General features: G+C 51.6%; 2 protein-coding genes across 2 annotated transcripts; one reads left to right on the top strand and one right to left on the bottom strand.

The window, feature by feature from the left end:
- The first annotated feature begins 34,501 nt into the window (after window positions 1-34,501).
- LOC111144679 (nodal growth differentiation factor) lies at window positions 34,502-41,232 on the top strand. Its single transcript, XM_022499083.1, has 3 exons — window positions 34,502-34,697; window positions 38,896-39,593; window positions 41,080-41,232. Exons 1-3 carry the CDS (start codon window positions 34,502-34,504, stop codon window positions 41,230-41,232), a joined length of 1,047 nt encoding a protein of 348 aa, XP_022354791.1.
- Window positions 41,233-44,773: 3,541 nt separating this feature from the next.
- Window positions 44,774-67,400, bottom strand: LOC111144960 (eukaryotic translation initiation factor 4E binding protein 2). Its single transcript, XM_022499593.1, has 3 exons — window positions 67,218-67,400; window positions 52,121-52,306; window positions 44,774-51,159 (listed from the first exon to the last, which is right to left on the bottom strand). Exons 1-3 carry the CDS (start codon window positions 67,360-67,362, stop codon window positions 51,128-51,130), a joined length of 363 nt encoding a protein of 120 aa, XP_022355301.1. The 5' UTR covers window positions 67,363-67,400; the 3' UTR covers window positions 44,774-51,127.
- Window positions 67,401-70,294: the final 2,894 nt, after the last annotated feature.

Raw genomic sequence — 70,294 nt, 5'->3', positions numbered from 1 at the left:
CAGTTGCCAGCACTCATGCGGCTGTGCACTTAGAATCCATGAACTTTGTGGAACATACATCTCCGTAAGGCTTTTTCGGGACGCCTGGGTGGCTCAGTCGTCTGAGCGTCAGACTTTGGCTCAGGTTATGATCTCAGGGTCCTGGGATCGAGCCCCACATTGGGCTCCTTGCTCTGTGGGGAGCCTGGTTCTTCCTCTCCCTCTGCCCTACCCGCCCCCCCCACACACACACTCTCTCTCTCTCTCTCTCAAATAAATAAAATCTTTTTTTTTTTTTTAATTTTTTAAAGTAAGGCAGAGGTGAGAATGCGAGAATGGGAATTAGCTGCTCCGTGGGGCCAGGATTTCCTTTGGGGTAAGGAATACATGTTGGAACTTGACAGAGCCGGTGATCAAACGACACTGTGAATGGACAGTTCACTGAAATGTACACTTGAAAATAATTAACTTTATGTCAAGTGAAGATCACCTCAATTAAAAAAAATTTTTTTTTTTTTTTAGGTAGGGAGGGAGGGAGGGAAAAAATTATTATGCCCATTTTGCAGATGGGAAATTGGGCTCCAAGGCAGCTGTGAAATCTAGTCCAGGGCTTATCCACCCCAGGCCCAGCTCAGGGCCCAGTAGAGAGTTGCACCGCAGTTCCCTCAAGGGCTCTGCACCTCGGGGGCCCAATCTCCAGGGAAGGCCCTTCTCTCTGAGGCATCTGGAAACCAGAGCTTCCCAGTAGGCCTTGGAGTGAGCCAGTGGCACAGCCCCTGCCAGAGACCTCTACAGCCCATGAGGCTCCATCCAAAGGCAAGGTAGCAGGCACACACCCACGGAGCAGGGGGTCAAACTGAGGCTGAAGAGCTGCTGGGCCAGGATATGGGCGGGGAGGGGCCGGCATCAGACCCAGCCTGGATGAGGTCTTGTAGGCCCTGCCAACCAGGGCCCTGGGGCTCTAATGGAGGGCTGCCCTGGAGACTTGAACAGGTCAGCACCCACTTCAGGGACCCCAGGAGGAAGCACTCGGTAACTACAGGGTAGCAGTTAAAGGGGACACATCCAGCCATCACTCTGTGACCAGCAGGAGAGAGTTAACGTTGCCATGGGGTCTACAGTTCCCGGAAAAGGAAAGGAAAAGAGGAGGGAAACTCCCTTCTGTGTTTTCTAAACATCAACAATCTTCAAAACATCCAAGCGTCCCTGTCCTCCACTCTGAGGAAGGACTGGACAGAGGCCACACAGCCTGCAGGCAGACAGGCCCTGAGGTTCAGCAGGGAGCCGAGGCTGGCAAGGCCAAGGTCACCCAAGGGCACCTACCTCTCTCCTCCTGCATGGGGCCAACCCAGACTCTTGGCAATGGGGCTGTTCCTCATGGGCGAGGGCGGGAGGCTGAACGGTGGACCCACAGTGCTCCCAGCACCACACCCTCCCTTCTGGAATTTCTAAAAGCCCTACCTCCCTGGGAGCCCACAGGGTCAGCATGACACACCCAGTTCCCAGATGCTCCCTGCTGCCTGCCTTGGGCATGTAGGTAACCCCAGATGCCCTGTGTCTCACTCGTCGGAGGACCCCAGCCAAGAAGGGGCACCCCTCGGAGATAAAGCCAGTCCATACGCCAGTTAGAGGAAACATACAGAACACGTTAACAAGGTCCCAGAATTCCACCATTAGACATTCAATCCTTAGGAAAAGCTAAGGAGTTTTCAACGGCTTCAGTTCATTCCCAAGTTGGGGGACCTATTAACCCCTGGGTATCTTAACTAAGAGCAAAAATAGGCATGTTCCTGGGGCAGGAGCAGTCTGGAGCCCCAGCTCAAAAACAAGGGCCCCCAGGGAGGGCTGGCAGGCATTTCTAAGTGGCAGGAGGGTCTCTGGAGAATGAGGGGACAGCAAATGTGACTCCTAAAAGGGAAGTGAGAGGCACAGAATTCTGGTGGGCCTCCAGCTTGTGTCCGAACAGGGAAACCAGGGCTGCCTCTGAGCCCAGAGTGGGAGGGACAGAAGGTCCCAGCATACAAGGGCTTTCATGACAGGGCGAGAGGCTAAGTGTGGGTCCCCTCCCCAGGCACATGGATCTGCTCACGTTCCTAAACACACCAAGCTGTCACCCCTCTGCACAGCTGCTTTTTCTGTTTGGGAAGCCTTCCCTCACCTTTGCAAACTCTTATCCATCCTTCGAAGCCCACCTAATGCAGCACCCCACCCCCAGGCAGGTCATTCCTTCCCTCCAGCTCCCATCACAGCTAGTACAGGCCCTGGGAAGGTGCCCGTCAGGTATGGTATAATGTATGCATGTGCCTCCATCACCCAGCAGGGACTCGGTCTCTCTCACCTGTGGTCCCCTGTACCCCATACTGAACCCAGGGCCAGGAACCCCCATCGAGAAGCTTGCATACTGGTGCCTTCTGACCAAGAGGCACCGTGCAAGCCAGCCTGGCCTCACCCATCTCCCCCTCTGCGGAGAAAGCAGTAATCACGGTAATCACAGTAGCCCCCCGATGTTCACGGAGCACTTATTAGGAGCTGCACGTGACCCCACAGACTCTCCAGGTACCACCTCCTTTCATCCTTGCGACATCCCTCTAAGCGAGTTGCTAGCATTAACCCTGCTACACAAGGAAATCAGGCACAGAGAAGGTAAGTGAGCTGCCAGGGGCACACAGCTAATGTGTGTGGGACCCGAAATTCACACCCTAGTGGTATGGTTCCAGAACCTGTGTTCTTAGCCACTGCAGATCCACTGGCAGGTAGGAAGACGATCAGGGAGCTGGTGACAATCTCTGAGTGGAAGAGGAACTTGGAGATTTGAATGGTCAGTGCTTCCCAGGCCTTCTCTTTCCCCATGTCCCAGCCAAAAACCCAAGAAGAGGCTGCTGCTGCTCCCAGGCCCGCTCCTGTGGGGAGAGCCAGCTGCAAGAAACAAAAAAGGGCCGGCAAGCACCTTGGCCCATACCGGGGAGGCACACGGCTCCCCACTGGGAGGCAGACCCATGATCTGGGCCTATTCTTAGCAAACCACTGGCTGCCCTCCCAGAGGCCTGGCAGGCAGCAGGCCCAAGCCTCCATATGCCCTGCCTGCCATTTCCTGACCCTGCGTGTGGACGGTCCATAGGACTGAGGAGTGGCTGGTGGGCAAGAGTTGAGGACAAAGCCCCCAGCTTTCCAGTGAAGGGTGCCTGCCTGCCCAGCTTCCCATGGCCCGCCACCTGGCTTCCAACGCAGCTCTGGGGGGTCCTGGCCATGGGGGAAGGCTCGTATCAAAGCTCCACTGACAGTATTCCCTCTGTGCCATATCCTGGGCCACAGGCCTTCTACTGATTTTCTCCCATTTAACCCTCAAAACACCCTCAAGGGCTAGGGGGTCACTGGCCCCATTTTAAAGATGAGGAGTTTGGGGCTAAAGGTAAATTAATTCAGACAAATTAAGTAACTTGCCCAGGGCTGTGCAGTGAGTTAGTTTCAAACTGGGTCTAGACGTCATGCTGGCTCCCAGTCTCCAGGTTGGGCAGAACAGAAGTGATGACGGCCAGAAAGTGGGGGCCCCCTTCCCTGGCCAAGCCCAGGGTTTAGGGGAGGGAACACCTGAGGGCAACAGTCTCATCTCAACTCCCCCACACTGTCTGCCTTTTCTTTTCCATAAGAATGGTCCCTTCCTGGGCACCTCGCTGGCTCAGTCAGTACAGCCCATGACTTTCAATCTGAGTGTCATTAGTTCGAGTCCCACTTTGGGTGTAGAGATTAGTTAAAAAAATAAAAAAAAAAAAAAAAGAATGGTCCCTTCCCTGCCAGAGACCCTCACTCGGGTACGGGCTCAAAAGAAGAGCCCCCAGCCAGGTTCCTTCCCTACACAAACCACACAGCCTCATTTCAGGAAACTTCTGGAAACCCAAGGAAGATGAGATTTAAAGGTTCAAGGAGCCCTTACTGGTGCTTACGGCATGCACCTAGCCCTGTAACCTAGGGAGTGGGGAGGTCAAATGACTCTCAGAGTACAAGAGAGAACACCAAGCCCTTTGAAGGCTTCAAACCCCAGTGGGGACCTAGAAACACAGCCACACCGCAGATCACCTACACCACCACCACCTGAAACGGGACAATTTCCTGCTGCCACACAGAATCAAAGGGATAACCAAGCAGTGCACTCCTCAGGCTACCTCTGTCATTTCCCGGGCCTTCTTGTCGGGTGACTCAACAGGTATATGTGTCCATTTCCCCAGGAGCCCTTAGCCAACTCCCAGTCTGCCAGGTACTCAAGCCACATCCTTGGGACTCCATGTCTAGTGTCTGAATGTCAGCTCACGTCCGTGCCCATCATCCATATGCCCACCCATCACACATCTCCCTCTCGTGTGGGAAGGTTCCAGGGCCCCCTGCCCCGGGAGACCTAATCTGCTTACACAGTGTCTGTGGCCCATGTGCAGTCCACGTTTATGTGTCCCCGGCCCACATCTGTATCCCTAGGTTGCTTGCCCACCTCTGTCACCTTCCTGTGTCCGTCTTCATTCACATCTGCATCCGCTTCCCCTCAGTCTCTGCCCACATCGCTGTAGACCCAAGCACACTCACATCTCTGGGCACACCAGTGTCCCCCACCCGGGCCTGGGTGACCCGTGTGTGCCAACGGCTTGGAGGTGGGTGGGTGTATTCACACAAGTGCTCACAATCCCAGCCACGGGCCGTGGGGTGAGCAACACCCTCTCCCGGAACAGTGCTCAAGGCCATGAGCACAATGCCACCTCCGCAAAGCGTTCCAGAAAAGCAGAAACCTGCCAGGGACGATGGGGGATGACCTCAGAGTGAGGTCAGAGCTGCCCTGGGACCACCCACATCAAGCCAGCCCTGTCCTACCCATCCCCCCACACCTCCATCACCCCAACTTCAATACCTGATGGCCAGTAAAGACAGACAGCCTGTCTGTGCTCACAGGAAACCCTGGCTCAGGGCCTCCAGCCTTCCAACCTCATCCGCAGCCCCCTGCAATAGAGGCTCTTCAGAAATGAAGTGCGGACTTCCTCCCTCCCGGCCTCTGAGGCTCCCTCCCATAAGGCTAGACCTAGACCTCAAACCTCAGAGGCCCCAGGGAAGCTGGGGGAGTCCCATGCTTGGCCTAACTCCAAAAACCAAAAGGGTTTCTTCAGAAATCTACCAGCGGGAAAAAACCTGAGAGTGGGGCTGGGGACACATACAGGCAAGGAAATCTCTGGAACCCCTTTCTGCTCCCTGTGCACAGGGGTGGAGACGTCCTCACGAGGAGCACGATAACAGGGAGGAGAGGGCTATGGTGCTAGAACATTTTAAACAGATCTAAACATATGCATATGATTGCCTGAGAATGGGATCCCAGCACCCACCCCATCCCCCGCCCCAGCAATGGCAGCCTACATCACTTATTTAGCAATTAATCATGCAGAGCCTCTTGGCATTTCCGCTATTATTAGTCCGGGACTGGTATGGAAAGCCTGTATCAGCAAACTTTGTTTGTCTTGCATTCCCCATAGGGCCTAGCCACCTGAGGACAGCACCCTGAGTCCTCCCACACTCCCATTCTCCCCAGCAGAGCCAGGGGCCTGGCATGTAAGAGGTGCTCAGTCACTGAGTCCAGCCGCTGGACACGGAAGCCAGGGACTTGGTGCCTAGACCTTTGGTTGGGAGAGTAAAGAGTGCCAGAAGCTTCCTGAGGCCAGGACACTTTCTTCCATCTCCGATTCCCCAAGAGGTAAGAACAGGTTCCAACCATCCTGGCCACTTTTGAGTCAGGTGCAACAGCTCTCCCACACTCCACTCTGCTTTCTGACAAGTCACTGACTCTTCAGGAAAAAACTCTGAAGATGAAAAGGGATTCTCCCGGGAGACCCAGGCCTGCAAAGGGACAGGGCGGGAGGGGCTCAGAATCAAAGCTTGAGCCCACTGGGACCTCATAATTTTAACCAGCTCCGTGGGCCTCAAGCCCCTTAAAGATGTGTCCAGGGACCCTATGCATGGATCGAGAGTCGGCTTCCCTGCTTCCCTCCTCCCAACTGCGCAGGGAGGCTGCTCAGGGACCGTGCCCCAGGCCTTGCCCCCAAGAGGGGCGGAAACCTTGGCGGAGGAGAGAGATAACCCAGCGCCCGGCAAACAACCTAATAACCGCCCACTCTTTATTGAGGTCCCCACTTCTCTCCCAGGCACCAATACCGTGCGGGTTTGGATGGGAGCCCAGAGCCTCTCCTCTCCGGGAGCCCAGGAGGCGTGCACAGCCAAGGGATGGCGAGTGGGTGGTCTGAGCCGCCCCAGGAAAGGGGGTGCCCGGGGGACTCCGGATCTGCCCTCCCATCGCCAGCCCCGGGTCCGGACGCGTGGATACCTGCCAGCCCGCGGCTCCGGGGAGCATCCGCGCTCCTGTGGCTGGTGCGCAGCGCCCAGACTGCGGGCGCCAAGACAGGCAGCGGCTGGGCGCGCCCCGCGCGGGCTCCGGCTCGCTCCTCCCAACTTCCCCAGCCCATCCGTGGGCAGAGGCGGCTCCGGAGGCGGGCAGGCCGGGCACAACGAGGAGAGGCCAGGAGAACCTCAGCCCGCGCTCGCTCGTGCTGGAAGATGCGCGTCCCAACCCCAGCGCGCAGCTCGGCGTCTCGCGCCCCGCGCCCCCTGGCCGAGAGGCGGACCCGGCCCGGCCGCCAATCACCGCTCCCGCCCCTGGCCAGCCCGAGCCCCCGCCCCAGCGGCCGCGGGGGCGGGGGGCTCGGATTTAAAGACACACTCACCCAAGCCGCGTCGGGATTGGCATCCCAGAGCCGCTGCTCGGGGGCGGAGAGGGAACGGCTGGCCCCACCTTCTCCGCCCCTCTTCCTCTCTCTGCCCGCCCACCCCGCGCTGGGAGGAAAAGTTTGGGGCGGGGGAGACTGCCTGAGAAGCCAGTTCCTCTTCCCTTGTCATTAGTTCGGCTCCTGCTGGAAGATGCCCAAACCCTCCATGCAGCCTCCCCGGCTGGAGAGAGAAACGAACGCTCTCGGCGCTACACCCCGTCCCAGGCTCCAGCTCTCCCCGGCGATTGGCGGGCCGGAGCTTCCCTCGCCCTTCTCTGCTGTTTAAAGCCCGGCCGGCCGTGCCTCCGCGGTACTCCGATGAGCATCCGGGAGCCTGAATAAATGCCTCACTGTGCTGAGAACCTGAGCGAGACGATCGCCGTGTCCGGGCCTCAGCCACTCCAGTGTCAGCGGCCGTAGAGCAGACTGTCCGCTCAGCCGTGGGCTTCTCCCAAGCCCTGGACGCCCCTCAGACGCGAGGCTTAAAGGGATGAGGGGGGCAGAAACTTCGGAAGGGGAGGGGACCCTCCGCCCCCATCCCCATGAGTGGGGGGCGGTGACTCCCACTATCCCCGCCCCTTAGGTGCCGGATTCTCACTCCCCCACCCCCCAGCCGCCCACGCAGGCCCGTGGATGGCACGCCTCCGCCGGCACCCACGTGCGTTCACTCTCTCCCCGCGGCTTCCCTCCCGGAGATCGGCTTTGTTGTGGTTAGTGAGTCACTTCCTCCCTCTCTCCACACTCGGGAAATCCTTCTTCCTCACCTGTCACTACCTGTCTGGCCCCCACTCAGGGCAGGAGCAGGAGGTGGGGGAGCCGGATCTACGCAGGACAAACGCAGCGCTGCCCTCACCTCTTTCCAGAGTCAGGCCAGAGGGCGCTGGGCTGGAAGAGAGGCACGCAGCCCCCCAGGTCAGCCCTGGGAATGAATGAGAACAAAAGGAATGGTTGTGGTTTGTGGTTCTCTTATCCGGCCTCCAGCACCCAGGTTTCAAATGCTACATTCACCTAGATGATTTTATGAAATAAGTACTGTGACTTAATATCACCCCTATTGTAGTGGGTGGGGAAACTGAGGCCCAGAGAAGACTTGCCTTCCACTGCAGGCCTGCCTCTGCTGCACCCAAGATATGCCAAAAGAAGGGAAGAGGAAGTCCAGGAGGGGCCAGAGAAGCCTCTTAACCACCTTGAGAGCCCAAGCTAGGCTCAGATGGGCTCACAGTCTACTGGCTATGTGGTGTAGGAAACGTGACATAAGCTCTTTTTCCCCACGTTCCTCCCCCCTAAGCAGGCCTGTCTGCCTTCAAGGAGGTGTCTAGGGCTAGCAAGTTGCACATGGTACGCTCCATTCTTGGGCACCATTCCTTTCCTTCCTCCTCTTGCCACAACCCCATAATACCCCACCCGCTGCCCGATCCCCCACTGATGCCTGATACCCCTGCCTGCCATCCCGAGGGTGCCGCGTTCCTGGATACTTGTCCCTGGAGGCTGGGGCTAAAGTAAGTGTGCTTACCCCCGCACTAGCATGAGCGCACACAGAAACACACACACGCATGCGCCTGCATGCACGTGCACATAAATACACAAGCGTGCATACATGCTGCTCGCCCTCCCTCACTGTCCAGCAGAGGCCGGGGGCTGTGTCTGTGTTTATTCCTCTAGACCGAGCTCCCAGAAGACAAAATTCTGACTGGTCCCCAGCGCAGTGCCGAACTCCTCCATTTGTATCCACCATGCACACAGTAGGTGTTCTTGTTGAATCAAGCAGAAAACCCCAGGGCAGAGGTGTCCCCAGGATAGCCAGCCATCGCAGCCCTTCTAGGTCCAACAGACAGCCCTGAGGCTCAGCTGGTAGATCCCAGAAGGAAAGGGCTGGAGGCCTGAAGGTGTTTCAGGGTCACACCAGGGAGTCCACCAGGCCACAGTGCCCAGTCTCACTAGCCCACCCCCAACCCCTGAAGTTCCGCCAAGTCCCTGCTGGTCATGAGGCTGGGGATCCCCCCAGCCACAAGAAAGGCTCAGGACCAGATAGGCCCCACCCTGGGCCTGGGAGGAAGAGAGGGCTGAATACTGAAGGAGAGAAGAAGGAAGGGACATAGAGCAGCCCTAAGTATGAACTAGAGAAGACACTCAGCCCAAAGCAGGAGGGGAGAATCCTCTGTGCAAACTCTTTCAGCCCAAAAGGCCCCAGAAGCTTCCTGAGAGATCCAGACGCTCAGAGCAGAAGCCCAAAAGTCCCTGGGAAAGGATCGATGGTCCTAGAAGAGGACCTCAAAAACTAAAGGGCTCAGGACCTACACCCACTCTGCTGGCACACCCCGCCCCCAGCGCTATGACTACCCCACATTCCCCACGCACCAGCACCTAAGACATCACCCCATGACTTAAAGAATGCCAGGGCCCCACCGACGGCCCTGTACAAGTGTGTGTACTTGTGTGTGCATATGTATGTGCTTGTGTTGTTCATGTGTAAGCTCACGTCTGCAGAGATGTGAATAAGGGTATATGTGTGCACAAGTGTCCAATGGGCATGAGTGTGGACATGCAAGTGAGCATGTCTGTGTAGGTAAGTATGTGTAGCACACACACAAACCAACCTACCGCAGCCCAAAGCTACAAAGAATAGCCAGGAACCCCACTACTCACACTTCCAAAACTGTCTGTAGTCTCCAAAGTCCCTCTGCCCAAGCCAGCCGGTGCTGGTGCTGTCGGAGGAGAGCTCCCACATCCAGTCCCTGCACAGAAACATAGGCTGTGGGAACCCCAGTTCCCTCATGGGAACTCTCAAGCCAAGAGTTATTCCCTGACAAGCTCAAATGACTTGCCGGGAGGCAGAGGAGCTGAGTTCAAACCAGCAAAGATGAGACTAGACGAAAGATGAGAAACAGGCCTCTCTCTGCTCTGCTCTTCGCTCCCTACCAAGCCCACCACAGGCCGCAGGAAGCTGGGGCCGAGGCAATGACAGAGTCAGGGCAGGGAGCGAACCTAACCTCGCTCCCCAGGGCACTGCTTTGGTCTCAACCTGGGACCTACATGGGCCCGCGAGGCTGGGGGTGTCATAGAGCCTGCAGTCTTCCCCCTGAGCCAGGAGGCCTCTGAGGCTCAGGTAATCAGACATCTACTGTCTGAGTCCCAGCATAGACCAGTTTCCACCTGCCCTGGCCTTCTAGGCCCACCGCCCCATCTCCAGGATGTGGCAGCCCTCTTCTGTTCAATCCTGTTCCATGTACGGCCCAGGCCTTACAGACCTGGTCTTCAAGCAGGGCAGACGTGCCCTGGATCCAGCCTCCGTAATGTTCTCTACCCTAAAAGTCCCCACATTTTTCAAGTCTCATTGTCTTCATTTGCAAAATGATGTGAGCGGTTCCTGCCTCCCAGGAGTGTCTGGAGGAATGAGGGGGTGCCTGGTACTCAGCCAGAGCTCACCGAAGGCACCTCTTGATAGCGTTATGATTAGTGCCACCTGAGGTTTGCGCTCTGACCCAGCCCTGAACCTGCCAGGGTAGAGGGGTTCTTCAAGGCTGGGTTCGCATTCTACCTCCTCCAGGCAGTCTTCCCTGCTGACAGGATCACTCTCTGCTCTGGACTCTTTGCCCCTCGCCTCTGTGCAGGGCCCTGGACCTAAGCACCCCCACCTGACACGGAACCCGTGTTCAGTAATTGGCATCATAGTTACCAGCGGGATCATTAATTTCGTTGCTTGTACTCTTTTAGGTTCAAGGATGACATCTCCCATGACTGAAATTCACACACTGGGCTCCAACTTTTGTGACCGACACTTGAAGTAAGAAATACATTTTACATATGTTAACTAACTTGAATTTAAATAAAATCTTGGAAGAAAAAAAAAAAGAAATGCATTTTACGTGGGAACCACCACCTACAAAAGAGCCATGAATACGTGTGTGGGTCACAACAAAATGCTTAACCTTCTGTGTGTGATGTCTAGTCTATCCTGTTTACTTGGTTTTTGGTATTTCCCACTGCAGTACACTGATTTCACCTGTGACCTATGTGTGAAAATGCTGTCCCCAAGGGCAGGGAGACCTCTCCTCCCTCCCTGACTTCAGTGCCTGACTGAAAACTGCCCAGGACATATGAGAGGAAGCTCATTCTGTCTCCAGAACATTCCTCAAGAATGACAGAAAGAGTGCTCCATCAGAAGAAGAAAGAAAAGGGAGAAGAAATCCTGGCTCGTTCATTCAACAAATATTTCATTCATTTATTCATTCAGTTGATTGGTCGGTCAGTCAGTCAACAAACATTTACTATAGACCTTCTCTGTGCCAACCCCTGTGGTCGGCCCTGAGCAGGGAAAGAGGCAGACAAGGTCCTGCCTTCATGGGGTTGACGTTTCTGTAAGATGAGGGTGAGGGATACAGTGAACAAGTAAACAAAAAAAGAAGAAATATCATTTTGGAGGGACTCACACTATGAAGAAAATAGCACAAGAGATCGGTCTAGAGGAGGGTACTGCAGGGCTGCCTTAGAAATGACAGAGGCCTCCGAGCCTCTGGTGGCCGTCTATAAAAGGACAACAGTGACAATTACCTGAGCCGGTGGCTGTGGGCCTCAGGTGGGGCGATGAATCCGCCGCCCTGCACAGAGTGGCCTGTGCAACCCCCATTATCAGAGGAAATAGCAAGGCCTGGTTTGAAGGCAGGTCGTGATCAGCTGCATGCAGCATTGCCGTGGGGTCCAGAGGAGGATGAGGGGACAATGACAACTACAGCACAAGCCAGGGACCCACACTCATATATGGACCTGCCTTTCCCCATTCTGCCCCCGCCTCCCCACTCCACCCTGCCTACCAGAACTCGGCCTGGCTCAGTCTGAGCTATCCTCTCTCTAAATGCTAAACACTGGAGAGCTAACTGTCTTCTGGTGGGGCGTCCCAGACCACCCAGGGCGTGGTACCCTGTGCCCCCACACCTAGCGGCTTTCACCACCAGACCCTGTCTCTGAAGTGCTCCCAGCTGATCAGACCTCGTCTGCCCACGAACCCGGGTGCTGGATCCCACAAGACAGCAAGAGGGTGCAGATGGGAAACCAGCCCCAGGGAATGCTGCAGGGCCCAGGTCTGTCCGGCTAGGGCAGAGACGGCTCTGGGGGAGGACACTGTCCTTCGGGATCTGCAGGTGACAGGGAGGACCCTGTCTCATGCATCCGAGCTCTGTGTGACAATGTTCTTTAAGTACCTACAAGACACCTGACCCTGGGCTCGGGGCACAGAGATAAGCAGGATCCCACCCACCCTAGGTGCTCACCAACCTGTGGCAGAGACAGACAAGGAAATTGATCATCAGTGCCGTATTTCCTGCGGGAGGCCGTGGGATCCGGGTGCTGGAGGAGCAGGGACGGGGGCACTCAGCATGACTTTCCAGGTCAGTTCGGGGTGCAATGAGTGCCCTGCCAGGGCCCTGCCAACTCCAGCCACATACAACAATTCGTTCCTGTGTGCAATTCGGCATCAGACAGACCTGACTTTTAATTCACTTTCTGCCCCTTGTTAGCTGTGTGACCTCAGGGAAGTCTCTAAACCCCTCTGAGCCTCTGTTTCCACATCTATAAAATGGGAATAGTCACATCTACCTTGACAGAGTTTTTAAAGCTCTTAAAAATGAGTAGTTGAAGAAGCTCAGTACCTACCAGCAGTTGTGGCTACTGTCACCATCAGAAGATTCCTCCGAGGCCTTGTTCCGAGGGCTTCCCTAGCCAACGCTTGCTTGGTGCCTCCCTAGAACATTCAGGGAAACCCCTGCCCCCACTGCTATCAGGAGGGAGCTCCCAGTGGCCTTGTGCTGGGTCTCGCAGCAGAATCCCAGGCCCTGGACACTGGGAATAATGAGGCAGGAGGTGGGGGGAGCGTGAGAGGGGGTCTGCCAAACCCTGCGGCAAGGAGATCATCTACTCCTGAATAAACAGGCTGTCACCCCTTCCCTCCCTCCCTCTCTTTCCTTTAAATAACCCAGATCTGTTGCCCAGTTGTCTCCAAGCAACGTCACTTGGGCTCCCAAGGATGCCTCTCTCTGACAGAGTCCTTTAAGAAGATGCGTAGGGGAGGTGGGGGGCAGGGCGGGGGTGAAGGGAGCTACAGAGGCCCGACACAGGACACAGCGTCTTCCCAGGACCTCCCAGCGGCAAGCTCCTGGGCTGCCCCTTCAGCACGCCAGTGGGCAAGGCTGGCTTACCAGAGCCTTTCCAGGAGAGACGGAGGCCCCCAGACTTACAGGGAAGGTCTCAGGCTCCGAGCAGCTCGGGACACACAGGAGCCAGCTGAATGCCTTGGCAAGTTCGCTAGCTCAGGTTCAGCCTCCTGGGCTCTAGTCTCAGCATCAGTACTCACTAGCTGTGTCGTCCCAGCCCAGTCACTTACCCTCTCAGAGCCTCAAAGAACCTAGATCTGCTGCTAGAAGACAGCTTCTGGCGGTGGGGGGTGGGGTAGGGAAGGGGCACCGTTCACACCTTCCAAAGACATCTATCCAAATGACAACCTTACAGACTGCTTTGGTGGCTGCACCTCCGGGAGTTCCACCTATACTTGCACACACGCACAAACGGACACATGGACAGGGGTGTGCATGCTTCGCCATGGTGAAAGAATGGGAACAAACAAAACATCCGTGGACAGAGAGCTGACGGCTAGCTAGACTGCAGCTTCCAGAAACAGGAACTACCATGCCGATGTCTTAAAATATGAGGTGGGTGTAGGTGGGCTGATGGGAAAGGATGCCTAGAGCCCGGAGTAAGGTCCACACGTGGACGTGGACACGACGGTCAAGGCAGGGCTGTCCGTGACAGTGCGGGGCTGGAGTCAGCCTCAGAGGAATGGGTAAGTCACATGGATTTCAACCACGGAATCCTGTGCAAGTTACACCCAACAATCCAGGGGTACACAAGGAAGTGCAGAGCGAGTGTGAAAATGCAATATTCTGGGATAAACTTAGAAACAGAGCTCAGGGGCACCTGGGTGGCTCAGTGGGTTAAAGCCTCTGCCTTTGGCTTAGCTCATGATCTCAGGGTCCTGGGATCGAGCCCTGCATCGGGCTCTCTGCTCAGGAGGGAGCCTGCTTCCTCCTCTCTCTCTCTGCCTGCCTCTCTGCCTATTTGTGATCTCTGTCAAATAAATAAATCATTTTTTAAAAAATCTTTAAAAAGAAAAAAGAAAGTAACAGAGCACAACGGGCCACATAATACCATGGATGGAAAGTAACAAGACTTATACCCAGAAAAACACAAGAGTGAGGATGTGTACATTATGTGAAAACATTTGTCAAACACACTACCCTGGGTGCTTATGAGAAAAAGGAATGAGATGAAGGGAAAAGAAACCAAAGAGAACAAAGAGAACAACACCAGAGAAAAGCTTCACGTGTCTCAATGATGAGAAGGTGCTGTGGGTTCAGGGAAATCATCCATTCAACTCTGCAGCTGAGTGAAGACAGGAGCGAGGGGAGGCAATGGGAGGGAACCAGGGGAAGAAAGTACAGGACAGACTCTCCAATGTTTAACGCTTGAGGGGCTGCAAAAAGGGTATGAACATACATAAATATAAATAAATATAAATAATATATAATAATACATATCTATTTTTTCTATATATAGATAAAAGATAACATATAACATATATCTATATATACCTATATATATCTATAGATATCAATATAGATATCAATATATACATAGATATTCTATATATGTTCTCTCTATATGTAGGATATATATGAACATACATATCTGAATATATATATCAATATATATAAATATATATATTTCTCTCTCTCTCACACACACACACACACACACACACACACATTGAATGTCTCTGAAGGACACCTGAGAAACCAGTAACTTTAGTTGCCTCCAGAAAATTGGGTGGCTAGAGCCTCCAACAGAAGGGAAGGTTTTGCTGCATACCTTCTCGTGCATTTGAATTTTGTTCCACATGGATATGCTATCTATTTTTAAACATTTTTTTTTAAAGTGAGCTCATAGAATTGTGTACCCGTGCACAGTGTCTGCTGGCTGCAGAAGATGCTGGAAAGGGGACTCAGCCCTCGCAGGGGAAATGGGACCCGAGGAAGGTCAACCGACGTGCCTTCTACTCACTGTCCTTTTTTACCCTGTGCATCTAGGACACATTCGGATAACTAAGTCATTTTTAGTTTTTATTTTGAACATTTTGTGTACGTACCAAAACAGACGAGTATGCTTGATTCTATGTCCCCATCATTTGATTAGAACAACCATCACAATTTGGCCGTCCCTGCTTCATCTCCTATTGTCTTTTTTTCTCTTTCGGTTTTCTTGCTGGAGGATTTTAAGGCCACCCCTCGACACCCCGCCTGCATCAGGATAGCAAGGACGTCATAAAAGCAGCTGAAAGGAACAAAGGCTGAGGAAGGAGTCAGTGCACCTTGCCAGACATGGAAGGATTCCCTGTATGAAATCCCCAAAGGTAGTGGTCCCTGCCTCCACTTGACTGTTCCCAGAGAACAGGAACTCACTGCCTGACCCAGTCTCCTTCTTTGTCCTTAATGGCCTAGAAGTAAGCTTCTCAGAAAGGACAGACACCACCCCACTCACTCTTTACTGTCTTGGAGGCGCCCAGCAGTCACCCGGTCAGCTCAAAGCCACAGCGAAACAGGCCCGCTCGTCAAGGGCTGTTCCTCTCCAAAGCAAACTTGGAAGCATAAAGGCACACCACGCATGTTCACAGAAACCAGAGGCCCCTGCATTGTGGCGAGATCTGAGACAGGCATTCACTGTCCTGGCAGTCAGGGGGAGACCTCGGGCCAAGACTGGATAGCTGTTCCCTGGCCTGCCTGTGTGCGCTTTTGAATCTCCAGCAAGAAAGTTCCAGCCTCAGACCCCTAGGCTCCACTCCAGGCCTCATAAGCTCAGATCTCCAGGGCGGGAGACTGGGAAAGACCCCTGGCTGGTTCAAAGGCTGTACTTGTGCTGGTATTTGGAGAACCACAGGGCCAATAACCCTGAGGCGCTCTTCCAGCTGCAATCAGCCATTCCAGCTCCTGGCCGCCTGCCCTTACGCTAAGACTCCAGCCTCCCCCACCCATCAGCATGGATGAAACACCCCCACCTGCAGCTTATAGGGTGCAGGGGGGAGGGGGCTGCCAACTCCTCTTAAGAGTGCGCTGGCCAGGGGCGCCTGGGGGGCTCAGTCTGCCTTCAGCTCAGGTCATGATCTCAGGGTTCTGGGATCGAGCCCCACATCGGGCTCCCTGCTCGGCTGGGAGTTTGCTTCTCCCTTTGCCTCTACTCATGTGCTCTCTCTCTCTCTCTCTCTCTTGCTCTCTCTCAAATAAATAAATAAAATCTTAAAAAAAAAAAAAAAGCATGCAGGCCAAGGCTCAGAGGGGCACCTGCCGCCCCCACCCCACACCAAATCCAGGGCGCTTCCTGGAGCCAGACACGGCAGATTCAGAGATGGCATCTTGCTCCCTCCTCTCATCATCTTCCCTCCTACGGGGAAGGACAGACTGAGCATTCCCTCTGTGTCACAGTTCATGTGCATTCACTCACTGAAGTCTTGCTTCTATCCCACAAGGCAGGAGTCATCTCCTTTAGCAAAAGATGAAACCGAGGCTCGGGGAGGTGAACTAACCTTCCCAGGGGACACAGCTGGTAAGAGGCAGAGCGGGGATCCTCACCAGGCAGGCTGATTTCAGAGCTCACCTTTCTCTACCCACAACACTTGGCAGCCCCCACGTTCCAGCAATCCGAGTAAGACATCTGAGGTCCCCTCTGGCCTGCCACCCAAAGTGAAGGTACCACATTTTACCGGATATTAGAAATGACACACTGGAAAGCAGACGGCGAGGCAAAGTTAGCCATGCCAGAGGCTTACTGGGGGAATGCATGTGAAAGATTGCATGGAGAGGCAGGAGTAGGAGGGAGAGCATTCAGAGCGCCCTCCAAGCCTGACACTGTGAAAGCGGTGGGGAAGGGGAGGTTGGGAGGAAGAGCCCAAGACCTGCCACAGGCCTGAATGCATCATGGCCAGGCCGAGGGGGCCACCAGAGCAAAGCCTGCCCAGTAAATCTGTCCTGCTTCTGGCAAGAGTGGCCCAGCCAGTGTCTCACCTGGGCTCAGCCACTGTCTGGGAGCAGCCCTTGCAGATGGTGGCCTGCATGTGAATGCAGCAGTGGACCCCGAAGGTGTGGCCACTGGGAGCAGCCAGTTCTCTGGAAGGGAGCTCAGAGCAGCAAGCTTGGGCCCAAGGTCTAGAAAATGCTTTTCGGGGGGCACCTGGGTGGCTCAGTGGGTTAAGCCTCTGCCTTCGGCTCAGGTCATGATCTCAGGGTCCTGGGATCGAGCCCCACATCGGGCTCTCTGCTCAGCAGGGAGCCTCCTTCCTCCTCTCTGTCTGCCTGCCTCTCTGCCTACTCTGTGTGTGTATGTCAAATAAATGAATAAAACCCTTTAAAAAATAGAAAGAAAGAAAGAAAGAAAGAAAAAGGAAGGAAGGAAGGAAGGAAGGAAGGAAGGAAGGAAGGAAGGAGGGAAGAAAGAAAATGCTTTTCGAGTCTCATACAAAGCGCTTTCTCAAATGTACCATGCTGGGACGTACCAAACTGGGTACATACCAAACTGGTACATACCAAACTGGGACGTAGCTGCCACTCCCACATCCCAAAGCAAGGAGGCTCAGATGGTGATGTCACTCATCTGAGGAGGGCTCTCCTGAGTCCAAATCCTGCCATGCTCTGTCCATGACGGCAGGTCTGCAAGAGGCCCTGGGCAGGGGCTCCTCCTGGGACAAAGACAAGAACTTCCTGAAAGAAGCTTCTTTCAAAACCTTGCCTGGTGCCCCTCACCCAGCCTTATTCCCAGCGAGACAGTCAGGCAACCCCTCTAGCTCAGCAGTAAATCAAGGGGCCCTGCCCAGACAGGTCGGGTGTTCAGGGCCCTGACCAGGCTTCTGGAGACCCAAGCCCCTAACCCAGCACCTGCCTCACCATGTCCACACTGGGCAACTCAAGGGACCTCTGTGGCCTCATCTGTCAAATGGACTCAACAATTCTTATCTTACACAGAAACACAAGGTACCCTCCTCACACCCCATCTGTGGCGGGTAGTAGACAGGCTGCCCATCTGGCAGTGGGCGACAAACTCAGACTTCTCTGAACTCTGTCAGAATGAGCCCCACGTTTTCCCTTCCATGAACATCAGAGTTGAAGGATCCTTGACGAGGACTTAATGGAACCCCACACCTCACCCAAGAACGCTCCCACAAGCGCCCTCTCCTTCGCGGGGTACTTAGATCCACACCGTGTTAGGCTTCACATCCACAACCTCATTCCTCACTTTAGAACGTCTATCCCATGATTATCCCTATTTTATGAAGAAACAGAGGCACAGAGAGTTTGAAGAACTCACCCAGTGGCCCCCAGCCCTCTCTGACTCCAGTGCCCTGCGTCCAGCCAGTAAATGGCCGCCCAGCTGTAATCCTCCCAGGGACAGCCAACTCACTCCCTAAGGAGCCTTCCCTGCTGAGCTGTGACTGGCATGAGGAGGTCTTTCTGACACCCACTTCCCAGACACTCCCCTCAGTCCTCAGCAAGTCCTTTTCCCCCCACCCTGTGGCAGGACCAGATCACATTGCACTGAGCACATCTTTCTTTCAATATTTGAGAAACACCCATACCATCCCCCGGCCCCAGATGTCTCCAGCTGTTAACACCCTAGGGCCTTCAAAGCTGGTGGGAACCTCCAGAACCAGAAGTAACCTTTTCAATTATTGCACCTTCGGACTCCCCCAAGAGGCTCCTTCGCAAGGGGGTTGAGAGGAGAATGAAACCTCTCTTTCTCTCACCACTCAGCATGCCTCCTACCCCCCAAGAAGCTGGTCTCCCAGCTCTGACCTCACACCTAGCTGACATTTGACATTTAGAAATCTCTAGACAAATCTCCTGGTGGGGCCATCGGCCACCTCCCAGCCTGTGGAGGGTGCAGTGCTGAGCTGCCACTGGCCCAAGGCAGTAAAGGGGTTAAAACGTCCTCCATGCCAGTGGGGGGAGAGTGGGAGCAGCCAGGATGGGGGCAGGAAGGAAATAAAGAGCCCAGTGCCGGGTGTCTGGAAAACCCCAGCAGGTCTTGGAGGTGAGCATGGGGAATGTTCCACTCATGAGCCCTGGTTGCCCACAGTTCCCTTTGTTCCACCTTCCCCCACTTCCCCTCGGCTTCCGCCAGATTCCTCAGGGAGGGACACCTCCTGCCTCCTCCCCAAAAACCACTATTCCAAAAGCCTCCGAGAGTCAGAGTGTAATGGGTAGAGAGTTCCACTGGGGGATAATGAGAAAGTTCTGGAGATGGACGGCAGTGACGGTTGCACAATGCGGGTGTCCTTGCTGCCGCTGTTGATCCATGTTATGTTATGATCCATGTTTTATTACGTGTATTTTACCACAGCTTTTTAGGAAGGACAACCCACAGAATGGAGAAAACAGTCACCACATCCACACCCAGACCAAATGCCTCCCCAAGGTCTCAAGGTCCAGCTCTGAGGAGGCAAGACTAGGGTGTGGGAAGCGAAGAACCCGCACAGCCCCACACAGAACCTAAAGGGAGGGGGGACGCCTTTCCCCTCCGTTCTCCCTGGTAGCAGCCCTGGAGCGCGGAACGCCTGTCGGGCCAATGAAGGCCAGCAGCCCCCCAGTCCCAACCCCAACTGAGCAAGTTGGGGAACAATTCAAATATCCACCAAGGGGAGAGTAGACAAATCATGGTGTCCTCTCATAATGGAACACCCCCAGCAACTAAAATGAACAAACTCCCTGTACAGTATCCTAGGTGAGTCCCACAGACTCCATGAGCGAGAGAAGCCAGGTAGAGATGAGAAGGTGGCAGAAGATGTCCTCCACTGAACCGAGGTCCTAGGACAGGCCACACTAGGCTGTGACCACTGAGGTCAGAGAGTGGTGACCCCTTGGGGAGGGGTGACACTGACTGGGGAGGGGGAGTCCTGAGGGAACCTTCTGGGGCACTGGGCACATTCCACGTGTTGCTCCAGGTAGGGGCTACAGGGAGGCACACATCCCATCAGCTTAAAACAAATAACACATTGTATGTTAAAAAGGAAAAAAAAGAAAGGCCCATCAGCTTGGGACTGTGTCCTCTCCCTCAGTCCCTTCACCCACAGAGTTCCAGCCTAACTTGTTTGAGTTCCCCCAATGGGCCAACCACAGGACCTCCTCAGGGCCTTTGCACTGGCTGGTCCCTCTTCCTAGAATGCTATTCCTCCAGGCCTTCTTCCTTCCTTCTGCTTAGACCTTTGCTCAAACGCGGCCTCCTTGGAGTGGCCTTCCCTGCTGCCCTACCTGAAGCCCCGGCTCATTCCCTCACTGTTGCCAAGCCCTGCATAACTCCCGGCTCGGCCCCCATCACCATCAGATGTTTATGTCTCCCCCCACCCCCATCCCCCAAGGATGTCAGCTCCATGAGAGCAGAGACACATCCCTCTGGGCTCGCATCTGGACTCCACGCAGAGCAAAGCCTGGCTGTACAGTAGCAGCCACTTAATAAGTCTTCATGGGACGAGCAGGCCATCTCTAGGGCAGGTCAGATTATGCCTCACAATGTCACTCTCTTCAAGGTGCGGAGAAGGAATTCATTTTTTGTGTGTGTTCAGCCACTGTACACACATGCCAGACCAGCCACTGTGTGCTGGGTGCGACCCAAACTCCAGAGGGGTTCACCATGGGGCAGAGGAGAAAGGCCTATACCAGACCTTTCTAGGAGAAGGTGAGGAATGGGCCAAAGGAGCGTGTGCCTGGGGCTGGCTCAGCCTCCCAGTCTCCAGAGCAGGGAAGCTGGAGGGCGCTCTGAGTATGGCCATGGCTGCCCGAGCCAGCTGAATGTCTGGGCAGCAGGAAGGCCTGTGCTTCGGCAGGAATCCTGCTCCTTCTAAAAAGCCAGAGAGCTCGGCCAAGGCCAGCCACTGTCCCCCTGCAGGCTTCACCCCCCCCGCTACCATGGCAACCTGTCAAGTGGTCCCGAGCTCAGGGGGCACATTGCCAGGAGGGTGACAGGGCATCTGCTGGGCTCCCCCGTCCTGGCACGGAGGGCACCTCAGCCCGCCGGAGCTGTGGCTAGGAGCGCTGCATGCTGTTCCCGTACTTTCCCTGGTGTGCATGTGTGCGCCGTGCACACGCATATGGGAGGCTACACTGTGGGCAGTCTCTCTCACACCTGCGATTGGGGATTCTGGAGGGGGGTCAAGAATGGTTCCGTTGAGCTGTCCTTCACTGAGCCTTCCTTCCACACCAGGCCCCGTTCTGAATACTTTCCACGGATTTCCTCAGTCTGGTGTCATAGTGACCCGAGGAGGCAAGTGCTAGTCTCACTTCTACAGAAAAGCAGCCACAGATTGGTTAAGTGACTGGCCCCAGATCTCACAAGGAGTCAGCAACAGGGCCAGGATGAGAACCCAGGCAACTGAGCTCCAAAGCCTTCGCACTGACCACCAGGAGGATGGCCTCGCCACAGGACCGAGTCACCTTGTTTCCGCTAGTCATTAGTTCTGGAGCTCTGCACTGTCACCAAGGGGGAAAATGGGTTAGAGCCAATCTAGACCTCTGCAGGAGATGTGGGCCAAAATAACCACGATGCAATACTTAAAAACGGGGGGAGGGCGTGCCTGGATGGTTCAGTAGGTTGGGCGCCCCTGTCTTGATCTCGGCTTGGGTCATGATCTCAGGGTCATGAGATGGGCTGATGTGGGGCTCCTGGCTCAGCACGGAGTCTGCTTGACATTCTCTCTCTCTCCCTCTGCCCCTCTCCCCCCACTCTCTCTCTCTCTCAAATAAATAATCTTTTATATATATATATATATATATATATATATATATATATATATAGCCACAATGCGGAGATGCAAGTTTCAAAGAAGTGTAGGGGGAAGACCGCCTCCCACACCTGCCTTTCAGATCTCCAGCTGGGGGGTGCCCTGGGACACGGTGAGCAGTCCAGGAATGGGAGGCCTGATGAAGTTCTGTCCTGGGAGGCCACCTGCTGGCCAGACGGCAACGGGACAGCCTGGGCAGCCAGCCTCCCCTCCCCTCCCTCAGGCCAGGGAGCTCTTGGGGGCCCACGGTGTGCTTAGCACCGTACTAAGTGTGGAAATGCAGAACAACACAGAGGGTAACATCAATAGCTCTTGGGGGGAGCTTACAGTCAGGTAATGGAGGCCGGCATAAACCAAGAGCCCCACGAGCAAAGCCGAAACTAGAGCTGACAAGTGCTCTGAAGGGAAAATACAGGGTGTTTGGAGGGAGTGTGGGGCTGGGGGTCCTCTTTGGACAGGATGGCAGGGGGAAGCCTCGCTAAGGAGGTCATATTTAAGCAAAGACTTGAAGGTCGAAGAGGTGTCTACCAGGCAGCATGGGGAAAAGGGCATTCTGGGCAGAGGGACAGCAGGGTCAAAGGCCCTGAGGTAGGAAGAGGCTCGTCAAAGCCCAGGAACTGAGAGAAGGCTGGTGTAGCCAGAGAGCAGTGGGGCCCACAGGGGACGGGGTGGGGGGGTGAGCGGGGTGGGCTTCAGGAGCTCGTATTTGATCCTAAAGGCAGTAGAAGGCTCTGAAGGGTCTTCCTGAGGGAAGGGCTGCTGTCCTATCTGACAGCAGCTCCCCAGAGAACTGGATTATGGGGGGAGGAGAGGGAAGACCAGCAAGAAGCCACTGCAACTGCCCAGGCAAGAGATGGCAGTGGCTGGGACCAGGGTGGTGACAGGGAAGATGGAGAGGAGCAGACAGTTTCTAGAGAATGATTTTGAAAGCAAAACAATGGGGCTGGTTTTGGATTGGATGTTGGGGTGTTGAGGGAACCAGGGTCGAGTAACTGGGTCGACAGATGGGCTCGAGTGAAGTGGGAACAGCAGGCAAGGAACACAGAGAGAGTTCGATCTTGGATGGGGTGGGGGGGGGGCAAGATCCTCCCAAGGGAGCTCAGGGGAGCTGCGCAGATGGACAGTGGATCAGAGTCCTGAGCTCCAAGGAGTGGTCTGGGCTAGAGAAAGGCAGGGCATCACGGGAATCAGGTGGAGTTTAAAGTCTCCAGGAGAAGCGAGTCGTGGGAGGACAGGAGAGCCATCAGAGCTGAGTAGGGGTGGGGTGGGGGGAAGCAAAGAGGAAAGAGGCTGAGGACAGGGACTGAGCAGGAACATTCAGGGAGGTAGAAGGGAAGCTGAGTGGGATGAAATCCAAGGGGTAGGGAAGGGTTTCAACTGTGTCAAAGGCTGGTGTGAGGTCAAGTAGGCCTAGAACCAACTTGGCAGCAGGGTCCCACAACCCAGGTGGTTGGGGACAGGGGAGGCACTCTTAGGGGTGAAGAGTGACCCTGGGTGGCGGGGGGGCAAGGATTGTGGGGAGCAGAACTCATCAACAACTTGGTTGGGAGGAGAAGATGCCGCAGCTGGAAGGGAACTGGGGTGAGCAGCTGTAAAGTTGGGGTGTCAGGGCACCGTGGTGGTGTGCTGATGGGATTAGGGACATGGAGGCAAATAGAGGACACTGGCCAGGCTGCAGGACCCAGCAGCTTTCCAGAGCCCCTTCTGCTCCATCCCCTTCCCTCTGGTTTTAGCAGTCCCTCCTGTAATGACCACCCCTTCCTCGGATGAGGGAAATTGAGCCCATAGAGAGGCTCCAGGTCACTCGAGGGCTCTGCCCAAGCTGGCTCCTTCCATAGCAGACAAAGCGGGTGGGTGATGGGGGCAGGGGGGGGGAGGTTTGCCAGGCTGTTGGGAGTCCTGGGAAGACAAGAATGTGGTCATGGGAGCCCACTGACCAGGTCTGAGTGCCCTTCTCTCCCTGCCAGGCCTACACACACACACACACACACACACACACACACACACACACACACGCACACACACACACACCCCTGGGCAGTGTGGCAGAGGACAGCAGACAGAGAAAGTACCCCAGAGAAATGACTTGTTGTGGGACTTGAGCCTCATATTGTTGAGGAAAGGAGCTGTTAAAAGAAAATACAAATATACTAATACACAATAGGGTGGGGGGCCTTGGAAGGGTCTGAAGCTTACACGTCATTAGCTTCAGGGAAACTCCACCTGTGGTTGCCATGACCTCAAGCAAGTGATGGGACCTCTCAGTGCCCACTCTGTGAGCTGTGAGCACCAAATGAGACAAGTGTGCACAGCGCTCCCGCGGGTCTGGCTCGGGTCCGGGTGCACTGTGGCAGACTGCAGTGGCAGCTAGTGTAGCCCGGGACCCCTGAGGCTGGGGGGTGTGGGGACCCCTGCTCTCAGTGCGCCCAGGGACGGCAGCAACTCCTGGGGGCAGGAAACACTGAGGAGGACAAAGGTGGGGTGGCGGTGTGTGTATGACCCACGTCTCCTATCATATCCCTTTCCCAGAGCTACCCTGGTACCTCCTGGGGACTCTGCAGATGGCCCTGAACTATGACTTTATCCTCAGGTCCCCTGGTTTACAGAGCAGGCACCTGCCACCCCTTGAGGCGGGCCAGCAACAGTTAGGCTACTGGACAGAGACCCACATTGGGAATGGGGCAGGGGGAAGGGGGACACATCCAGCCGCCCCCAGGGAGCCCTGACAACCCTGCTGCCCCATCCAGGGCTCACCTGGGAGTTCCCCCTTTGGCAGGGCTCAAGTCCAGGACCCCGCGGTAGTGGCGCGACCCATAGGGCTGGAGAGATGCCCGCGGGACGGTGCCAGGACACGAGAGCCACAGACAGAACTGGGGCGACTCCACAGCGCCCTCAGGCCAGGGCTCGGGGTGGGGGCGGCCCAGGGAGGGGGCGGCCCTGGAGACACTCACCGCTGCCTCGGGCTTCCTGTCCCCTTGCACCGCAGCCGCTCTGCCTGCTTTCCCACGGAGACAGGGCCTGCGAGGCTCTGTACCCGCTCAGCTCAGTCCCACGGGGTCTGCAGGCTCCAGATGCCTGGGCTGTGCCAAGGGCAGGGCCTGGCGCACCAGGCGGACAGGGCACCGCCCCCTCACATCCCTTTAAGACCCTTCTCCACAAACAAGGAAGCGAACCAGAGGCAGGCACACACGCTGAAGGGCACGGGTTCAACTACTGGGCCAGCCGGTGCTCCCTTCCTTGGCCTTGGCCACCCCCTGTGACAGCAACCAACCTGCGGGGGGAAAGCAAGCTGTCTGATAAGAAAAGTACCCTTTGGGGCCTCATTTATTAGCAGCTACTGTACACAGGGCACTGAGTGCAGGGGTCAAAAGGCGACTTCTGTCCCTCTGGAAACTCAGAGTCCAAGAGGAGGTAGGTCATAGGGGGCATGACGTAAAGGCCCTGGAACCATGCCAAATGCAGAAACAGGCTCCCTGAGGCCATATGCCCTAGCCAAGGTCACATGCTGGTCTGGATTGAGCTGAAAGGAGATCCTAGGTGTCCCAACTCCCTTTACCTCCCCCCAACATACTGCAAGTCTAATTGGTACTAATTTAAACCAATACTGTCCCCCGCTCCTGGCTCCCCTGACCTGAGCAAGATGGATGCCCCAGCAGGGCAGGGCCCTGTTAGTTTCGTTCTGAGGGTACAGCCCATGGGAAGGACGGAAAAGGGGAGCTAAGGGATGAGGTGGTAGAAGGGAGGGAAAGGGTGCTGCGAGCCAGGAGTAGGAGCTGGGCCAGGGTCTCCTTGCAGGGAAGCCAGTGTAGCCTTTCTCACACCTCCTAACCCTGGTCCCCTGGCTCTGAGTCTCAGCTGTCAGGGGAGTGACTGGGGCATGGGGGATGGATATGGAAGCTGCAGGATAAAGTGGGAGCGTGGGGTGGTTTTGTAGATCTATAACATCTCAAATCCAGGAGACATGATCTCAGCACTGGATTACCCAGTCCCTGTCCCCCAAAGATGCGAACGTAGAAAGCGGCCAATGAGGCACAGGGCCTCCACCCCCTGTGCCTGCCACCCTCCCACCAGAGTGAAGAAAAGACTAAAAGAACACCGGGGGGGGGGGGTCTTAACTGTCTGTCCCTTTCCAAATGATAGGATAGAGTATGAGGGTTAGAGTCGAAACAGACCTTGGCCCCAATTCCGACTCAACTGCTTAGTACCAGTGTGACCTTGCGCGAGTATTTAAGCAATCCAAGCCTCAGCTTTCTCATCAGTAAAATGGGAATAAGTTTATCTGTAGACTACACTGTGAAGGGAGTTGGGTGTGAGGCCTGTGTCCAAAAGCACTCAGCACTATGCCTGGCACAAAACTGGTAACAACTGGTTTTCAACATGTTTTTCAAACAGCTCTCACCTCCCCCCTCCCTAACTCCCAGGGGTCTACGGTGTCTGTTCGCAGCCACAGAATGAAAATGCTGGGGGTGGGGGGTGGGCAAGAACGTATTCAAGGTCCTTCCACTGAATTATCCGCTCCATGAAGACTCTTCCTGCCCCATCAGGTCTCTGGTTAATCGTATTAGCTCTCCTGGGCCTTTCCTGCATACCCAGCCAGCTATGTGCATCTCCCTTTAACCTGCCTTTGAAGCCTGGGGCCCTTTGATGTGGGTGGGGAATGCACCAGCCTGGGATCCTGCCAGCCTTGTGGTCAGGAGCTAACAGAGCACAGAGCTTGGTAGAGTTTGGAAATTCAGGTCCCCTCACCCTGCCTGAGTTACTCCAAGTGCAGGCTTTGGAGTCAGACTGCCTGGGGCCCCGATAACAGCACTGCTTTTTTTTTTTTTTTTTTAAGATTTTTATTGATTTAGTTGACACAGAGAGAGAGACAGAGAGAGCAGGAACCCAAGCAGGGGGAGCAGGAGAGGGAAAGTGGGCTTCCCGCGGAGTACGGAGCCTAATGCCAAGCTCGATCCCAGAACCCTGGGATCATGACCTGAGCCGAAGGCAGACGCTTAAGGAATGAGCCACCCAGGCGCCCCTCCAGCACTGCTTTTAACTGCCTGCGTGAGCTGGGACAATTCACCCAGCCCCTCTGAGCCTCGAACCCCTCAGCTGTAGAACAAAGCTGAGAAAAGCAGCTACGTTGTGGGTTTGTGGAAAGACAGAAGAGAGAGGAAAAAAAAGAGATGATGCCCTTTTCCATCATACTTAATAAGACTCCTCCAGTGAGTCCAACAGACCTAGAAGGCTTTGGTATTCCAAGTTTTAGTGCATTTTGAAGCTTTAGCTGAAGTATAGTCCATTAAATGGGCTTCTATTTGCTAAATGCTTTTAAATGCTTCTTCTAGAATGCTACAAATTTACAAAGAACACTGAAACTTAATTATCTAAATATCTTTTTTTTTTTTTTAAGAATTACTTATTTATTTTAGAGAGAGCAGGGAGGGGCAGAGGGAGATGGAGAGAATCTCAAGCAGACTCACCCCTGAGCTCGGAGCCCGATGTAGGGCTCGATTCCACAACCCAAAGATCATGACCTGAGCTGAAATCAAGACTCGGACGCTTAACCAGCTGAGCCACCCAGGCGCCCCTCTAATTTTGTTTTATGCCTATTTAGTTTTGTGGATTTCGAATGATGATTTTTATATTTTGAAGGTTTATTATGGTTACATTCATTGAGACAAATTTATTTTCTTTTTTTTTTTAAGATCTTATTTTTTTTAAGTAGTCGCTCTACCTAACGTGGGACTTGAATTTACAACCCTGAGATCAAGGGTCCCACACTCTACCAACTGAGCCAGCCAGGTGCCCCGATTGTTACAGCTTTAGTTAGGTATAATAATTCAGAATACCTGAAGCGTGAGTTTCGGTAAGCTTTGACATACTATACAGCCATTGCTACAACCAAGACAATAAATGTATTCATCACCCCCAAAACTCGCCTTGTGCCCCACTGTAACATTTCCCTCTCCTCCATGACAACCACTGAGCCACATCCTGCCCTGTGTATCCACAATCATTAGTTTGCATTTTCTAAAATTTGATAGGAATAGAATCATATGGTATATTATATCTTTTGTCTGGTTTCCTGAACTCAGCATCATTTTTTTGAGGTCCATCCTCGCTGTGTGTTATCAACAGTTAATTGCCAACCAGCGTTCCCACGTACAGGTACCTACAGTCTGTGTGTCCAGTCACCCACTAGTGGGTGCTTGGGTTGTTTCGAATTTCAAACAATGAAATTTTCATTTAATAATTTCTGGAAGACAGCAAAGGTCGACTGGAACAAAAAAATTTTAATTAAAAATGCCATTAAAAATTCACAAACTAGTACAAAAGGAATTTCTATAATTGTACTGTCAAAGGATGGTTTTTGTAAGTTTCTATCCTTGGTACTTGCCATATTATTAACATTTCAAAGGGCGCTAAAAGTGCACCCAGACTTTGGGGGCTCCCTTTATCTTTAAGAAGTGCCTCCTGGGGATTACTGTGGTCACGCAGTTTTGGGAGACACCAAGTCACAGTGCATGTAAATCTTTCGGCATAGCCAGGACCTGGCACAGGGGTGACACTCCCTAAGCACTCCTTATTGTCCTTCGAATGTTTGCCCATAGTTCTCATTCTTTTCCCTGCCCCCCACGCACGCACAAATGCACACGCACGCACGCGCACGCACACGCATACACGGAGGCTCTCCGACCCCCGGCTCTCTTGTATCATCAAGCCCCAGCCCACCTTCAGCACCAGAGAGTCTCCCTGGAAGGAGATGGGGAGGTGGGAAGCAGGAGGTGGCTGGCGGGGCTGTGAGAATCTCTAAGAAGCTTCCCAGTGGGAGGAGAGGGATTCTCCCGGTGGTCTCTTTGTTTGTTTCCCAGGCCAGGCTGAGCCTTCACCTCCTGACCCTGTGGGAAGCACAAGTGGAGCCTGGGCTCTAACCAGGAGGGGTTGCGAAGGAGAGCCCTGACCGGAGGGAGCACCGGACTCCAAGTCAGACAGGCCTGGCCCCTACCGGCTGTACCATCTGAGGTTAATCCCCCTCTCCAAGGCTGACGGCAGCCCTGCTCAGGGCACAGAGCTCCTAGAATGTGGCAGAGATGGCTCCCTTACATGAATCACGGTCAGACGGAGCCAGGAGCACTCAGGAGGCATTCTCTTGCTGGTGTTAAGACATCAGCATGCTAAGACAGGTGTACTAACCATTTACTGAGCATCTACTGTGTACCTGCCAGCCATGTGCTCAGGACAGGGAAGTAGAAGAACTTGAAACCAGAGGAAACTGGTGACCTGTGGTGCTTACATCCTTTTGGCGGCCCCTGGATCTCCCTCTCCTTGTCTTCTCACCTCTGTGTCCCCCAGTCCAGGGACTGGGTCAAACAAATTCACTCAATAAATAGGTACTGAACACTTGCATGTGTCCAGATCTGTGCTAAACCTCGGGGGTTCCGTGGTGAACTGAACAGACAGGGAATCTGGCTTAAAGCCTGGGGCTGGGGGAGGGAAGAGACAAAAACTGAACAGGACCAAGCACAACAGGTGAATTTCTGACCAGGGAAGAAACGAACATGGTGATGTGATAGAGCCCAGAAGGCGCGCTGAGATGGGGTAAGTGGAGAAAGGCTTCTCTGTGCACAGGCGGTAATAAGTGACTGTGTAGGGACACGGTGGTAGTCAGTCTCACTTCCAAAGTCAGAATAACTGAGGGTCCATCCCAGCTTGACCACTTGCTAGCGGTTCTGCCTTGAGCAAGCTCTGAGTCAGTTTCATCACCTGTAAAATGGGAGTAAATACCCAGTCTGCTTCCTAGGGGTAGGAGGGGTAAATTAGATAATGCAAACACATTGTGGTAAGCACTTATTTAATAATAGATTATTTATAGCTCATCCAACCTGGAACAGGTCCCCACAATCTGTGGATTAGTCCCCATGGAGTAGGACACTCCTGAGTCTCTGTTTCCTCACTGATTCCAGAGTGTCTCTCTCTCATCCAACACACAGCACGCGTCTCAAACACTTGTCTCAGGCGGCCGGGCAAATGGGTGCAGTCAGGTAAGGAGTGGTGAGAACCGAGGCACGCTGTGGACAACAGAGCCTGCCACAAAGAAAACAGCTACCGTTCCGCATTAGGGAACATTTGCCTTGTTGAAACGAGGGCCAAGATCTTTCCATTTCTCAGACGATGAAATGAAACCATTTTATTCAGGGGCACCTGGCCAGCTCAGTGGGTAGAGCACACAATTCTTGATCTCAGGGTTATGAGTTCGAGCCCCACGTTGGGGGTAGAGATTACTTAAAATGCAGAGGTATTTTATTCACAATCTAAGGCATTTTGACTGTTGATGATTTAAATGAAAACCTTCCAAAACATTGTTGGGGGTACATAAAACACTGCTGCAACCCAAGGCTGGCTGCAGGCATGGTTTCCTCCCTCCCCTTACAGAGTGCCAAGCCCTCCACTGAGCACTCTGACGAAGGCAAAGGGAGGCAGCAGGACCTCAGCCCTCAACAAAGAGTGGCTTGGTTCAGAGCCTGCAGGGGGAGAGGGACCATGTAGGAAGGCTTTGTGGAAGAGGAGACCCTTGAGTTGGACATGGGAATAAAAAGGAGTGTTTTGTGTGAATGCAGAGGGGACAGAATTACCCTGGACAGAGGAAGAGCAGCTTTGAACTTTGGGGGAAGGGCAGGTGTTTCCACGGGGCTGAGTACGTTTGGAGTACAAAGGCACTGTAGTAGGGAGGGCTGGGTCTCTCTCTCCAGGTCACAGGGAGCCATGTGTGCTCGGCAGAAGCATCTAGATGGTACCTCCCAGCTCCTGGTGTCGGCCTCCAAGATCAGCAGAGTGGGCAACAGAAAGGATGGGCAAATACTGAAGACAGAAGCCAGAAGCCTGTGCTGAGAGCCACCTCTACCATTTCTTCCTTTCTTTTTAAGATTTTATTTATTCATTTGAGATAGAGTATGAGAGAGCACAAGCTGGGGGAGCAGCAGAGGGAAAGGGAGAAGCAGACTCCCCGCTGAGCAGGGAGCCCGATGCATGATTCAATCCCAGGACCCCGGGATCATGACCCTAGGCGGAGGCAGACGCTTCACCAGCTGAGCCACCCAGGCGCCCCTCTACCATTTCTAGGACTGGACTCCTTCCTCTAGGTTGAAGATCACAGCAAGCGATAGTCAGTTATGAGCCAGGAGCTGGGGCTTCAGGAGAAATGGATCAGGAGCCATCTCTGCTTCTTGGGAGCTCACAGAAGACAGTGTGGACGATGGCTCTGTCATGCTGTGCTTAGAAGAGGCCCTGCCCAGTTGTGGGGGAGCTGGTGATGAGTCCTTTAAGCTGTGTCTCGATAGCTGAGTAGGTGTTCACTCGGGATACAACAGAAACACGCCCGTAGAAGAAGGAGCACAGAGGGGCGCTGGGGAAGTGGGGACAGCCCAGGTCACACTGGCATATAGGAGATACTCCCTAAATACGTGCAGACCGGAGCTGCCTTCCTGCCTCGCCCCCGAGGGAGTCTAGCTCTTGCCGTCAACCGGCTGTAGGCACACTAGAAAAGCAGGTCTGTTCCATGAGTGAATACACAGCCGGCCCGACGCTACGCGCACTGTGCGCTTTACACACATTTCCTACTTACAACATCCCTGTCGCAGGGGTCCTATCCTTTACCCCCATTTTACCACTGAGGAGCAGAAGCTTCGAGATGGTTAGTGGCTGGTCTGCCGCGCCCAGGTAGGGACATAGAAGGATCCTGACCCTGCCTCCTGGCAGCCTGGGCTCACGGTTCCAGCATATAACCATTTAACCATGCTACATGCCTCTGCCTGTGTCAAGGGAGGGTCTGCGACTGTCTGATGGAAAGCATTCAAGAACTTCGGGAGACTTTGCTCCCCGACCCTCCAGCGAGCTGGGAGGGCCCTGAAAGGTTATCTCCCAGGTCAGGTAATCTGTTGGTCAGTCTGTCTGGGGCAGGGGAGGCGAGGAGGTGTCATTCCCCACCCGGGAAGAGGGAACTTGTAGTCCTTCTTACAGGAAACAGATCCTGGGTGAACAAACACCCTTAAAAAATGAGCAGGAGGACAATGAGGCTTTGTCCCGCAGAGGCGACAGATTCTATTTCTTCTAGGTGTGGGAGCTGCAGAAAGGTCGGTGATGGATGGGATTTGACAGTCGCTCTTGCTGGCCGGAGAGCACTTCCAGGCCCCTGCGTGGTTCTGGGTCAATACACATCAGAAATGAGCTCTGTCTGCAGCTCCCAGACCCTGGGAGAGGCAAGGCTTGGAGAGTTTCTAAGTCTTAGTACAAGCCACACATTCACCTTCTCATCCATGGGGAAGCGACAGAGCTCAAAGCATAGCTTTGGGTCCCAAGCACACCTGCCCCTTCACATGCTGGCCGCTCCCATCTGTAAACCTACAGCCTTGAGCAAATCACCTTGTTTCTTCCGGGCCTCTGTTTTCCCATCTCTGAAGTGGGTGTGATGATAAAATCAGCTGCAAGGATCAGCAGAGTGCCAGTTGCATGAAGGACTCAGGAAAGGTTAGCTACCGTCCCAACCATTCAGCTTAGCTAAAACATTGATTACGCACCTTCCAGGCGTCACACAGTGCAAGGGACATGGGAGGAATAAAACTTTATCCTCTGTTTCAAGAAGCTTCTGGTCCACTAGAAGTAGATTCATCTTTGCTGTTCCTTTCCCCATCTTGGGGGGTCAGACGCTCTGTGCTGAATGTCCCTGTTTCCACGGAGACCACCAGGATTCTGGCGTACGTGGGACTTGGGGAGATCTGAATTTGGGGGAGACTGACTCCTGTACCTCTGTCAAGCTCTACACCCCGCCCCTGTGTTGCCATTCTCGGTGCCCACATCCTTGTCAGGGCTCCCGCTGCACTCTCAGTGACCTGTCAGTTTTTTATTTATATAATCATCTGAGGGCTGGGGTTGACCATCCCGAACCAGCAAGCCCCCAGGCTGGGGAGGCTGAGCAACAACCATGGGCCACCCATAATGTCCAGGTGCAGAAAGCTTTCATACACACCAGGTTTCAGAACTTGTGAAACACTTTACCCTTCGCTCCATTTATTCTGTACGAAAGGAGGGAATCTCCGATAACGTTTTACAGATGAGAAAACTGAACGCTGGGAGCAGGGGGAGGTCTGAACTACAGCTAGAACCCCAGCCCCGCCCAGGTTCTCGAAGTTGTCTGGTCAGGACCACGGGGTGCTTGTTAAACATGTAGATAATCAAGCCCTCTCTCCAAATTCTAAGTCTAGAGGTCTGGATTGGGACTCAGGACTCGATAGTCTGACAGACACTCAAGGTGACAGTTATCTCCAGGCCAGTCCGGACACAGTGCCACTCACTGACTTATGGACTCAGCTAAGATTTGGGGGGTCCAAACTCAAATGCGTACTGTGGGGAAAGCACGATGAACAAGGCAGTCCCCCCTTTAAGGAACTAAGAATCTGCCAGCTGAGCGGATTATCCAGGTCCCAGGGCAAGGCCCCTTCCTGCTGGCTGTGGGCCTGGGTGTGGGCCCAGGTGTGGGCCATCTCCTCCCCCGAGACCTTCCCCAACTCCCCCAAGTCTGGAGCCCCTGCCTGAGCCTGGTGGGCCTCTTTTCCCTGTCCCCACCTGCTCTGGAATGAGTCTGTGGTTCTTTAGAGCTCAGCGTCCTGTGGAAGGAGCAGAGGTGGGCCTGGCACACGGCATTTCTGTAAACGCCAGCCGGCTGCTCGTGTGCCCGGCAAAGCTAAGAAAGGAAACGGGGAGGAGGAGCCCTTCTGGGTGGAGGGAGGACAGCTGTGGCCCGACAAGGGGCAAGGATTTCTACTTCTTTAAAGGTAATTCCAGCTCTGACCTGACTGCCCCGGGAAGGGCAGACAGACCAGGGTCAGTCCCTTGCAGATGAGGAAAGCAGGGCTCAGAGAACGGGAAACCAGAGTGCTGAGCTGAAACCCAGGTTTCCTGCCGGGCATGGAGACCACAGGCGACACCTTTCTCCTGAAATCCCCTGGGGGATGGATGGGAGCCTGTGAAGGGAAGAGCTTGATGCCCCCCCCCACCGGCAGGTGCTCCACTGACCAGCGGCCAGGATCCCCGTTAGCCATGCCCCAGCTTCTGCTGAACACCCCCCTTCTCTGATGGAGAGGTCTGTCCTTCATCCTGGTCCTCTGCCCTTTGTTTTCTCCAGGAGAGCCCTTCTATGCCTGTCTGAAGCCCGTCCCATGTGCCTTCCTCTGGAGCTCACCTTCCTTGATCCAGCAACTCCCAGTACTCGGTGGTTTCCCAGAGGCTAGGCCTCCCGTCAGGCCTTGCGGGATGAGGCCAGGAGTGCTCCCGGAGGCCATGGGGCGGTGTCCTGGAAGGCTGCGTCTGGCGGGGCTGGATGGGAGCCTCGCAGGCCAGTGTGTGGAGAGCCTCCAGCACCCACTACTGTTCCCTACCGGGTCCTGTTGAGCCAGACATCTATTGGGAGCCTGGGGACACAGGAAGGGGCAGGGATCCAAGGTCAGGCAGAGCAAGGAAGCCACAATTCTAATCCGAGGGTTGCCGGTGACATGTTTGCTGTGCCTCCGAAAGCAGGCCGTTAGTATCTAGAGTAGCCGGCGCTCGGTGCCCGGACGGGGCCACCAGGAAGGTCCCCCACCTACCAGCACCTCCAGCATGGCGGGTCTCCTCCCTACCAGGCTCAGGTCTGGCCCGCCCCAGCAGGTGGTCCCTCCGGGGGGGGGGGGGGGGGGGGGGCACCACCACCAACCCCCCCCAGGTTGGGGGCAGGTATAGGAGCTCAAGGCTTTCCCCAGGGAGGGAGGAAAGAGGCGGGGCGGCTGCGAAGGCCCAGGATATAAGGGGCGGAGGCGCGGCTCGCAAGCCCAGCCAGCCCACCCAGCCCACCATGCACGCCCCCCAGCTGCCCGTGTTCCTCCTGCACGTCTGGTGGGTCCTGCGCCAGGTGGGCGCCGCCACGGTGGCCCCGGTGCCGCTCCGAACGCGGGTGCAGCCCTCGTCGCCGTCCCCTCTCGCGTACATGCTGAGCCTCTACCGGGACCCGCTGCCCCGGGCGGATATCATCCGCAGCCTGCAGGCTCAAGGTAGGCTGCGTCGCCCCGCCGAGCAGCGGGGGGCCTCGGGACTGCGGAAGGGCGCCGGGGCGAGTTGCGGGCGGGCGGTCCCGGGCTGGGGACGCCGCAGCTGTGGGCGCACCAGGCTGGGAGCGCGCTGCCGGGGTCCGGGTCTGGGATGCTCGGCGTCGGCACTGGCAGGGCGCGCGGGGTCGGCGGGTGGAGGGGTTGTGGCATCGGAAAGGGCCCGGGCGGAAACCTTTGCGTTCGGACTCTTGCTTTAGGGTGGTCAGAGCGCGGTGCGGGAGGGTGGGAGGCCGACTGAGCCAGGGGACCACGTGGGCTTGTTAAATAACGTAAGCTCCCGGCTCCTCTGCGTCCGATTCTCTGCAATGGGGACACCAGTACCTACTTCCCTTAGCAGACAGTGGTGAACGCTAGGTGACAAAACACATAACAATTAGCACGAAACCAGACGTAGTGATAAATGGCCGTTATTTTTGCTACATACATTTTGCGGATTTCTTTTCTTTTCCCGCGTCGGGGTGAATGTGTGCCGGAGTCTGGCGCGGGGAGAGTCTCAGGCTGACTGCGAGCTTGGAAAGCCAATAGGTGCATGTAACATCAGGGATGAGAGTTCCGAGATCCGGACGAGAGATGGGGTGCCCGGAAGTCGGGAACTGAGACGGGCTTGGGAACTCGAGTCCAGGCTGGGAAGGGGTCGGCGTCCTGAGTGATTCCGGTTCGGAGCCCAGATGTGGATGGGGGGGAGCCCTCAGCGACCATAGTGATTCGGGAGGATCACTCGGAAAGGGCTGGGCGTTCCAGGTGTCGGGCGCGACAGGCCTGTGGGTGCTGAACAGAGGGAGCACTCCCCTGGGGTTCCCTTGCCCCTTGCAATCCACATCCTGATGCCTGGGGTTCCCGGGCTGCCCTGCTCCGGCCTCCCTGTGCGGCCATCTGGGGCCAGACGGCCCTCCCCCACGCTGGGGCGCAATCCACATCCTATAATCTGATCTAATTGGTCACCCGCCAGCCGCTTGTGGTCTGGGGGCGGGGGCTCCTAGCTCCCTGGCCGGCCACATCTGGGGTCAGACAGTTGATGACCCTCTCCTGAAGGGTCATCTGGGAACCAGACAGACTGTGGACACCCGAGGGGCAAGCTGGCTCGGGAATGACTGGAGTGGTCTCCTCAGTTTTTCCACCAGAAAGCTGGGTGTGGGAGGACACTGGGCAAACGGGTTGGGGGTTGCCCTTTTTCAGTTCACTTGTCCTTCTGGAGAGTTCCAGAAGGTTTGTGGGGGTTTGACAGCCTGGGAGACTGGGAAATGGAGTCCTGGTCTTCAAAGTCTGCTTCCCAATTTGGACTGGGTCCTGTGCATATCCATTGAGTTCTCTAGTTTCCCCTTCTGTAAAGCGGGGGGGGGGGGGGGGGGGGGGCGCGTGGTGGTGGCTTTCTGCCTCATTGGTGTGTACACATGGTAAAATATACAGGACCAAATCTACCATTTTACCTCTTTTTAAGTGTGCGGTGACATTAAGTACATTCGGTGTTGTGAACTGGCTTTATTTTTTTTTAAACAGCAGCAAGAAGATTCTGCCTGGAAAGACAATGATGGAGAAGGGACATTCTAAATGCCCCTTTCCCTTGGGTTTATCTATAGGCCGCCCCAGGAAAGAAGGAAGTGGGTATTGGAGTCTAACCAAAGTGGCTTTGCATCTGCCTCTGTCCGTGTTGAAACACCCTCAGCTTGGGCCTTCAGTTTTCTTACCCCCAAAAAACGGTAATAGTGATGGTGACAATTGAAAGAAACCAGGCTCGGATCGGGAAGCAGTTAGTGGCAATTATTTTCAGAGCTGGACACCTAGTGTCATCCCCACACTCTCTTTCAGAGCCCCATGTCCTAACTCAGCCTTAGCACCCTGTCTGAGGGAGAGAACCCAAGGGCATGGGCCCAACCACTTTCTTCTTTAGAACTGGACATGGGTCAAGATTTCACTTGGGGCCTGTGTGGCCAACTCTGTCCAGTGCCTGAATTGGTTTCAGGGTGTCTATGAACCCCCGTCCTGATACCGATCCCCTAAATCCCATTTATTGTACAGGTGGGTGCATTCTTAGCTTGTATCAGGCATCAGTGAACCCCAAAAGATTAGGCACCCCTATCCTAACAAGAACCAGAGCCAGATCTAAGAGAACCTATTAGCACTGTTTCCCAGGGAGCCCTTGGCTAGGGGTGGGCTCGTGGAATCAAAGACTTTTCCTGGGTATGGAGCACTCCATGCACATTGTCCATCCTGGGAACAGATGACTTTGCTCCTTGTCCAGGTCCCTCACTACCTATCCCGACACCTTCATTTCTAACCTTGGCCATTGGCAATAATAAGGAGGTAGTTGACGCCAGCCAACTTTTGCTGTACTTTGGTTGTATTGGGTAAACACCGATGCGTGTTATCTCAGTAAATCCTAACACTCCGTCACTATCTTCCTTTTACCAAGAGGCCCACAGAAGGAAAGTAATCTGCCCAAGGTTCAACAGTGAGTGGCAGATTTTGCAGCCTCACAGGATGCACCAGAGTCCCTGGTCTTGACCGCTGAGGTGGAATGTCTTCCTCTAAGAGGCCATTTGTGGGTACTTGAGATAAGACTTGACCAGGAGTTGCTGCAGGTCCCACCTAATCCCCAGGAGACTAGGGGGTGCTGCAGTGGGCCAGGGGGAGCACTGGCCTCCTCCCCACACCTCTGGGGAGAGTTGCTAGCCAGGGGCCGGTTATTGCCCCCTGCAGGTGCTAATGAGGAGGGAAGTGGAAATGAAGGGAAGGGCAGCTGGAGGTGGGCTGGGAGAGCCTGCCAGGAGGCCAAAACTTGCCTTCAGGATGGATTTCTCACAGAAATTCACTTACCATATGACCAAAGATGCTCTGTGAGCCCTTCAAAAAAAAAAGTGGGGGGCACCTGGGTGGCTCAGTCGTTAAGCGTCTGTCTTCGGCTCAGGTCATGATCCCAGGGTCCTGGGATCCAGCCCCGCATCAGGGTCCCTGCTCAGTGGGAAGCCTGCTTCTCCCTCTCCCACTCCCCCTGTTTGTGTTCCCTCTCGCGCTGTCTCTCCCTGTCAAGTAAATAAATAAAATCTTAAAAAAAAAAAAAAAAAAAAAGGAAACTGTCATGTGGTCTGCCCAGAGTGGACTTAAATCAGAGACCATCACCACCCTTGAGATGGATTCACAAAAGAGTGTTTTTATTCTAAGGGATGATCCCTGACTTTGATTCAGCAACAAGACTTCAAGCCTCTTTGTTTCCCCGTGGGCTCCTGAGAATGCAGGGATGGGTCGGGCACGACCGTTCCCATTGCAAAGAAGAGGAAACCGGGCTTGAAAAAAGTTAAAGGTCACTTTTAGGTGACCTAAAAATCCACAAAAACATGTTATTCCCAGACATCGGACCAAATTAGTCCAGGACTAAAATGAATGGAATGTGCTTCCCCATTCCTTTTCATCCAGTTTGGATTGAGTTGTCTTGAGGAGAGGGTGTGGAAGAGGGCCAGGGGCTGTGTGTGTGCTGCGCTGTCTGCCCCAGGTGTGGGAATGTCCCTTGTGGGGGCGGTGTGATAAGCCCCATGCCAGTAGATGAGAAAGCTGGGTGGCAAACTGCCAGGTCGTGCTTAGAAAGCCTGTAGAAGCCTGTGCGTCAGGTTGTCAAGAGCTCCTGAAGTTTCTGCCTCCACCCTTAGAAATGGGTGGAGCAGAGAGGGGCCAGTCTTGGGTTTCTATGCCCCCTGAGCGCCCCAAGCCTCACCTTTCCGTGATATGCGCCCATGAGCTAGACCACCCTCCCCTGCGAGGAGACGGAATCTAGGAAGGTGACTTGCTCAGGGTCACAGGGTAGGTGGAGGCTCAGGGTTTGGCCAGAGAGCAGGGAGGACTCATCCAGTTTGTACCAGTTGTTCTCTAGCTCTCGATCCTCCTGGAGGGAGCAGCAGAACCGTGATTTGCTGTTTGGGCAGATCCAGGTTCATTCTTGGCTGTGCCACCTTGTGCGGGTGATTTAACCTCTCTGAGCTGCAGTTGGAATTGGACCAAACTGGACTCCACATTCCCAGCGCCTAGGGCTGGGGCGAGCATGGAGAGGATTCCTGTCAGGTCAAGGATCCAGCGTGAGCTACGGTGGTTGTCATGAGGCTGCAGGGGCCCCCACTCATCCTGCTTCCTTCCTGGTTTTTTCCCCACCCAGATGTGGAGGTGGATGGGCAGAACTGGACCTTTGCTTTTGACTTCTCCTTCCTGAGCCAAGTGGAGGATCTTGTGTGGGCCGAGCTCCGGCTGCAGCTGTCCCGCCCTGTGGACCTGCCCCCCGGTGTCCCACTCTCCATCGAGATTCTCCACCAGCTAAAGCCCGATGCGGTGCAGGACCCGGCTGACTGCCACGAGCGTCTTCGGATGGACCTGTTCACCGTCCCTCTGTCCCAGGTTACCTTTTCCTCAGGCAGCATGGTCCTGGAGGTGACCAGGCCACTCTCCAAGTGGCTGAAGCACCCCGAGGAGCTGGAAGAGCAGATGTCCGGTTTGGTCGGAGAGTGTCAGCGGCGGGCTCCCACCCCGCCTGTCACCAGCGTGCTCCTGCTACTCTACTCCAACCTCTCCCCAGAGCAGAGGCGGCTGGGGGGCTCCACCTTGCTGTGGGAGGCTGAGAGCTCCTGGCGCGCCCGGGAGGGACAGCTGTCCCAGGAGAGGGGCCGGCGGCACCGTCGACATCACTTGCCGGACAGAAGCCAGCTGTGTCGGAAGGTCAAGTTCCAGGTGGATTTCAACCTCATTGGGTGGGGCTCCTGGATCATCTACCCAAAGCAATACAATGCCTATCGCTGCGAGGGCGAGTGTCCTAACCCTGTGGGGGAGGAGTTCCATCCCACCAACCATGCGTACATCCAGGTGCGGAGCCCTGCTAAGGGGAGGGGAGGCGGGGGGCTGTGGGGGAGAGGAGGCCATACTGCCCAATCAGTGGGGGAACAGGACTCTGGCTTTGCTGGTAAATTTGTGTTCATTCATTCACCATTACTCAGGCACCAGCTGTGTGCCCCCTCCTGTCCTGGGAGATAGTGATGGCCTGTGAAACGGTCCCCGGAGGGCCTACGTGCAGTTGCGCCCCCTTGGGTAACCTTGAACACCTTGCTTCCTTAGGCCTCCTTCCTTGCCTTTCATAAAATTAGGTATGGAGGGTGTAGACCAGAAGGCCTCCGCTTCTCCTCAGCTCTGGCTTCTAGGAAAGAAAGTTCACAATCTGGTCTCTGGGAATAAACCTGGCTTCGATTCCTACATATTAGCTGTGTGATATTGATCAGGTTGCTTATTCTCTCTGACCCCGACCGTTCCTGCCTGTGAACGGGGGATGGCAATGCCATAGTTCAGAGCAATGTTGTAGGGTTAAATGAGACAAGATGGATACTGCGTATGTACCTGCTGGCAGGGGACCGGCATGTTGGATGTTGTATTATCATTTCTAGAAGTCTGTGATTCACTGATGGAAGGGGGGGCGCGTTTATGGGGCCGTGGTTGGGGTAATCCTGTTCCAGCCACTGTCCTTTTGCTCCCTCAAACAGGAGTTGGACACCGTTGTATAGCAGAGAAAGCCCAAGACGACCACTGTGTGCCACGAATCAGCCTAAGGTCTAGAAAGTGGTGGAGGAGAGCAAAGGGAAAATGAGAGGGAGGGGGAACAGAATAGAGCCTCACATGGGGGCCCTGATATTGGGGTTCAGATGCTCTGGGGAGCGCGTGAGCTGAGCTCCTACAAGGGAAGCACTGGTGGGGCCAGAGCCCTCTAGGACCTTTCCTGGGCAAAGGCCTCAGCCTCTCCTGGGACTTCGCTCCCTGAACCTCCCTGCTGCATGATCAAGGGGACCCCCAGAGACCCAGAGAGTCCCAATAGCAGCTCTGACACTGATCCAAAAAGACCTCGCTGGGCCGCAGGGACGGGGCCCGGTTCCAGAGTGCCAAGGAATCGTTACCTTTTCTCCCGTTGACTCTCTTTGCCCTTCTCTGGGCAACAAAGCAAATCCCACAAGAATTTCCGCATGACTCTCTTTTGCTTCATGTTTCTCGAACTAAACCAGGAGTTTCTTGGAATTGGTATGCACTCGAGGCTAGAACAATAGGAGGACATGTCCGTTTGTTCCTGCTCTACCCAGATACAGCTTTTAGAATCTTCTGTTTAGCTCTTCTTCTTCTTCTTCTTCTTCTTCTTCTTCTTCTTCTTCTCCTTCTCCTTCTCCTTCTCCTTCTTCTTTTTTAACAGCCTGTAAAGTTACTTTACATGTAGAGAGCTGTGGATGCATTGGCAGGCTGATTCCCTTCATGAGAACCAGCTTCTTCAGCTTTTGTACCAGAAACGGATTTTAACTGACTTTTTCTCCACCAGAGTCTACTGAAACGATACCAGCCCCACCGAGTCCCTTCCACCTGCTGTGCCCCGGTGAAGACCAAGCCACTGAGCATGCTCTATGTGGACAACGGCAGAGTCCTCCTGGACCATCACAGAGACATGATTGTGGAAGAATGCGGGTGCCTTTGACGAGATCCTGGTGGGGCCGGATTTGCCTGTACCCTGGGACGTTGGGAAGGTCCTAGAAGACACGAGAACCATCTAATGCAATGAGGAGACACAGAGGGGGAAAGGTTGTTCTGTGTGCTAGACCGAGGAGGAAGGGCTGCCCCCTCGGTAAAGGAAGGCTCTGGGAAATCTGCCTCATACGGAGGCTGCTGTCAGGAGATGGCAGGCTGGTTGGCTGTTCTTCCTGAAGAGACGGTGGTGACCGGAAGCACTAGGGCAAGGGTTCTTTACTTGACTTCTTAACCTATGAATCCCCAGAAATGGTAGGCAAAAGGTGGGGCATGTGTGCATTCATCTTTGAGGTGGGATAGCTTACTGATGACTTTTATGTATTCTCAGAAGGGGTCTTGGACCAGCCCTGCCCCCTGTCAAGATGAAGTTCACTGTGTTAAATGAAAAACAGTTTCTCTCATCGTCTCCGGCTGGTTTAGGGTAGCCCCGCCCCCCCTTTCAGGCTGGCCTGTGGCGATGTGCTGGCCTTGTCCAGAGGCTCCCCAGAGTGGGTCTCTGCTAATGATGTGCACAGACACTACAGCCATTGTGAAGTCCTCCCAGGCCAGCTGGTGCCTTTGAAGGGAGAGGCAGGAACTCCCCCAGAGAGCTGGCCACGGTGCACTCCGGGAGTGGAGCCCTCGGGCACCCCCAGCCCCCCAACCTCCCCCACCCCTCGCGTCAGCCTGCTTGGCAGACACAGTCCATTAAAGTTGGTGACAGTTCTCCTCGGTCTCTCATTGTGTGCTGTTAATGAGGCCCCGAGCTTCCCATCCAACAGGGGTGAGGGCGGCCTAGGACTTGGGTTATGGTCACAGCTGAGCCACTGAGAAGCTGTGTGGCCTCAGGTAATTCCTTGCTCAGCCTCCTTCTGTAAGGTGCGAGTAGGAGGATCCTGTTGGCCTCCTGTAACCTTGTCTGTTAGCGGGCCTGACGTCATGGACTGTCCTCTGGGCCTTATCCCTGTCTCCCTCTACAGCTTACGAAGCCTGCTGAGCCCCGGGGCCTGCAATACCTTCCTCTATGGAACCTTTATCAGCCCTTTTGTTGCTCAGGGCTTGAAGTCTGGCTTCATTTCGGGTTCCACCTAGCTGCCCAGTAGAAGGAACCCCAGCTTTTTTGTGGGAAGCTCTGCATCACAGCACCCGAGCACGGTTTTGCCTTTTGGACAAAAAGACCCCAAAGGCAGCAATCCTGTTTTTCTTTTAGCTGACCTCATGAAGCGTTGCCGGAACACGGGCTGTTCTGTTTGGCAGCAGGGAGGAGGGGGGCATTCTAGTGGGATTGTGGGGTCTACGGTCGTTCTACCCCTGCTCCCCACCAAGAAGCCAGTCAGCTTGTGCTGCCTCTACGCAGAGGAAAGGACGCGTGAAGTGCTAGCAGAAGGCTTAGAAAAATGATCCCATCATGTGAGATGTGATGATGTGATGATGATGATGATGATGTCAGGATGATCCCATCCTGACGTGAGATGTGACTGGACTCGTAGTGACAGTTGAATCAAGTTAGCAATCCCGGCCTAGGCCAGGGTTGGAGAGGCTAGAGCCAGGTCTGGGCTTGAGAAACCTCAGTGCCCTGATTCGGCGACCAAGCCATTCCGGCCTCTGGCCTCCAGCCGCTCCTTTCCTGGGGTGGAAACAGAACTGCCCTCACCAGGATCCCGAATCACAGTGGGATTCTGCCAGCTGACTCCATTCAGAAAAGAGCAGAGCTGGGGAGCCCCTGTGAGGCCGGCTTTTTATCCCACCCAGAGGCCCAGGGCCTGACCACACAGCTAGGAGGCACTGGGTCAAGACCGCAGCTCTGGTCTCGGGAGCCCCAGGACCCTATCCTTGACAGCAGCCGGAGGTTTTTGCTCCCCTACTTTGGGGTCAAGGCCTTTGGAACCGAACATCTGGACCCAATTCCACTACCACACTGAAGTTCTGGCAAGTGAAAATCCCACGCCGGGGCTTTCGAGCGTCTTGCATACTAAACGGGTCCGACACTCCTCTGGCAACGGCCGGGAAAGTGCAAGTTGCTTGCGGCGGCGGCTCCGTGGGAAGGTTTACTGGCTCAAAGCAAACCTCGCAGACAAGGCCCTGCCCCTCGCAGGAGGCAGGCACGAAGGGGCGGAGCTTGCTTCTGCTGAGGCCTGCTGAGCGCCCAGCACTGGGCCTGTCAGCCCAGGGCCTGTTAGCCGTGGGTCGTCCTGCCACCGGGCCAGAGGCCTTTGGAGCCAAGCCTAAGAGTACGGCTTCGAGCCCTGCACTCCGTGTGTGGAGGAAATACCGCCCAGAGGCCTGCCCTAACCTGGGGGCCACACGGGGCTCTCAGAATGGTTACTTCAACGTGCTCTCAAGGCAAAGGTCTCCTGTACTCAGAGCCGTGCCAGGCCAGTAGCTGAGTGGGGACAAGTGGATGCCTTACTGTCCCGGGCTGGAGCAGGAGGTGGGCCTGGTGGCACATATGAGTGAAGAAAGAGAGAGATTGAAAGGAGAGAAGTGGAAATGTGGGCTGCACGGGAGTCGGTTGTGACTCCCACTGGGACTGTTTGCCGCCATCTTGTCTCCCCTTCTCCCCTCATCCTAAGTCGCCTTGGAAGGTGGCATCCCACCTACCTTGACGTAGGAGAAAGGCCATATGAAGTGCTAGTGGGAGGGTTTGGCCCCGTCTTCCCCCAGATTCCTTCCAGAGGTCCCAGGCTGGGTGGTTGGCTGCAGCCCACAAGCCAGCTCCACGCCTGAAGTTGCTCACTCCCGAGGGACAGGAGGCCCAGCTGGCCGACCTCGGGTCACCCCACCAACTGGGCTGTGCTCCAGCCCTTTCCCGAACACTTCCTGTGCCCGGCCCGAGGCTGAACGCCTTCCACGAGTCTCACAGCCACCTAGGAGCGGGTAGCTCTTAACCTTGGCCTACCTGAGCGAATCCTGGCAGGAGGAAGGCCTCCGAGCAGCTTGGCTGGGCTTCAAGTCTGGCTCACTCCGAAACCTCAGAACCAAACTTCGCCACTGTCCGATCAGGAAAACATTTCCTCGGGTCCACTTTGACTCGGCGGACCTCTGTTCACCTCTCCGACAAGACAGAATTCTCGCTCCCGGTGTTAATATGTGAGACTCACTGGATTAATAATAGCAAAGAATTGGATGCCCCCGCAGTACAGCCTAGTTTAGGACCTCGGAGGGGATGCGTGTCTGCAGGTGCCCCTGGAGACACAGGCTGCCCTTGTGGGGAAAAGGGGAAGCCGCTGTCTGGGCCTCTGTGACACTGGTCCACACCAGGGGCCTTCCTGGCATGTCCGGCCTCCCGCATGCACCCATTCACCACCAGGCTTGAGGGAAGGGACAGAGCATCTCGCCACATCTCTGGGCTGGCCGGACAATGTCTGTGCTCCGCCAAGGTTGAGAACCGCCCCACGAGACGGCTGACCACCCCTGCCCCTGCCCATCTACCTCACCAGTAGAGATCACCCCAGCCCCCCATGTGAAATCAACAGGGTTTCACCCAAAATTTAAGACAATCAAAACACAAGTTGATATTCAAGATCTTTATTGATTTAACTGTAACAGCAACCATTGGTGAGAATTTAATTTTTTCCCTAATTTCCAAACACCTGCTGGTTTAGGACAGTTACAAAAACCAAAACCAAAACCAAAACCAACAAGAGTGATCACAGGCTCACAGAGGACTGCCTCGAGACCACATGGCGTCCTCTGCTCCCCATCCAGGACGGTGAAATGGACGGGACAGATGGGGGACAACCACGTCAAAGGGCATGAAGGGAAGACCAAGAAGTACTGGCAGTCTCCACTTTTCCATTCAGTGGTTGGAACTGGGCCACTGGTGGCACCAAGACAGGAAAGGGCATTTGTTTTATACAGAAAATATCTTATTAAAGATGCTTAAAATGGACCCCTGGATATGTGAGTGTCCTCAGGGCTTTCCAAGATGCCTCCTTTGAGGCTTGCCCCTGGGGTACCCAGGTGGGAAGAGGCGGGTTGTGTTCAGGGGAGGGAAAGGCACTGGCTCATAGTACTCAGTGATCTGGACCCGGCCACCAGGAGCAAGATGGCTTACTCGGAGCACCGGTCCTTAGCTCATGTTCCTCCCCAACCCTCCTGGTTTCAAGTAAAAATTACCCTTGGCCTGGACTTGGTTTTTTGTTTGTTTTTAAAGATTAAGAAGGAGAGGAAGGGGCTACACCAGGGGCAAGATTGGCTGTTCTGTGCTATATTCATTGAACTGAGTTAGAAGTGTCCAGGAATTTGGGGGGTAAGCACCAGCAAGAGCCCCCTCTGGAAATTTCGGCACGGCCACATGATGATCAAACACTGCGACATCTGTCAGTGCCCCACTCTTACAAAGGTGGCAAAGAATTTAATACCCCAGGAAATGCGTTTCATTTCCCCCTGGCCATCCACACTGCATGGCCGGGGGGCCAGGGCTGCAGACAGAGGTTAAGCGAAGAGAAACCACAGGCCCTCTGAACAGGAACTTGAGACCTCTTCAACCTAGTTTTGCCACAAGGTATTCATTTCTAGGTCCAGCCCAGAGAAAGAGATTTAAATTCCAGGGGTGGGAAAGGTGACATGAATGAATGCTTGAAAAAAATCAGTTTGCATCCCTCTCCTTCAAGCCTTTCCTAAGAAATTCCTGAGCTAGCCTCAAGGAAACCTCAGTGCTAAACTGGAAAATCCTTACTAGAACAGGAAATGCCCCTGGGGTGGAAGCATTCAAAAGAATTGTGACCCGGTTGCTTCAAGATCTGATTTCATCCTTTATTAAAAGCTGAGGTAAGGACACGGGGATGGGGGTGTATGGTTAACCACACCCCTTTCAAAGTCCGGACAGAAAACTGCCCTGCCAAAGAAACCATGCTTCTTTAAAATGATTACCCGTGCCCAGATGCCATGGGTGGGTAAGTGATTGGGTTTCGCAGATTGATACACAGCTGCTATTCTAAGTCTAGAGACATGCCGAGACAGGCAAGCTCTGGCCCAGATGCAGAGGCAGCAGACTGACCACCTCTCTGCAGGAGAACTCCAAGGGCCCAGGGCCCTGGCTTCAAGCAGCCAAGATGCTTGACACGCCATCGAATATCCAAGAAGCAGAGAATGAATAAAAAGTCCGTTTCTGGGATCTTGCTCCAGCACTACCAGCTGCCTTGACCGCACGCAGGCACACAGCGTGTGCGGCTGAACAAAAGGCTCTGGGGTGAAACCCGCACAGGCAGCAGGCTGTGTGCTACTGCAGACGTCTGAACCCAAGAGGTCAGATGGTCCCAAAAAGCTGGGAGCACAAACAACAACAAAAAACAAAAGACCCATCTATTTTGACTCTGCCTCAAAATCAGAAGGAAAAAGGCAATTCATGGGAAAGTGGTGTGAAGGAGTCCATACTTGTGGAGGGAAGTGCCTTGTTCTCCAGGCTGCCTCAGCAGCAATGCTTCTTGGTCAAGTTCACGCTTAACCAAGCAGTGCTACAGAGAAGAAAACACTGGGAAGAGGCAGAGCATAAAGCTAGACAGGACTATGTGTCTGGAAGCGATCTCAAGTCTCTAAAACATGGTTCAGCACGGGCGCCAGACACCCGGCAGACGTTCCCTAAAACTTAGTGTTCAACTGACTGGGGTCATCTAGGTTTCTTTCACGGGTGAAGCGCGGACCAGTTCTCTTTAAGAACACGTATCCGTCAGGAAGCCCAGGCCGAGGTGGGCACCCAGTTAAGACACACACCGGATTTAGAGGCACGATGAAGCACCAGCAGACATTTCTAATTCCCAGATGTTCCCTACTGAATTGCATTGGTGGCTTCCCGGGGGAGAGAGCCGACCGGAACGTGCTTCGGCTGGTATAGCTGCAGAGAGCAGGTGCCAACCTCGACTCGGCCAGGGGCATGGCACAGCTGCAATCGACTTCCCTCTGAATCTCAACCGTGAAGCTTTTATTCGGCCGCTAACCCAACACCTCCTTCACATACCCTCCTTCGGTTTAACAACCCTGACTCCAATGGAGTCTGCTTTCGTGGCTCAGTTAGGAGGATCCAGTTCCCTTTGTCGGTTCCTGGCCCAGGGAGAGGCAAAGATGGGGGTGCTGGCCCAAGGCGTCCTTGCCCTGCCGGCAGCCAGGCAAATGTAGAGCTCTTTTCATTCTCTTGGGAATCATCATTTCTTGCCACCGCTCTCCAAACCTGCAGGTGGCTTTGGGGAAACAAGAGAGCGTCTGTCTTCTATTCAGTTTGGACATGGCAGTAGCAAGCTATCTCTCTGTGGTATCTAGTTTTACCTTCCCCCCGCTGGACTGACTTAAAACCCCGTTGGTTTTAAGATAGAGCCCCCACGTTCTCAGATACTGCACCACTGTCGGCCAGGCATAGGAGCTTGCTTCTAAGGGCCACAGGACTGTCATGAAAGGCACTGCAGACTCCTCCTTGCCCTTCTCCCTGGGGCCCCCTGCTCAGGGGTAGCCAGCTGCTCTGGTGCGAGGACCCTCATGCTGCTCTACACAGGGACCCGTACGGAGAGATCGAAGTCATCCTCCTTTGTGGCCCCAAGAGCCACAAAGAACACGCGCAGAAGGGGATTCTCCAGCCCCAGTGAGATGACTGCAAACCCTGCCAACATCTGGGCGGCCACTTCCGGTGACCCTGTGCCAGAGCCATCATGCTAAGCTGCTTCCCATTTCTAACCTCCAGAAGCTGACAGAAAACGTTTGCCTTTCGAGATTTAAAGTTTGGGGGTAATCTGTTACACAGCAATAGAAAACAAATACAGGCGAACGACAACCTCTCGGCTTGACAGCCCAATACCAAGAAGCCAGCTGCAAGACAGTGTGCTCTGGAGAACTTTAGCTATTTAAACAGAATACAAAGACGTGGTGATCTCACCAAACTACATTGTAAAGACAGACCAAGACAATGCATGACTCCTGCTTGAATTTGGAGGAACGAGGTCATTTCTCACTGCGATGGACTGTCCTCAGGGGTACAGAAACATAGTCTCGTCATAAAAAGAACAAATGATCACTAAGATTTTAAGAACCATCTCACTCAGATGGTCCCCAAAGGGTTCTCCTTCCCCAAGAGAAAGCCAGAAGAGATTACTCATTCTTCTGGATCTGGCTTGCCCTGAAAAAAAAAAAATCACTCCATGAGGCCTGGTACCAAGGTGTCGTCTGTTACAAGTTCATCTGCTGCCTTGTGAAACTATCTTTAAAATGCAGATTTGTGGAGGTCCAAGTATGTCCCACAGCAGTGGCCCCCAGGAAAGGACACCAACCAGTAAGGAGGTCCTCACAGAAAAGGCTGAAGGAGTGGGCCGCTGCTCTACATACAGCTGACATTCCCTCAAAAACTAGAAAGATGGCCTCCGATTAGGGAGCCATGTGCAGAAATTCCCCAAGATGGCAGAAAAGGGGGAAACGACGCCTTGACATTACCGAAGCTGGCATGTTTCAAATCCACTCCCTGCTGCTCAGCGAGGCCGCCAGATTTTCATGTGTAGCAAGCAAGATCGAGAAGGAGCGCTTTTCTGCTCACTGCCTGACTAGCTGGAGTTGGAGCTGGGTTCCGTGGAATGCCAAAGCCAGCTATGAAGGACAAGAAGCTTCATTCCCAAAGAATCGAGCTCCCAGCGGACTATGGGTTCCTGAGCAAGCTTCTCACGCAAATGACAGTGCAACTGAAGGTTTGCCGAGAGTATGGAAAGTGAAATTTGGGAGTTTAATTACAATCAGAATAGGGATACATGAAACCAACAAGAAAATACTTTTTTTGATCATCAATTTTTGAGATTGAAAACATCCCCCAAATTTTGGAGATCCAGCTTATTCCTGAGAAACATCAACCATCACAAAAGGGTCACTCTGAACTACTCACATTTTGTAGTAGAAAACAGAACAAAGTTCCCTGGACAGCCTTCCTTTCTTCTGTCTAAAAGGTGTTCAGAAACAGGGTCTTTTCATAGTTCAAACGAAAAACAAACAGCTCGCTTTCTTAGTCGGTTGGCCTGTTACTATCACCCTGGGATGTGGTCTCTCAATGAGAGGGTTCAGGGCACCGAATGCAACCAGAAATTCCCAGAACACCAGCGGCTACTTTACTTGTCGTTCCAGGAGGACAGAGGTGTTAGTCTTTCTATGGGGGTGGGGCGGGGGTGGGGGGTGTCACTCTCCCGGGATTACTGTACCAGTCAACGGTTGGGAGGGTCGTGGTGGGGACATGAAAAAGCAAAGGGGAGGGGGAAAGAACGAGGTTCTGGTGAACAAGCCACGGCAAGGCAGAATGGTCCAGTATGACACACCACCCGCTACAAACTGCAAACATGCACACCCAAAACTAGAGGGAGAAGCAAAGAGCTCGTCAGGGACTCGGGGGGGGACAAAGGATGGTGACGTGGAACAGCAGACTCGCCCGTGGACATTTCTCACCTTCCTAATACCGAAGATGTGTAATTAAAAAGTTGCTGCTCAAAATCGTATTGAAAACATATCTAAAAATAGGTCTGTAGTCATCTTAAAAATAAAAGATCACTCCTCAGATAAGAGGAGTGAGATATTATCAGATACCAACGCTTGAGGTATCTTTGATGTGTACTTGAAAAATGGCCTGGCAGAGAGAGAGGTGGGAGGGAGGGACAGACGGAGGGAGGGAGAGGAGAGGGACAACTCTGAGTACGACGGGGAAGGCAAGAGAATGGGGAGAACCCACTTTCGAGCCGGTGCTTCTCCATCCCAGCAGTCTCGGCAGGTCCACAAAGGAAAAAAGTTTGGCTCTCTTCCAAGAGCATTCTGAAAGTCATCTTTTAAACTCAAAATATAAGACCCTGCGGTCAGAGACAGCGAGTATCTCGAAGCTCAGGGGACGAGGAAGCAAGGACTGCTGAGGCCGAGTACCCACCCGGTTCAGCACGCTCCCCAGGTCATTCTGCAGGATCACCCAGCAGACCGCTATGACCAGGCCTCCCTCCCCCAAAGCGCCCGTCGCTTGGACAGGCCCGTTGCAGGAGCGGCAGAATCACCCGGGGGGCTCAGATACAATGGGACAGCAGGCAGTGGGACGCTAGCAGGGAGGGAGGAGAGGAGAGCCCCGCTGCTTCCCGAGGACTCCCCGCTCAGGTGGGGCCCACACTTTTCTGCACAGATGTGCTAAGTGAAGGACTGGGAAGCGGCACTCGAACATTAAAGACAGAAGACATTCGTGCCGGAGGAAGGAGGGGGAGCGGGCCGAAGCGGGTCTCAGAAAGCGTGGCAGGGTGATGCCAGCAGAGCTGTACAAACCACACTCTGACCCAAAGGACAAATGTCTCAAGGGACGAGGAGAGTGGCTCTCGCCATTCTCACCCCCTCTGACGGCTGTGAAGACCTGAGACCCAGACTCCTGCAGCTCTGAACCACAGCGGGGAGACAGGGAGGGCAGGCGGGGGTCAGGACGTGGACAGTGCCGAACCCACCATACCCGTGTCACTTCCCCAGACTTCCCAGCCAAGCAATTGTGGGCAGGCTGATATTTGATTTGGGATTTTAAAAAATGGGGGGTGGGGTGGAGGGAGTGCGGGGAGGCTAGGTTTTTCTCAACTGTCTTTCTCAAATGACTACGGAAGCCAGAGTTTAACTGTTTTCCTCTGTGGGCTGCTTAGGTCTACGGAAATATGCTAAGGACCTTGGATGGAATCTGTGTAACTGGGAAGGGGGACAGGAAAGAGGGAGAGGAAACGGTCAGATGAAGCTCATCTGCGCATCATTTGGCACCCAGAGCAAGGAAGAGGGGGACTTGGGGGCTGCGATGGGACTGCTGGCTGCCCCTTCTGTCCGTTCGTTGTTGATCTGATGGGCCCAATCCAGTGCGCCCGGCCTCGGCGCTGCTGCTCTCCTGCCGCTCCTGCAGGCGGTCAGATGTCCATCTCGAACTGAGCATCATCCCCTAGGAAGAATCAAGACACAGTTTGGAACAAAAGGCAAGGCCAAGCAGCTCTGTCATTCTTCCGCTGGAGGGTCAAAAACGGATCCAAACTCTCCCGTTCTCTGCTGCCTTAGAACAATTATGTGTTTGCTTTGATTCGTCTTTTTAACGTGGAAAAAAGAATGGCACTCAACCCGCAAGGAATAGGATCTGGGAAAGAAGATCCAAGTGAAAACCCGCCCAGCATCCCTCTGGCTGCAGGCGACCCCACTGGGAGCTCCTTGCATCTATCATGCTGGCAAACCCTTCTGGAGGCTCCGAACTTCAGCCCTGCTCTCAATCAACACTTTGTCCATGCAAAGCTCATTTGGAATTTGAGAAGGCAGAATGCTGGCTCCCGCACAGAGGTCGGGGGGTACGACCCGAGGCATACCTCGGGAGCCAGCCACTTCCACCTCCCTCTTCTGCTTCCACGGAAACAGAGTGGCTCATTACTCAGTGTGTGACAGAGAGAGAGAGAGAGAGAGAGAGAGAGAGAGAGTGTGTGTGTATCATAGGCAGTCCTAGAAAATGGGGAAACAAACCCTATTTCCCCCTGCACCACAAAAAGGACATTCTTCTTGTAAGAAAGAGGTCTATTTCTGAAGGGCAATGGAAATGAGGCCTGTTCAGTTCTGTTCTGTGTGTTACTCCCAGTTCAGTACAGCCCAGGCTGGAAAGGACTTGAGGGCTGGTTCAAGGACTAATCTAAGAATTTCCTATGCCCTGAGTTTGGACTTCTCCCTATTCCCCGATTAGATTCACCTAAGATTTAGAACCTAGGGTTTCCAGAACATTTCAGTAAACCTTGGTGATGGGAGCTGCCGGGAATCTTAGAGACCTATACATGAATGTTGGTTATAACTGAGGAATCAATTTTCAACCTGTAGCCGACTGACACTGGAATTCCCAGGGCTACCCACTCGGCCCCCCAAACACTTACCAACTGCATGCTTCCTGTCATGATTGTTCAAGTTATTCAAATTGTTTACTTCTACTTTGGAGTCTTCGATTAAGGTGCCAGGGCTGGTGACCCCTGGGATATTGGGCAGATGGCAGGGCGGGGTCTGAGCCATGGGAGAATTGCGACGATCCAACAGAAACTTTCGATCATAAATGATTCGGGTTCCTGGAAAACAGGGTTCAAGAGTCTGAAACAAATTAAGGGGCTTTCAACCTACAATTATTACCCAGGAATTTATTTTAAATTCCATCAAAACCTAACCCTTGAGGGTTCACAGTCCAAAAAAAAAGGGTAAGTTCTACCCTTCCCGCTTGGGACCAGGCCCCTCTGCTGGAGGAGTGCCTTTTCCTCCTCTTCTATTCCAGCTTTAAGGCTCAGCCCCAACATCACTTCCTTTACAGAACACCTTAAAAAAAAATTCTTTCCCCCGTCCTACTCCATACACATCGCCTATTCTAGGTCACCTGTTTCATCGCTTTGCTTCTCTAAAGCCTGTGACTTCCTTATGCCACAACTATGTCTCAGTTCTATGTGACCTTGGTTCTACCATTTAGAAAGTTTATTATTTTTTTAAGATTTTATTTATTTATTTGACAGTGAGAGACAGAGAACACAAGCAGGGGGAGTGGGAGAAGGAGAAGCAGGCTTCCCGCTGAGCAGGGAGCCGGGTGCCCAGGACCCTGGGATCATGATCTGAGCCAAAGGCAGAAGCTTAACAACTGAGCCACCTAGGCGCCCCCATTTAGAAAGTTTATTTATTTATTTATTTATTTTTAAGATTTTATTTAGCGTTAGAGAAGAGTACAAGCAGGGCAGAGGAGCAGAGGGAGAGGGAGAAGCAGAGCCGGATGTGGGGCTCCATCCTGGGACTCCAGGACCATGACTTGAGCCGAAAGCAGATGCCAACCGACTGAACCACTCAGGCGCTCCTAGAAAGTCTTAAGTAAAGTAATAAACACGTGAAAAAAAGGCACCAATACATTAGATTGCTGCCTTTAAGTTGAAGGCTTTCCAAAGGCACTGAGACAAACATCCTTCCCAGACAGAGCTGTGGTAGAAGCTGGACCCTTCTCTATTTTATGAAACAATCTGCATGCCAGTAAGTGCTACCAGAGTGTTTTACAACAATCCTTCTGAAGAGGGCATCTGACCTAATGAATAGTTAAGAAGACCTACTACTGCTGCCCCTTCTGTTGTCCCAAAGTGACTTAATGGAGCTCACCAAGCAAACCAGTGTCCACACCAGAACGGAGCTCCTGGTGTGCGGACTCCCAGCGCAGGCCTCTCCGCACTCTGTCTCCGTGCCCGGGACGTCCGGAGTGGGAGCACAGTGTCGGAAGTGAAAGAGTCGGAGGGTAACCACCACTTACACACAAACACCAGGGTGAGCAGCACATGGGCCACCCCGCTGGCCCCCAAGCGCTGTTTCTCAAGAGGGACACAGCAGGATGGCCACAACCTTACTGCCCCCTTGGGAGGGCGACAGACACTGGTAGAGGTGGCTTCTGTTTTTCGATTTCTAAGTCTGCCAAGGCTTGAGTGCTTAGGTGTTTTAGAAACTAGGTAATCCGTTCATTTTTGCCCACAGAACAGAAATAACGCAGTTTTAAAAAATTACACGAGCAGGCAGGTCCTATAATCTAAGTTCATTTCAGAATAATAAAGGGGGCCTCGCTGGTAGTAAAAGGAGATGCTGGAGAGGATCATCTCTGAAGGACAGCATGGCACAAACCAGGTCAACAGCTCTAATCCCTGATGCCCGCCGGCTCTTTCATTCCAAAGCCTAACCGAGATAGGGAAAGGCTGAAAACTTCAGAGAGGGAGTCTCTGAGTCCTAGAGTGGGCTACAATTAGCTTCCTATATTTACTATTAGAATAACTGAGAGGCAAAGGCCCACAGCCCATTTACGATAGGACTCACACCGTAAACCTAACCTTAGCAAAGCACCTGGCATGCCTCCCTCCAACCCCTGGAGAACACCTGAAAAAGCTGGAAATCATTCCTCCCCAGCTGAAAGAAGACACAAGTCTTAGGTCCTGTGTCCAATATAATTTTAGGACAAGCAAAGTAAAAAAAAATCTACCTTCACCCTCTTTGCTTTGAAAAATAAGAACTACAGTAACAACTTAAAAAGGCATCTGGAAATGAGGAGGAGTGAGTCATTTTGGATAGCAGAAAACAGTTCAACTTTCCAAAAGTGAATAACGTGAATTATTTTGGGTGGAAATTTTTCTTGTACAGATTTTTACCACTTTCAACAGGAAACAACCGGACCCTTGCTTGATGAACTGGGGTCACTATTCTGAAGATCACTTCATAAACTGTGCTGTGGCCTACCGACTATGGGAGCCTACATTATTTTCCCTCCACTGCACAGAATTTGAACAGCCAGCACATACCCCTTTCCTCATTGTTTCCTCCCTCATCGTTAGGCTTAAGAACTCCCCTCTTTTTCCAAGTTTCAGTCAGCTCAGGCTGCCATAGCAAAATACCACAGCTTCAACAGAAATCGATTTTCTCAGTTCTCAAGAAGCCCAAGACCGAGATGCCAGCATGGTCTGTTTCCGCCGAAAGTTCTCTTCTGCGTGTACAGCCACCACATTTTCAATGTGGCCTTAGGTGGGGCAGGGTCGGGGGTGAGCTCCCTGGTGCCTCTTCTTCTAGGGGCACGAACCCATCATGAGGGCCTCATGACCTCATCTAAACCTAATTATATCCCAAGACCCCAGCTGCAAAGATCATCACATTGGGGGTCAGGGCTCCAACTTATGAACTTGGGGAAAGGTGGGGGGGGCACACAATTCACCCGTCCTAACCTGATGCTTCTATCCTTGTAGGGACTTTGCAATCAGCGGTACCCTTATTAGGACACTATGTAAAATGAAGAGCAAATGGGCTGAGGGGCCTGATGGCTTTCCAGTGAATAAAGGGAAGGAGCTTTCGTGGATGGGCTTTGCATATTTGCTGTGTTACCTCCAGTTCTGTTCGTCACTAGGTTTCAAGAGTGAAGTTTCACTGTCAGATGTTCTTAAACTAACAATCAGCTTGCAAGTCAGAACAAGATTATTCTTACTTCTGCAGTATGCCAAGCCTGGAACTCTGGGGAGGAGACAGTGAAAAACACAACACAGGGTAAAAGCAAGCTTTCTATTTCTAAATTATATATTAGCAATAGCATATGCATTAAAGAACTGTAATTGGACCAACCAGGAAATAAGCAGTAGAGAGTCTACCTAAATGTGTGAGGTCTAAAGGAAATTTTGGAGAACTTCTGTGACTTTGCAGAGGTGATAAAATCCATTTTTTACAGCTTTATTGAGATGTAATTCACATATAGTTCAAAGTGAGTAATTTAGTAGTTTTTAGTAGATTCACAGAATTGTGCAACCATCACCACGATCAAGTTCAGAACATGGCAACCATCCTCCAAAAGATAACCCACACACATTGAGCAGTCCCTCTCCAACCCTGAAGCCCCAGAAAACCACTGTTTTCTGTCTCTACAGATTTGCCTATTCTGGACATTTCATATAAATGGAATCATACGATATGTGATCTTTTGTGACTGGCTTCTTACACTTGCATATGTTTTCAAGGTTAGTCTATTTTTAGCATCTTTCAGTGCTTTCCTTCTTTCTATTGTCAAATATTCCATTACATGTATATGTCACATTTTATCAGGTAACCAGTTGATGGGCATCTGGGTTATTTCCACTCAGTAATGCTGCTATAAACATTCATGTACCTGTCTTTGTGTGGACATATGTTTTCATTTCTCTTGGGTAAGAGCAGAATTGCTAGATTGTATGATTAACTCTGTGTTTAATCTTCTGAGCAACCACCAGACTGTTTTCTAAGGTGGCCGCACCATTTTACATTCCCACCAGCAGTATGTGAGGGTTCCAATGTATACACATGGCAGCCGACACTTTCTATGTTTTTTTATTGTAGCTATCTTATGAGTGTGAAGTGGTATCTCACTGTGGTTTGATTTTTAAGTTTTTATTTAAATTCCAGCTAACACAAAGTGTAGTATTAGTCTCAGGTGTACAATATAGTGAGTCAACACTTCTATACAACACCTGGTGCTTATCACAACAGGTGTACTTCTTAATCCCCATGACCTATTTCACCCCTCCCCCCACCCACCTCCCCTCTGGTAACCATCAGTTTGTTCTCTATAGTTAAGAGTCTGTTTTCTCGGTTTGCCTCTCTTCTTTTTTCCTCTGTGCTCATTTGTTTTGTTTCTTAAATTTCACTGTGGTTTGATTTTAATCTGCATTTCCCTGATGGGTAATGGTGTTGGAACATCTTTTCATATGCCTATTGGCCATTGCAATGGACATCTTCTTTGGAAAAATGTCTCTTCAGATCCTTTGCCCACTTTTTAGTGGGTTGTCTGTTTACTACTGAGTTTTAAGAGTTCTTTATATTTTTGAATACATGTCCCTTATTCATATATGATTTACAAATATTTTCCCCTATTCTGTGAGGGGGTTTTTTGTATTCTTTGAAGCATAAAAGTTTTTAATTTTGACAAAGCCCAATTTATGTCTTTTTCTTTTGTTGCTTGTGCTTTTGGCACCATATTCAAGAAACTATTTGCTAACCAAGGTCATAAAGATTTGTGCCTATGTTGTTTTCTAAAGATTTTATAGTTTTACGCTCTTACATTTAGGTTTTCGAGCCATGGGACCCAACTTCAGTTTTTGGGTGTGGATATCCGGTTGTACCAGTTTCATTTGTTGGAAAGACTGTTCTTCCCCCATTGACTTGTCTTGGCACCCTTGTCAAAGATCAAGTGGCCATAACTGTATGGGTTTTTTTCTGGACTCTCAATTCTATCTCACTGATCTATGTTTATCCTTACGGCAGTACCAAACTGGCTTGATTTGTAACAATTATTAAAATTGGGCTATTTTAGGTCTCTTAAAATTTCTTATTAACTTTGGGATCGGCTTGTCAACTTATGCAAAGAAGCCAGCTGGGATTTTGATGGGATTGTGTTGACCGTGTAGATCTGGGAAATACAGTCATCTCAACAATGCCATCTTCCAATCCACGCATGGAGAATGCCTTCCATCTATTTAGGTCTTCTTTCAACGTTTTGTAGCTTTCAACGTTTTGTAGCTTCCACAGTGTAAGTGTTGTGCTCCTTTCATTAAATCTATTCCTATATATTTTATTATTTTATGTGATTAGAAATGGAGCTGTTTTCATTTTTGCATTGTCCACTGAAAGTGTATAGAAATACAATCGGTTTTTGTATACCATTCTTGTATCCTGCAACCTTGCTAAACTCAATTAGTTCTAAGAGTTTTTTTGTGGATTCCTAAAGTACATTTGGTTGTGAATGCAAATAAAGCAAATTAATTCAGAAGAGAAGACACTCTGAAGAACCGGAGTCTTAAGGGTCGTCACTAAGGTTCTCAAATATGGCCAGGGAAAATAGGAATACAAAAGGATAGCATTTTAGTTAGGTGTTTGGATTTTAGATACCTGAAAGCTAAAAAAAGTTTCATTGTAGCAGATACAGAGCAAAAATGGGGAATCAGCCTGTCAGCAATTGAGGATATACAGTGTGATTCAAAAGCACCTAACCATTCAAAAAATCAAAACTACTCAAAGAAAAACATTAAGATTCGACTATAAATAAAGTGGCAAGAAAAAAACCCTTTGTTTCCCTTGTTATATACTGTGGTTACCACGAGATTGTGTTTATTCCAAGATAAAAAAAAAAAAAAGTGCTACAATACTCAAGGTCTCTTACACACGTGTATGCAGAGACATCTATTTTTCTAAAGCAAGAACTTCCTGGTAATCCACATTTCATCCAAACAGCCTGCCACACTTGTCAGGCCAATTTCATGTCAACCAATGCAGCCACAAGTAACTAGAAAGGAGTTAATATAAATTCCTGAAGAAGGAAAACAAAAAACCATACAAGAAACCCATGCCTTGAATATAACATATTAAAATGGGCTGCGAGGCGCCTGGATGGCTGTCGGTTAAACATCTGACAGTTTGATTTTGTCTCAGGTCAAGGTTTCAGGGTTGTGAGATGAAGCCCTGAGTGGAACTCTGTGCTCAGCAGTCTGCTTGAGATTCTCTTTCTCCCTCTGCCCCTCCCCTGTGCAAATGCTCTCGAGAAATAAGTAAGTACAAAAAAAAAAAAAAAAAAAAAAAAAAAAAAGACCATTATTTTGATCAATTGACAGAGTGTTTAAAAAAAAAAAGAGTTCTCTATTTCACCTTGACAATGGATGCTTTTCCTTCCAGTGAGTTTTCTATTTCCTTTTCTATGAAAATAATCATGTCCCTTGGTTTTATATTAAAAAGCTAAGAACCAAAATATCATATATGCTATATGCCAGATTTCACTGTTTGTGATCAAAGTATAAAAAGAGCGAGGAAGAATACTTACAGGAGAGTATGTAAATGTTATATGCCCTCCCTGATACTGTCAAAATAATGGGGAAGTTGACCTACCAGGGAATTAGAGCCAGAAGGGATGGTACAATTTTATATAGCAGAGAGCTAAGCTGACAGATTGTGACAGAGATTTTGACTCTATTATTCTACATTTTGAAGAGAGCTATCAGAAGAACCGGTAACACAATTTACAAAAACTGGTAAATGGAGAGGAGCGGAAATGAAAGGGAGAAAGTAATGAAAGTGTTTGAGATAACTCATTTTTCATGATAGGGAATCAATGGTATTATCTAACGTTAACAAGCCAAGAAATTATGGTGCACATGTACATAGAGCACCAGCAGTAACCAATAAAAGCACCAGAAACAGAAACCATTAAAAGTAGTTGTCTACTGGCATTTTACGTGCTTCTGTTTTATTTTTTCCATCTTACCTTTTTTTTTTTTTTTAAGATTTTATTTATTTGTTAGGAGAGAGTAGGAACATGGGCAGGAGAGGGAGAAGCTGATTCCCCACTGAGCAGGGAGCCCGATGTGGGGCTCAATTCCAGGGCACTGGAATCATGACCCGAGCCAAAGGCAGCTACTTAACCGACTGAGCCACCCAGGTGTCCCTTACCATCTTATTTTTTAAATGTGCATATATTACTTCATTCTACGTGTTTGGATTTCAGAACAAATAAGAACTTTAAAATTTTTTAACATTAGATATTTATAAATTTTCTTCATGCCTTAATGACCAGATAGATAGAAAGATAAATCTAATACCTTGACCCTATTGCTTTCTAGATGCTGACACCACCAGGAAATCATGAGAGTACAACAGAATTCCTTTGGTGAATGGAAGAAGGGGAAAAAAAGCTCCTACCCTTTGATGAAAACACTAGTAATTTTCAAAACGGCAAGGAACAAGAAGACCAATATAAGAGGCCCAAAATTATACTTACCAAGATGGTTAGGTACATAAACAAGGTCATTCAAGACTAAGGGTCTCTTTCTAGACCAAGTAGCTTGGTTTAAATAATTAATCCAGAGATTATGCTATATACATTCAAGAAATTTTATTAACTTCAAATTAAACCACCTAGAGAAAGCCCACTGTCATGTGGTTAACTAAACAGGGTAGTCATATATACTTTCACAGGGTCCCCAGCATAAAGTTCTGTGTAACTATGGCCGCCTCCTATACAGAATTAAGCATCCGCTCATGCAAAATGACAGCTCAGAGCAAGAAACTTCAAGTAACTTGCCCAGACTGCACAGCTTGATTGAGTAAGCTGGTGACAAAAATCTTCCAAAGGCTAAGATGGACCTACATCCCCACACAAGTGTGCAAGGAGAAAGGCAGAGTGTGGAATTAAATAGGGCTTCCCTCAGTGGACTCTCTCTCCATCCAAGAGAAAATCCTTCTCAGCAAACCCTCGCACACTTTCCTCTACATCTCATTTGGCCGGAACTGGGTCAGATGCACACCAGACCAGACGCTGCGGGAAGCCATGACTGGTAGGCATAGTGCATATCCTGGGGCTTGCAACACTGCCACTTAAAAGAAATGACTGCTTTTTGTTTTGTTTTGAAATGTCTGCTTAAACATCTATGCTTCGTGGAGACTCTGGATGAAAAGCAGATTCATAAAAAGCCCTATGCCGATAACCCCGAGGAAACTAAAAGCTGCCTAAGCCAGCCCCCTCCATTCAGTGTGTGCGACAATCAAATCCCTGAAGTGCTAATAAAATCAAGAAGGACAATTTTTTACATCAACGGGACGTATGACTGGAGGCTCAGGATCCTCTAACTTAGTATGAGCAAAGTACCAGGGCAAATGGGAGACGTCTAAGGTTTGTGAAAAGCCAATCCTACTCTCTTTTGTTTAACTTCAAGTTTCAGTAAGCGGAAGCAATGATCTCCAAGATACTGTCCAAGGATGGCTCCTGGTGCAGCCACTTGGGACATGGCCGTCACAGAACATACGCCTGGGCTGAAAAGGAAGTTGGTAACGACTGTGTTCCTATTCTGAAGGTCTGGTGTTAGAAGAGGCTTAGAGAACATCTGGCAGAAGCCTGTCATTTTAGACATGAAGAAACTAATATCCAGAGAAGTTAAAAGTATTTATGGAAGGGACACATAGCGCCCCAGGAGTCAGGAGACCAACACAAAGCAGCTAGGGACGCTAGGCAAACCTCGTTCTCCGGGAGTCTCAGCTGCACTGTGAGTTGAAAAGATGATCTTTTTAGGGAGTACCAGGTCCAAAATGGTGTATGAACCACAAACTAATCAATAAATGTCAAAAGATTTTAAGTTTGTCTAGCCTTGACCTTCAGAAAATCTGGGTCAAAATAAAGTACATCAAATATATCCACTTCTTTTTTTTTTTTTTAAAGATTTTATTTATTTATTTGAGTGGGGGAGGGAGGGAGACAGAGGGAGAGGGACAAGCAGACTCCCCGCTGAGCAGGGAGCCAGACACGGCGCTCAATCCCAGGACCCTGAGATCATGACCGCCCCTCCCCCAAAGGCAGATGCTTGACCGACTGAACCACCCAGACACCCCTCAAATATATCCACTTCTACTTGGGCTTGAACATTTATCCCAAAATAGATCATCTCTACAAAAATGCCTTGCTCTGATTCCAGGAAAAAACTGACTGGCTCTGCCAGGTTGCTGACTGTGTCCTGGATCAATTCTTTGGATTAGATTTCACAGACGTGGTTACGCTCTGTCTGTAATACTAATAATTAACGAAGGATCACTGCTACTGGTATGGGGAAAACATTCAGATTCAGACCTGGTTTTCATTTCAACTGTGTTTCTTCCAAATTTCATCCAAATTTCCCTGCTCTTGGGCACTTATTTAAAAAAATAAAAATAATGCCTACCTACTAACATCTCCCACTTTTCACATAAGGAACTTGAAGTCTAACAACAAAGTCTTGATGAGAGGCAAGAGTCTACTGGAGAATCCCTGGTCTAGGTCACTGTTTTTACCTGCTGCCTATTTGCGATTCTAGGAATTTATCTGACCAGAGAATAGTTTCATTTCAACCTAAAACAGCCTGACTCGAACATAAAGTCTCTGGTGGTAACATGGGCTCCTCTGAGGCCCAAATGATTAATTATGCATCTTAACATGAAGAATCACAACCTCTCACACTTTCTGAAAAGTATCTCTTAACACCTAGACAGCAATGGTCTACCTTCACCAGTAAATAGGTGGCAATTTTGCTATAAACAGCAGGCCATTTCTAAAATAATTAGAAGTGAATGAGGCCAGTATTACCTTGATTCTAAAACCAAAGACATCATAAGAAAAATACAGACTAATACCCCTTATGAACAGAGATGCAAAAATCCTCAACCAAATATTAGCACAGCAAATTCAGCAACACACAGAAACAATTACATACCATGACCAAGTGGGATTTCTCCCAAGAATACAAGGCTGGTTCAACATCCAAAAATCAACTGACATGTATGCCATGTCGACAGGATAAAAAACAAAAATCACACAACCAACTCAGTAAGTGGGGGGGGCGGGGAGCATTTGACAAAATCCAACCCCCTTTCATGATGGAAACACTCAAGAGACTAGGAATAAAAGGGAATTTCCTCAAACTGATAAAGGGTATCTATGAAAAACCCACAGCTAACATCTTACCTAATGGTGAAAGATGAGATATTTTCTTAATACTGAAAACAAGGCAATCTTCACACTATCTTGCCACTTCTGTTCAATACGGTACTTAAAGTTCTAGCCAGAGCAATTAGGCAGGAAAAAATAAAAGGCACTCAGAAAGAACAAGGAGACATACAACTACCACTATTTACGGATGACATGGTCTTGTCTACTAAAAAACCCATGGAACCTACACGGATGGAATTGCCTTCTCCAGTTCATTTGTCCTTGCTTGTTCAAGTTTCTACTTTCTTAAAACACTCAATGACTAGAACAGCTTCTGTTTGTCAGGGCATTCATCCTGAAGATCTGTATGATTATTTACTTAGAAGTAAACTCTCAGGGATTTCTGAGCTTTTGCCTTCAAAGAATGGCCTGAGAACACGTGCAGGGGACCTTTAAAAACTAGCCACTCATGGGATGGACAGTTGCTGCCTGTTAAAACACAGGTTCTAAGGGGCTTTCACAAAATGGAGTTCCACAAGGAACAAATCTGAAAATGGAAGTCTAGGCCTTGCCTATTCAATAAGGTGAATGACTGCAATTCTCAGCTGACTTTTGTTCTATTATAAATGGAGTAACAAAAATCTTTTAAATATTACACTGTTCATCAAAAGACTCGGAAGCCAAGAAAAAGTTCTGCTACTCACAGGCTGTCTTCTCCAACCAGATGTACTAGCTTACACCACATTAACTGCACATTTTTACACACACAATGAAGCCTACAATGCAGCCAAACTATGCAAGACTCCTCCTCTTCTTCTTCTTCTTTTTTTTAAGATTTTATTTATTTATTTGACACACAGAGAGAGATCACAAGTAGGCAAAGCAGCAGGCGGTGGGGGGGGGGGGAAGCAGGCTCCCTGCTGAGCAGAGAGCCTGATGCGGGGCTTGATCCCAGGACCCTGAGATCATGACCTGAGCCAAAGGCAGAGGCTTAACCCACTGAGCCACCCAGGCGCCCCTTCTTTTTTTTTTTTTTTTTTAAAGTAGGCTCCACGCCCAACATGGGGCTTGAACTCACGACTCTGATATTAAGAGTCACATGCTCTACCTACTGAGCCATCCAGGTGCCCCTTTGCAAGACCCCCTCTTATAAAATTGTTAAGACTCCAGTCATAAGTCTGAGTCATTCAAGATTAAGAGTCTCTTCAAGACCAAGTAGCTTGGTTTAAATCACGAATCCAGGGACTATGCTATATACATTCAAGAAATTTTATTAACTTCAAATTAAACCATCCAAGTAAGTACATTTGTTGGTTCAGAAGATTTTGGCCTAGAATAAACGCAACCCAAGGTCATGGAGTTAGAAATTTCACAACAGTCAGAAACTGACCTTCCTTCCCCATATCCACATAGACCTCTATTCATCTCCCAGGGAAGGAACCAGGTCAAAACTTAGAGCACTCCTCACCAATACTCTTATTTTATTATAGGTCACGCCAAGTTTTTTATTTTCCCTTCTTCCTACTTCCTCCTTTATTTCCAGGCCTTTCCAATGGCCGACAGGTAATTCTGACCCAATGAACCAATCCCAGCAACTCTCCAGTTGGCAGAGAGGAGATGTAGCAGCACGAATAAGATTTTAGACCATCACAGTTAGTTCCCCTCTGGTGCTCTTGTTATGGCAACAGCACTTTTCCATAGCTGATGAGGATATTATGCAGCATAAGAAAGGCAGAAAGAAAGGCTAAAAGAGTTCTGTTTCTGCTCATTTCCCAGAACACAACATTCCCAGAAGGAGAAAGTTCAGAACTTAAGAAAGGATTAGGTCCCTTCCAGCTAACCACAGTGTTACAAAAGTGAGGACAACTACAGTAACTTTCCCTTCCATTAAGGCTAGATGTAGCTTCCCAAAGGAAGAACCAAATATCATCCTCACTCCTCCACAGGCAGATAAAACATAAAATCCAAGGGCATTTTTTTTTTTTTGCCTTGAATTTACTCAACAAAAATCTTCCTCCTCCTCAACAATGAAAACAAGTAAGCACTCTTCTAGCAAGCTGAGAAATCCAAAGGTCAGAGCAAGTGTGTTTCCACCCACCTCTCATTTCCTAAACCATGAGAAGGCAGTTTTGAGAAACCTTCCCAAGGGATAGGCTGTAACCTCCGATCCCCAGTAAACAAAGGACTCTCAAAGGAGAAGAAATTCTAAGTTCACTATGTTGTGAATGTCCCTGCCCAGTCTGATCACTTAGGGCATTGAGCACATCAACTGCTATCCTGGAACGCTGCAACATGTGCATGACACTCCAAAAGGTTTCCAGAAGTTAAAGACAGGACATACTAATCCCCTTCCTTCCCACTAAGTAGAGATTTCCAACGCAAGCTTACTGACTATCATTTTTCCAAATGTTTTCACACCTGAAATATATGTTAGCATTGGATTCTATACTGTTGTTGTTCTAGAACAAAAAAATCTCAGTCCCCAGCCCCTTCAATATTTTAAGATCACTGAGCAAGGGCCGCATTTCCTCTTTTGTCTGTGGTTCTCTTTAGTGCAAAGCACTGCACTAGGCCCACAAAACTCACTTAAAATACCTAATCACATTAATTCAGGTACCTGAAGGAGAGACCAAATAGCAAACTATCTTTTCCTGGCTCAATTACACAGTGGCAGAGAGAGGAATGTAACAAGAGAGATGAACAAACCACCACAGAAGGGGAAAAATTTCCAAAGGGGGAAAAATTAAATCAGTAACTACTGTGCATCTAAACAGCACTGAATTAATCGTGATTAAATCCAAGCCCAATAGTACTGTAGCCTACAAACACATTATGTAAGTCTCCGTGTTAAAAATCCAAAGATTACAATCTGCTCTACCCATAAATATAAGTTCAATATCATAGATGAGCTAAGATGACAACTATTTAAATCTGAAACAAAAGACTATGTACAGAAACTATCTGGAGACAGGTTAAGTGATATTCGAGAAAGCAGTAGTGACTGTACGTTGGAAGGAAGGGTAAATGAATCAGTATCACCGGCAGAATCTTTCCAAGCATTTCAGGAACTAATCCAGACTATGAGACAGGTTTCTATCTTTAAAGCAATGCTTAAAGACTATGCCCTTATTTTAAAAGCAAGGTAGCTTGGCTGTTTGAAATACGCCCAAAAGGTACTCCTTCTATGGCTCTTCTGGAAGGGGAATAATGATTAATGTATAGCTAAAAGTTTAGTTCCTTTCCCACATAAGTAATAGCTCAGTGCAGTTGTAAACCATGATATGTTCTCAACAGCTGGCAGCGTGGGCATTTACTGGCCAGTGCCACCGAGAATTCTGCAGAAAGTTACAAACCCCTTCCTATCACCTTGGAAAACAATATCCACTTCTTAAAAGCTGTCAGCTCAAGTTCAGGACAACTGTATCTGGAGCAGATACTGGTCTGCCAAAATCTTTCACCATCAGAAAGCACAATGGCGGCATACTCGGGGGCTGGCCTTGAACAGATCAGGTCCGGAGGGAGGGCTCTCCAGTGAGGCAAGCCACCACACCAAAGCCATCCCACTGTCCTGCAAAGTTAAAGCCTCTTGAAGCCCAGCTATTCAAAAATATCGGTGAACTTCTGCTTGGGTCATTTTAAAGTCTTTCAAGGCAGCCACCCCTCCCCGTCCTGGACGGATTCCTCTGTAGAGTGGCCTGGACCGTTTCATCTGCAGAGCTGTCCCCTCAGTTTTATCCCTTGTTGTTGGCAAGTCTTCCTACTCTGTGGGCCTTGCTGTTGTGCAATCAATTCAAGGATGGCTGAGCCTAACTGCACCGGATTGGTTGTAGTACAAGCTGGTGAGCCCGGCCCACAGGAACGAAGCTAGCCATCTTCTTCGCCAGGGGCTGCCAGCAAAGTTCAACCCTCTAGGGAGAGGCCACCCCAACACCAAAAGAACGTGAAGTTCCCAAGTTAAAATGAAGAACCAACCCCTTCAATAAGGTCCCACAAGATCCCTCCCCAGTCCCCTCCCTCTGGAGAACAGCCCAGTCAGCCGACACACAACCTTTGAGTTCCCTTTCCCCAGACCAACTCAACATGGTTCACCTCCACTCCAGTGTTCTTCCTTGTAAACAGTTCCTGGTCACACTTGGAAAAGCAATGCTCGGGGAAACTCTCCCTGCGCTGCCCCTTCCCCAGAATCGAGAAATCCCACCGATCCGGGTGCCCTTCTTGACAATGGCCCTCCTCATCTATCCCCAAGAGCGTCACCGCCAAAAACCTATCGTTAAAGCTGCCAGCGCTCTACTACCCCCACGTCTTCTCCCTTGGCTATTACTTGAATATTATTTTATCACTCTCTCATTCTCTCCCCTAGCCTGGGCCTGGGGACTCCCCCCGCCCCCGCCCCTCGTGGGGCCTCGTCCAGCAAGTAAACAATGCTGTCAAAGCAGGATAACGCTGGGCGAGGCGTCCAAACTCTGCATTCCAGCCTCCTCCTGCTGTTCTAAAAGCAGCAAAACAAGTCATCGCAGAGTCCCAGCAGCGAATTACTCTGCCCAGCTTCCTTTCTAAAAAGGCCCGGGAGAGAGCTCCAAAGTCAACCATTAATGTGCACAAATGCACGACATGCAAGAGGCAGAGGTAATGCAGAACGAGAGCAAGGCCAAGTGCAAGACGAATTTGCCCAGGAGGCGGGGGTGGGGGGTGGGGGGAGAAAACTGGGTCGAGCGCAGAAAGCTGCCACGAAACGGGAACAAGGGCTTTTCCGCCCCCCCCCAGCGACAGGAGAGCCACGTTCCCCGAGTGGGCGCGCGCTGAAGAGTTGCAGCCAAGAGAGAATGCGAAGTTAAGGTTCCGAAAGCAGCCTCTCGGGGGCTTTGGCGGAGCTGGGGGAGGGGGGCTCTGGCGGAGCTGCACGGGCCGAGGCGGCCTCGCTTGGACACGCCCTAAGTTAAAGGCCCGCGGTGGGAGGCAGACGGGGACGCGGCGGAGGAAACGGGCTACAGGCTCCGGGCCGCTGCGGGGCTGCTGGCGCTCACCTCCCGGCGTGGTGGAGAAGAGCGTCCCCCCGGGCGTGGTGCAATAGTCATGAGGTAGCTGCGCGGCGTCGCTGATGGGCACGGTGCGGGTGGGGATGGCGCGGCTCTGGCTGGGCTGGTGGCCGCTGCCGGCGGACGAGGACATGGCTCTGGGCGCGGGCTCTCGGGCTTTGTCCGGCGGGCGGGCGGGCGGGCGGGCGGCGGCGGCTGGGGGCCCGGGCTGCTGCGGCCGCTCCAGCGAGCGGAAGGGCGGGCGGAAGGGCGGGCGGGGCTGGGCGCGCTCCGCTCGCTCCTCGCTCGTTTCCTCTCGCTCCCTCGTCCCGCTCCGCTCCCGCCGCCGCCCTCTCAGCCGCCGCCGCCGCCGCCGCCCGATCCTCCGGCCTCCGCCAGCAGCCCCACCAGCAGCAGCAGCGGCAGCAGCGGCGACGACGACGACCGGAAGCGGGCGAAGGCGGGAGCCAGAGGGAGTTCGGGGAAGCGGGTCGGCGGAGGTGACGTCGCAGGGGGCGGGGCGAGGCTGGGGGCGGGACCGCGGGCGGGGTGGGACTGAAGCCCAGCGGGCGGGACGCTAGTCTGGGAAGTCTACGCCAAGTGTTTCTGACTCGCGAGAAGGTAGGCGCAGGAAACTTAGGTGGGCTTTTCCTTTTTTTTTTTTTTTCCTGGTTGCCGGTTAGCACCACTTTACTTTAGCCAACTTCTGTTTTCTAGCCATCCAAAAAATGTAATTTTACTTTTACTTGCTCCGTGTTAAGTGTAGGTGATAAATGCTCCATATATTAGAAAAAAAATCAGAGCTGAAAGGTTAAACCACTGTCTCCCAGTTTCCAAATTCTTCTTTCCTGAGGGGTCCACTGGTACCAGCTGTATACTCGTATATCCCTCCAGAAACAGTCCCTACATATAACATATAACATACAACATTATATGCAACATATAAACATTAAGGAAACAAAGAGATTAATAGCTACCCGTGTCATAAGGATGAGAACTGTGTTAGAAAGGAACTGAAACACAGGGTAAGGGTAAGAACCCGAGGTACCTGAAAAATCTCGTTTTGGAACGCTACTGTTCCCTCTTAAGGGTTCTCAGACTTTTCAAAGTTTACATTCCTAAGAATTATTGAGGATCCCAGCTTTTCTTTGTGTGGATTATATCTATTGGTAATTACTGTGTTAGAAATTAAAACTGAGAATATTAAAAATGGTCGTTAATTTATAAAGTAATGTCATTACATGTTAACATATTTTTATTTTAAAAATTGTATTTTCCAAAACAAAAAGAAATTACTGAGAACAGTGACATTGTTTTACATCTTGGCAGGCATTTTAAAGTCTGCTTCATAGAAGACAGTTGGAGCCTCACATCTGTTTCTGCACTCGATCTGTTGTGATGTGTTATTTTGATTCAAGTATGTGAAGGAAACCCAGATTCACGCAGGTATGCAGTTGAAAAGAGAAACCCTCACAGAATCTTGGAAAGAGCCTCAGGGAACCCCTCTCCATCCCCCAGGGATTTCCAGACCACATTTTGAGAACTGCTGCTCTAGGTAGCATTGTCTCTGCCCACAACATACCCAAAATGGAATTGGAAGGAGAATCATGGGTACCACCAATGTAAGTACCCTCATTCCCATTTTTTGAATAAGGAAATTGAGGCTAAGAGATATTGAGTGTTCAGCCCAAGTAAAACAGCCACTACCTCACTACTGAGAGCACCAAACAATTACTTAGTAAAGACACAAGCAAAAGAACTTAACACAGGGAAGCAAATATTGTGATTGGTGGTCAGGTTGGGCCAGAGCATGACATGGAACTGATTTTGTGGTGAGTGTCCAAGAATTCAGGAAAAAGAACCTCCTGCCTACTCTGCAGTGTGGAGGTCCCCAGAGTTGAAGGGGACTGAGCTCAACCTTGGAAGATTCTGTGGTTCTGTGGTTTTGCATATGTCAAGACAAGCACAGGGTGCCTGGCTGGCTCGTAGGTGGTAGAGCTTGCAACTCTAAGTTCCAGCCCCACCTTGGGTGTAGAGATTACGTAAGTAAATAAATCTTTTAAAAAGAGAGAGAGAGAGAGAGAGAGCGAGAAGGAGGCACTTTCTAGAGGAAAGAAAAGCTAAGATACTAGTTTACATCTGTGTAAAGCTTGCAAAGTGTGTGATTACAACACACCCCCTCCTTGATCTCTCTTTGATTATAGTTATTGGTGTGTTCTGGGAAGAACGGGGAGATCTTTCTGGCCAGAGATTGGGTTGGAATATGAAATGAAATGAAGTAAATAAGGTTGCCACCAGGGTACAATTTTGAAATTGTAGAGGCAGAGGGTGCCTGGGTGACTCAGTGGGTTAAAGCCTCTGCCTTTGGCTCGGGTCATGATCCCAGGGTCCTGGGATTGAGCCCCCACATCGGGCTCTCTGCTCGACGGGGAGCCTGCTTTCCCCCACTCTCTCTGCCTGTCTCTCTGCCTACTTGTGATCCCTGTCTGTCAAATAAATAAATAAAATCTTAAAAAAAAAAAGAAAGAAATTGCAGAGGCAGAGATAGGGAAGTATCAACCGATTTTAATTCATTTTGACAGGCTGCCTGGAGAACAGAAAGAAGCTCTTCCATTAACAGCTGGGTGACCCCAGGCAAGATACGTACACTCTCTGAGCCTCATCCATATAATGGAGATAAATAACACATCACCTCACTGAGTACTCCTGTGAATTAAGCATATAAAGGGTTTAACAATTGTCTCCTAGGAAGGGCGTACTGAGGAGCGCTGGTGTCTTCTTTCCCTAGATAGAAGGTATCATAGTCACCTATTCTGGTTTCTGGTTTGAAAATAAACGAGTGTATGCACATGTGCATGTGGTTGTGTATGTACATGTATGCATGGATTTCATCACCTCTAGAGTACCCTAAAAAAAAACCAAAACGCTCAACTAATTTTTTCACACCCTTTCTGAAAACTTGCTCTTTTCTTGTGTAACATCTTTATTGAAATATAATAATTTACCATCAACTTTATCCTTTTAAAATATATAATTCAGCGGCGCCTGGGTGGCTCAGTGGGTTAAGCCGCTGCCTTCGTCTCAGG

This window comes from Enhydra lutris, unplaced genomic scaffold, assembly GCF_002288905.1.
Source record: "Enhydra lutris kenyoni isolate GAN:26980312 unplaced genomic scaffold, ASM228890v2 scaffoldscaffold12, whole genome shotgun sequence".
Lineage (NCBI taxonomy): Eukaryota > Metazoa > Chordata > Mammalia > Carnivora > Mustelidae > Enhydra > Enhydra lutris.
This window is presented reverse-complemented; position numbering and strand designations above follow the sequence as displayed.

Bases quoted from the DNA above. Each gene is read 5' to 3' on its own strand.
- LOC111144679 (XM_022499083.1), top strand. From the start codon at position 34,502: ATGCACGCCCCCCAGCTGCCCGTGTTCCTCCTGCACGTCTGGTGGGTC. The intron at 34,698-38,895 runs GTAGGCTGCGTC...TTCCCCACCCAG, and splicing joins CCGCAGCCTGCAGGCTCAAG to ATGTGGAGGTGGATGGGCAG. The intron at 39,594-41,079 runs GTGCGGAGCCCT...TTTCTCCACCAG, and splicing joins CCAACCATGCGTACATCCAG to AGTCTACTGAAACGATACCA.
- LOC111144960 (XM_022499593.1), bottom strand. From the start codon at position 67,362: ATGTCCTCGTCCGCCGGCAGCGGCCACCAGCCCAGCCAGAGCCGCGCC. The intron at 52,307-67,217 runs GTGAGCGCCAGC...CCTGTTTTCCAG, and splicing joins CTTCTCCACCACGCCGGGAG to GAACCCGAATCATTTATGAT. The intron at 51,160-52,120 runs GTAAGTGTTTGG...GATTCTTCCTAG, and splicing joins TGACAGGAAGCATGCAGTTG to GGGATGATGCTCAGTTCGAG.